Source organism: Olea europaea, chromosome 7 (genome assembly GCF_002742605.1).
Source record: "Olea europaea var. sylvestris chromosome 7, O_europaea_v1, whole genome shotgun sequence".
NCBI lineage: Eukaryota > Viridiplantae > Streptophyta > Magnoliopsida > Lamiales > Oleaceae > Olea > Olea europaea.
In genome coordinates, this window is record NC_036243.1 from 844761 (window position 1) to 916849 (window position 72089).

The window sequence follows — 72089 nt, forward strand, 5'->3', positions numbered from 1 at the left end:
CAACTTTGGCAAGTAAGTATATGATTTCGATGTACTCACAGAGGAGAACACAAATCAACTTTCATCTTCCAAATTGAACAACCGGGTCTCACTCAAAACTCGTGCCAAAGTCGGTCAATTTTTTCAACAATCCCCCACATGAATAAAAATTGAGAGCGACTCATGTATATGACACATGACAACTTGGTGATATAGTTCAACAGTTGAAACCTGTATACGATAGGTAGGTGTTACCCTTTGAACCTTCACTTGTGAAAGCATATTTATTTCACTGGCTGACTAGTAGATGCGATGTCCTTGAACTGTTCTACCGTTTATGTAAACGATGATACACTTCACACATGATTCTTCCTAACACATTTCAGTTCTCATTATTATGTTCGTTTTGGCCATGAACATACGCCTGGTTCTGTGAGAGTTCATAAAAATTGCGCCCCACACAATTCCCTTAGAAGCGGCCCCACTTCTCTCTCATATAGGTGATTTCTTATTACAAGTAACCCGTATTAATTGGCTCGATTTTCGACGCATAAGAATCATTAAAAGCCTATTGCTTATCCTCCATCTTTACAGGCATCACTGTCGCATCACGGGAATGGACAGGAGGTAATATCCGCCACAGTAATTCTATCAAATCTTTACAATTAGGTTGTCCCTTTGAACCTAGATTTTGGGATCTCCAGTCAATTAGGTTGGGTTTTCCTTTGTATTAACTTATCCATTCAAGGGCTTAAGTCCCATTCCTCTCAATGATTTCTCAACTAACTCTCTATTTAACCCTTTGGTTAGCGGATTCGCAATGTTATCCTTTGACTTTACATAATCAATAGTGATAACTCCAGTTGAGAGTAGTTGCCTAATGGTATTATGTCTATGACGTATATGTCTAGACTTACCATTATACATGTTGTTCTGTGCCTTTCCAATTGTCGATTGACCATCACAATATATGCAAATTATTGGCACAGGCTTTGACCATCTTGGAATATCCTCTAAGAAGTTGCGTAGCCACTCAACCTCTTCACCACTTTTATCTAGAGTTATAAATTCAGATTCCATAGTGGATCTGGCTATCACTGTTTGTTTAGAAGATTTCCATGATATAGCTGCACCTGCCAAGGTGAACACAAATCCACTCGTGGACTTTGAATCTTTTATGTCGGATATCCAATTAGCATCACTATATCCTTCAATGACCGCTGGATATCTGCTATAGTGCAGTCCAAAATTACGGGTATATCTTAAGTACCTTAGTACTCTTACTATTCCTTTTCAGTGATCAGCTCCTAGATTACTCGTGTATCTACTCAGTTTACTGACTGTGTAGGCTATGTCTGGTCTAGTACAGCTCATTAAGTACATTAGACTTCCGATAACTCTCGAGTATTCTACTTGAGAGATATTTTTTCCTCTGTTTTTAGACAGATGTTGACTAATATCTATTGGTGTTCTAGCCAAGCCAGTATCATCCTTATGGAATTTTCCTAAAATTTTGTCCACATAATGTGACTGACTTAGAACAAGCCCATTTGATGTTCTTGAGTTTTTCACTCCAAGTATAACATCAACTAAACCCATATCTTTCATGTCAAACCTCGAGTTTAACATATTTTTAGTGGATTCAATCATCTTATTGTCACTGCCAACAATAAGCATGTCGTCAACGTAAAGACATAAGATGATATATCCGTCTTTAGTGTCTTTGACGTAAACACATTTGTTACACTCATTGATCTTAAATTCACTCTCCATCATGACACTGTCAAATTTCTCATGCCATTGTTTTGGTATTTGTTTCAAGCCATACAATGATTGCACCAATTTACACACTTTCTTTTCCTGCCCTGGAGACAAAAACCCTTCGAGTTGTTCCATATAGATTTCTTCATCTAAGTCTCCGTTCAAGAAGACAGTCTTAACATACATTTGATATATTTCAAGATTTCGCAAAGTAGCAATCGCAAGTATCATTCTAATGGATATTATTCTCGTTACTGGAGAATATGTATCAAAGTAATCAAGGCCTTCCCGTTGTCGGTAACCTTTTGTTACCAACCTGGCCTTATACTTTTCAATAGTTCCATATGCATTCATTTTTCATTTGAAAATCCACTTGTAGCCTAGTGGTTTACTTCCTGGTGGAAGATCCACTAGCTCCCATGTATGATTTTGTAGGATAGAATCTATTTCACTTTTAATGGCCTCTTTCCATTGAGGTCCTTCCGAAGAGTTCACAGCCTCTTGATAGCTTTGAGGTTCACTTTCTAGCATATAAGTCAGAAAATCTGGACCATAAGATTTTTCTGTCCTTTCCCTTTTGCTACGTCTAGGTTCAACCTCAACCTCCTCTTCTAGTTCTTGGTCCTGACTATGTTCAGTCATAGTCTCATACGTCCGTTTAAAAGAACTTGCCTCTTCTTCGGACCTGCATGGAAACACATGTTCAAAGACTGAAGCGTTTCTCGACTCCATTATCGTATTTTTGTGTATATCTTGGATTTTAGATTCATACACGAGAAATCGATAAGCACTACTGTTATGTGCATATCCAATGAATATACAATCTACAGTTTTCGGGCTTATCTTCACCTTCTTTGGTGTTGGGACAGCCACTTTAGCAAGACACCCCCACACTCGTAAGTATTTATAGGAAGGCGTTCTTCCTTTCCATAACTCATAAGGAGTCTTCTTCATTTTCTTTCGGGGCACCCTATTTAAAAGGTAATTTACTGATAATACAGCATCCCCCCACATGTTCTGAGGTAATCCAGAACTTACTAGCATCGCATTCATCATCTCCTTTAAAGTGCGATTTTTCCTTTCAGCAACACCATTTTGTTGCGGTGAATACGATGCGGTGATTTCACGTATGATTCCGTGTTGTGCACAGAATTCAGCAAACGGTGCTTCATACTCGATTGCTTCTTAGCACCTTAATTTTCTTATTAAGTTGATTTTCAACTTCATTCTTATAGAGAACAAATTTCTCTATCGCTTTATCCTTGCTTTTTAGCAAATACACATAACAGTATTTCGTGCTATCGTCGACAAAAGTAATGAAATACTTGTTGCCACCTCTTGTTTGTACAAATTTTAAATCACATATATCACTGTGAATTAAATCAAGTGATTCCGTATTTCGTTCAATTGACTTAAATGACGACCTACTTAATTTTACTTCAACACAAGTCTCACATTTATGTTTGAAATCAACATGGAATGCTGGTATGCATTTCAAGTTAACTAGCCTACGTAAAATATCATAGTTAACGTGTCCTAATCTACCATGCCACACATTGGAAGACTCAAGCAAGTAAACAGAAGCATTCACTTTATTATTCATTTTTGGTTTAACAACTATTATATTGAGTTTAAACATTCCATCGGAAACATAACATTTTTCGACAAACATTCCACTTTTCGACAAGATAACCTTGTCTGACTCAAACACAATGCGAAAACCATGCTTATTCAAAAGTGACCCAGACATAAGGTTCTTGCGGATTTTCGACACATACAGCACGTTGTTGAGAGTCGGCTCTTTTCCCGAAGTCATCTTTAGAACCACTTTTCCTTGGCCCTTGATTTCAGAAATTGTTGAATTTTCCATGAACAACTTCTCTCCATTCTCAACTGCTTCAAAAACAGTATATAACTCTTTATCAGAGCACACATGTCTCGTAGCTCCGAGGTCAATCCACCATTCTTTTGGGTTAGAACCCACCATGTTCACTTCAGAAATGACTGCTGCGAGACTCATCTCTGACACATCATGTGCCATGTAGTCAACCACATTTGTTTCTTTCTTCTTCTTAGGCAATCTGCACTCCGAAGATTTGTGGCCTACTTTGTCACAGTTGAAGCACTTCCCTTGAAATTTTTTCTTAGGAATGCCCCCTTTTGGTCCCAACTTGATCCCTTTTCCACCGGATGGTCTAGCTTTGATTTTGTAGTTCTTACTGCCTTGACCATGTTCAACAATATTGGCCTTAGCCGTACCAGGATTGAACCACTTCTTTTCGGAACTCTTGTTGTCTTCTTCAATTCGAAGTCTAACAATCAGTTCTTCAACGTTCATTTCCTTTCGCTTGTGTTTCAGATAATTTTTGAAATCTTTCCACGCGGGAGGCAATTTTTCAATGCTTGCAGCCACTTGGAAAGTTTCACTCAGAATCATCCCTTCGGCATGAATTTCGTGAAGAATCACTTGGAGTTCTTGCACTTGACTGATTATAGTTTTGGGGTCCACCATCTTATAGTCCAAGAATCGACCGACGATAAATTTCTTAGCCCCAACATCCTCAGTCTTATATTTTCGGTCCAAAGACTCCCACAACTCCTTAGCAGTTTTCATGGTGCTATACACGTTGTATAGCGAATCTGCCAAACTATTCATGATGTAATTTCGGCATAAGAAGTCCGAGTGTTTCCAAGCATTAACAGCACTAATAGCTTGAACATCCACCTCACCCTCTTAGAGTTTTGGAGCACCTTCAGTCAAGAATCTCGCAAGATTCAAGGTGGTCAGATAGAACAGCATTTTCTGCGGTCACCTCTTGAAATTTAAGCCGTTGAATTTCTCCAACTTTTCCCCATGGTTAACTGGTACATTAACCGGAACATTAGCCACATGTTGGCTCACTACATGACTTGGCATTGGAGCCACAGTCTGTGTCATAACAGAGCTAGGCCCTGCAGCCATAGCTGCACCCATAGCCGAACTAGGCTCAGCACCCATAGTAGAACCCACAGCCTGAGATTGGATACATTCAGCTTGGGACACATCCATGTTGGAATCTATGTTGGTGGAACCGGTTGCCATTTTGTCTTCCGAAAGAACCAAACAACAAATTAATTTCCACAATATAACAAATATAAGAAACTAATCAGTTCAGAAATAATCAATATAGGAAACCAAATTTTCCTTTCTAAAAATCTGTTTTAAGCTTGTAGGAAATTCAGTGTATGTAGATAAAATCGAGAAATGTTGTTTTTCATCTCGTCAATTTGAATAATGCGCAATTAAAAGACTCCCAAATGAGGAGGGGGGTCACAACCGGACCGCTTAAATCCCAAACTCTTCTTAGACAGTTTAGGTCTTTTTGACAAAGCCTTTCAATTTTACAACTATGCAAATCAACAAAATTCAAACAATTGTATATCGAATTTTTACCGGATCATTGAAAGTTTTATTTCCAACAAATAACTTTTGTTCCAACCGAATTTAAAATTCATGAAGCATACGAACAATATATCATAAATTCATGAAGCATGGACTGTAAATTTAATACGAAAATTGCATTAATTAAACAACTGAAACATAGAATTTTAACCCGAGGCATGTGTTACACACAGTTTTCTTAAAATAGATTCGTCTCCTCACCGTCAATGCTTGAGGTTTAAAACGAGCATCCGTTTCTCAGGATACAACGGTAAAACCAGTAACTTCCGAGCACTGTAGAAACCACTTCGGCAAACTGAACTAGCGCTTGAACTACACCACCACCAAAAGAGAACTCTATGCAAATGAATTTCTAGTGTATTCTAAACTTGAAAGATTTTGCTTTTTTTTTTTTTTTTTTTTTGAAATGAGGAAAATGAGTCACTATTTATAAGCTAGGCTACCATTAATGGCAATTACCTTTGGAGTTCCTCATCTTTTTCCTATGTGGGACAAATTCATTTTTCCCACATAAACTTTCTTTTAAGTGGCACACTTTGAGCCTCAATTTCTCATTCACCCTAACATCAACTTTGGCAAGTAAGTATATGATTTCGATATACTCACGGAGGAAAACACAAATCAACTTTCATCTTCCAAATTGAACAATCGGGTCCCACTCAAAACTCGTGCCAAAGTCGGCCAATTTTTCCAACACCAAACAGGGTGTATTTCCCTGTGTGACAACAAGGATGATCTGGTCGAGGGCAAATGTTTTGGTTTAGGCTATTGCCAGATGCCTATCCCGAAGCAAGTGCAGACAGTTGAGTTGACATTGAATAGCTTTTATAATTTCACAAATGTGTCAAACTTCAATAATTGCAGCTATGGTTTTCTAGCTGAGGAAAGTGCATTCAAATTCTCCGCAAATAGTCTTTCCAACCTGAGGAATGTGGAAATGCTTCCAATGGTGGTTGACTGGGCAGCTGGAGAAAGAACTTGTAAGGAGGCACGAAATAACAATTCTAGTTATGCATGTAAAAGTGAGAATTCCAATTGTTATGAACCCGATAATGGTTATGGGTATCGTTGTTATTGCAAGGACGGTTATCAAGGAAATCCATACCTCTACGATGGTTGCAAAGGTATGACTATATTTAATATTTTCCAATATTATCTTGAAGTCATAAATATCACTCTCTCATTGAATGGCCTAGCATTTTTTTGCAATTTATTGAGCAATATAAGTTAACAAGACTTTAACTTTATTTTCTATTTTATTATTGATATTTTTGTTATGCAGATACCGATGAATGTCAAGATCCAAGTCTCAATGATTGTGAACACAAATGCAAGAACACACGGGGAAGTTTTAGGTGTATTTGCCCAAAAGGTCATCATGGTGATGGGAAAAAAAAATGAGTCGAGAAAGTATGTTGGATACAATCTCCAGGAATACGGCTCTCTTTGCTATGATTTCAGTAATTGGTTAATTGTTTTTGGAGCTCGACAAGGGTTTATAGTTATGTTAACAGAGAAGTATAGAGTGCTTCTGGTTGTAGGGTTTTCAATGAGGATAAACAAAAGATAAGACAATATGATGTGCCACATTATATAGATATTCATAAAAAATGGACTAGGATTGTGTATTAAGATCAATTGTCCATTGCCAACTTATTAATATAATTTCTGCTGCATACATTATAAAACAGCACAATTCTATCAAAGAAGACACTACCTTAGTATTCACAAATTGATTTCTGAAAGGTAGATTGATGTGCCAATGTTGTGCTGCAATCTACGTGCACTTGACGTGCACAGGTCGTGCACTTTGCCAAGAGTACTGAAGAAAAGGTCAGGGTTGATCAGCTTCTACGTCACCATCTTCTTTGGTTTTGTTTTCTGCTTCCTCTACCTGGATGTAGTCATTAATATGATCTTCCATCGCTATCTGAATCGTCCTCTTCGCTGGCGCCATCATCAGCCGCTTGCTCCTATTGTGCTTCACCATCTTCTTCATTCTCGTTGTCAACGCCAATCTTAAAATGTCCAAAACCCTCCTTATCATTACCTAACAGTCCCAACAGTTTACAGATTCAAATAGATTGTCCCATCGTATTGGATACAAAGACATCCCCTGATTCCATATAGTTATCATGAACAGCCATTTTTGAGAAACAAATCATTTTCAAATTTTTGGCCATTTTCACAGGTCACAGATTTGTGTAGCGATCTCTAAGGAATGCCATCTCTGGTAGAGCTCCTTGTAGTTATAAACTAAAGGCTGTTGGAAGTTCCAATCTTTATATGTTGTTTTCAGGATTGTAGAAGAAGTCCACTGTCTTAGTCATCTTGATCTCTTTATTTGAACGTTTTAAGAGAGAAGAGGAGAAAAAAAAAATTGAAGTTTTCTGAAGTAATATAAAATGAATAAATGAATGTATTTGCCTGATATTGAAAATAAAAATATGAGAATTGTGAGTCTAAAGTCTAAACCAGATATTGGGAGCATAGATGGTGTTTTTGCTGTGGTTAAAAAAAATTATAACAATACAAATATATGCTTGTGCTTATTGTGTGCAGTGAGAGTCCATAATCGAAAAACAAAGAAGATATCCCTAACTAATTTGCTATTTCAGATTGTTTTGAGGTGGAATAGTGATAAAGAGTGTGAAAAGGAGATAATAATTTATAAAAATATGGAGTCATGTAAAAATAGATTGATTATTGACTCGAAGAGGAGAATCAGGTTAGATATAAGAATTTGAATAACTCAATACTAGCAGATGATGATGAATTCTCAAATCTTATTGATTCTGAGATGAATGTTTGATTTCAAAGAAAGACATTATGCCCCTGTTTGAACTCTTATTTTTTAGAATAGATTTTGTAAAAAGTAACAAAGAATGTATAATTAAAAGTAGAAAAAAAATTAAATTAGGTGCAACATTATTTTATTGGGTGAATGTATTGTTGTAAAGTGGAAATTAAACCTACCCAGAGTTTTAAAATACCCAATTCAAAAATCAGATTTGAAAGGTTTTTGTTCAAGAATAAGATAATAATTTAAACTTTTAATATTACATAATAATAATAATTTAAAATTAAATTAATCTATATATCCACGCAAACCCTAATTCTTTTCATCTCCCCCTTCTCTCTTCTTTTTCTTTAATTAACGCAACCACTACTCGAGGAGATGTCGTCAACATGACACCAACGACACGACCGCAACAGGATGCGAATAGGATCCAACCCATTTGGTGATCCCTTTTCAGTACCCCGTTCACTGCACCAAAACACATACACACAAAACACAGATGAAGTGAGTGTTGACCTCATCTTCGACATCACGACGCAGTAACTTGGAGTGGTTTTCATGCTGCCATGATTTTTAGTAGCAGTGGCATCATCTCCAACTCTGATTAGATCTACTTTGCGGTGGTTTTAATGAATCTGCTTAGGGTGTGGTGGTGGTGTTGGTGATGCTAGTGGTTGTGGTACCAGTGCTAGTGATTTTGGATTTGATTTTTCGGGATATATTTTTGGTAGAGTGGTGGTGTTTTGCTGTGGTGTGGTTGTGCAGCAATTTTGGGTGGTGGTGACGCTATTAGTTATGGTGGTTCTAGTGGCAATGACAGTGCTCATGGTGGTGTAGTTATGGTTGTGATGGTGCCATGGTGTTTGTCGTTAGAAGCTAGCCTGATTTTTGGTGGTACCATAGTGGTGGTTGTGGCCGTGCCATGGTGGTTTTTCCATTTGATTGATCGCGGTGGTGCTCATGGTAGTTTTTGGTGTGGGTATTAGTTTGTTTGAGATGGTTGACATAGTGATGGTGTTGTCGATTGTCGTGAGATGGTGGTATTGGCTCGACGGCGTTGGTAACGTGATAGTCACAAATGGTGATGGTCACATGATAAGTGTATTCATTACACTTATCTAAGTCGTTAAACTAAAGCAATTATTGTTATTTTAAATGAATTAATGCTTAATTTTGTATATATTGGTTTAATAGGTGCATCTTGATGTAAAACAATGGAAGTTGACAAAAGGAGCGAAAAATTGGCAAAAATGAACAGAATCCAAAGTTTGTGTACTAAATTGGAAATTGTTCATAGTTGATTCGGATCCAATATCGATGCTTGGAGAAGGTGTGGACTCAATTTGATTGAATTGGAAGCTAAAGGACCAAGAAGACATCAAAAAGAGCTAAAATGAATGAAGACCAGAGTATAGGGATCAAAGTGCAACAAATGAGAAATTTTTATAAGTGTGCGCGTGCACGAGCGTAAAGTGGGGCACATGCTGGACCATGTCATGCTATTACGGAGAGCAAATCCAACATACGGCCCGTGCACAAGGAAATGTATGATGGGGGTGCAAGGGAAATTTTAGATCGAACGGTCCAAACTCCGTTTTGAACCTAAATTCTTATGGAAACCAAATTTAACATACCATTTAAAGGTGTTTGAATAGGGAAGAACATTAATATACATATTTTTCATCACAAGAAAGAGGCTCGCACGAGATTCTAATGCGATTAACACGAGAGATTGAAAATTCAAAATCCGGATTGAAGATTAACAACAAAAAAAAAAAATTTGATTTTTCAATTTCCAATCATTGTTTTCAATTCCGGGTGATGTTTTTCCAATTCTTTTTGTGTGATTATTGAAACAATGTGCTAGGCTAATTATTTTCAAATATTGGATGAAGATGAAACCTTTTATTATTATTATTTTTAATTCGAGACACGTGGTTTAGTTGAATTCTTGTAATTTTTTATTAATCTTGCATGTCTAATTTTATTATTTGATTATCAATTGAATATATAGTTGCTTATTGTAATATTGAAAGGCTTACAACAGATTTAGAACACTGTTTAATTAATACATATGCAATCTTTAAGATAACTGTGAAATTGAATTTGTTCTATTCATTTAAATTTGGACTATGAATAAATTCAGGTCGTGACTAGAATAGATTTTGTTTATCTTAGAAAACAAAATTAATTACAATAGAATTATCGACTGTCAATAATACTAAAACGAAACTAGCTATGTAATTGAGAATTGGAATAGATAATAACAAGTGGATTCGTAATCAAATACACTCATTTCATACATATACAAAACTACAAGTTTTAGTAAATTAATTTAGAATAATTAAAAACCACAAATCTCTTTTGTTGTTTACTTTGAATCCAATTAAAAATTACTATAATCAATTGAATTTTATTCCTTGTGGAATGATATACGTAACTCATTACGTATTATTTGTCAACGATCCCGTACACACGTGGGTTTCGCACGAACATCACACATTATTTGGTTAATTGTGATCAATAAGTTGATTACTGTGTGACCAATTAAAATAGGTAATTTGTGATCAATAAATAATATGTGATCTAAATATTTGTTAAGTTGTGACCAATAATTTGATAATTTGGGATCTAGAAATAATTTGGGACCAATTAATTTGACATTTTATAATCATGAAATAAGTTGTGACTTGTAAAATTTGTGATCAAGAAATAATATATGATCTATTAATTTGATAAATTTGTGGTCAAGAAATAAGTTGTGACGTATAAAAGTTGTAATTTGTGACTATGAAGTCTGTAGTTGTGACAAATATATAGCGTGACCATAAATTATATAATATTGTGACCTTAATATATTTAATTAATAAAATATATATTTAATTAATTATTTTATAAATAAAATTTAATTAATATCTTATAATTAAATATATTTTTAATTAATTATTTTATAAATAAAATTTAATTAATATCTGATTTTTGAAATAATAAACTTTGTTTCTTAGTTTTGAAATGGATCATATTTAATCTCTTAGATATGAAATTTTCCCGGTTGTAAATGAGTTTAGAAAAAAATAAATTTTTAAAAATTGGACTCAAACAAGGAACACATTTCTTGCTTTTCTCAAATTTGAATAGGCCTGAAAACAGAGATTGACAAGAATTCGCCCCTTGACTCCCAATTGTGTTGATCTTTCCATTTTTTGAATGAAATAGGATCAAAATCAAACCTTATTCCATGGTATTTACATGAAGTTCCGCTTTAAGAAAGTCCCCAAGAGGGCTCTTTAGTTCAGTTTCCATACAGATAAAAGTAATGTTTTATTTGATGATTCATAAGATGCATTTGTTATTTCGATACAGCAATCCAATGTATTTAGGCAAATATATCCTCAACAAATTGAATATGAAATTGTAAACATAATGTACTACAATTTACTTCAGTTACTGAATAAACCAATCCAACATGTCCTTATGAGCCTCTTCTGCACGCTTTACAGCTGCTTCATCGTCGTCCTTGTACCTTACAGACCAACCATGTGAAACCCCAGGAAATACTTTCACAAAGGCATCAATCTGCAAAGGAAAAACAGTCAATTTTATATTGTCTTCAACGGTAGAGATATATATAGAAGATTCTATTTCTGTGGCTCAGAATCCCTCTTGACATTAGAGAGTGTTGGGAATCTACTTATACATGTACAGTTGAATTTAAAATTATTTCGATTTTCATCCAATAGATCTCATTGTGTTTGGTTAGGAATTGTGATAAGATTGTACCTTTTCAGATCTGCAATCTTTTTGCTTTTCTTATCGTTCCACAACTTTGATTCGCCACCACAGCTGTCCAATTGTCCAGCCTCCAACGGTGATCCACACAGAGAATATGATTGCAGCCTCTAGGGTTTTCTCTTGTGCTAGCAAGAATAATGAAAACCTTAATGGACCTCAAACCCTAGTTATGTATTTATATAAACCAAAATAAGCTCGGCCCGGTCCGGCCCAATAATTAATTAATCCAATTAATTAAACCCGGTCCGTGAATTAATTAATCCAATTAATTAATTCGAAAATATAAATAACAAATCCAATTAATTAATTTATCCAACGATTGTTAAATTAATCAATTGGCAATTTGCAATCTTCCAATTCTCTTTTGTGTGTGACCCATTAGGTTCCCGACCATGATGTCTAACGACGTGAAATATTTTTTTGATCTAATCAAAATTGATAAATTAAAATACTCTTTTAATTTATCGTCAATTCACATTCGCCGTCCCTGATTGACATCTAGCAATGTGTCAGGGCAATACATGTGACGGGAAATGTCACGTGGTATGACAAAACCAAATTCGTTCGTTTACCGTGAAACTATAATCCCTTCGTCAATATGATCCGATCAATTACGAGATATGGAGTTGTGTCAATCTCGATCATCGATCATATCTTTCACTCCACTATTAAGTCAATATAAATCGAAAACTCCTTTTCGACTTATGAGTACACCTTGGCCAAGGATTTTCATAAAATTTGCGCCAAGAAATTCTTTGTACTTCATAAAAGCAGTTCAAAAGGAGAGAATATCTAGCCCACCCCAAAGTGTAATCAACCATCTTGCGATGGCATATTAAGGGATAATCCCATGCCATTAAATATCGTAACTATAATCAATATATAAGGACTTGAGCTACTCTTCTTAACAATGTTGAACTTTTAAGATAGAATCCTAAGGCTCAATATGGTTCATAACCTATTGGGCTCAAACGAGCAATTTGATAGCTCTAAAGTTAAACGAGCATTTAGAGTTCCCACATCATTAAAGATTAATTGATAATTAAAATATAAAGACCAAGGTTACTCCACTTAGTAGTTTGCTCTTTTCAGATAAGACTCAACATGATATCAAAACTCTTTAAGCTCAAACGAACAATTCGACTGTTTCAATGAACATCGAATTTTAAGATTGATATGCTCAGACAAGCTACCATCTTTCAAGGGCATTTAAGAGATAAATCTCATCTTGATTAATTATTTAAACTATAACTAGCATATAAGAGTTTGAAAAACTCCTCTACACTAGGATGACCTTTTAAAATAGAACTTCAAATCTTAACAAGCCCTAGTTAAGAAGAATAATAAGATGGATCAATCTTTAACTGTCAATCAAACGTAAGCCTTACCTTGGATATCCTCTAAAGATACAAATGAAGGCTGTAGTATCACCGCATCTTGGATATAAGCATACTTTGCTAGCTCCACAACCACCTTGGCAAAAAAGAAATTTTATTTTAACAAATTTACATACGGAACAAAATATGGAATATATCATTGGAACTGTTGATTGAATTTACAACTGATCAAACTGCTTATGGCCCCCATTATTTGAATTTATAATTGGGGGAATAGTATTTTTTTTTTAAGATTGTGTGGTTGAAAAGTTTTCGATTTGAATGTAATATTATTTTATTAAAGATTGTGTGGTTGAAAATAGAAGAAAAAAAATTAAATTAAATTGAAGAGTTTTAAAGGGGGCCAAACGGGGCTAAAATTCATCACAAGTAAAATCTCACCTCCCCAACAAAAGCCTGCAGCTCCAATCTTCTCTATGCCTTTGCTTTTCAGAGCTCCAATAAGTGGCTTTGCAACTTCAGCCCCAGTTTGTTGCCCATTTTGCACTCTCATTTTAGAAAAAATTCACCCGTTGCCAATCCTTTCAACTAACAATGCACAAATATGTTATAGTCCACAGCAGCTTTTTATTTCCCAATTCCTTTACTACCCTCTAAAGTGAGCAACAGTTATAAGAGGTGGAAAAGTCAAAAAAGGGTGGCTGTTGAAGACAAATGGCGGTTTCGAGACAATTAAAAATTGTACAAGTCAATTCAAAAATAGATGTTATCATGTGGGACCCATGTTGGTAGAAAGAATGCATTTTTTGGGTGAAAATAGGAACCAAACAGGGGCTCAAATCCTTAGTCCTATAGAAGAAATATTGTTTTTTTTTTTTTTCAACAATCAAAATCCGTGGAATAGTCAAAAATAGAAGTGAAAATCCTCGCAAAAGAAATCTAACTCTACCAATTCCCTCAATTTTACAAGTCATGTCATTACCCATTTGGACTTGGCCACCATTGAGTTCATTAAATTCAGTAAACCACTCCTTCACAGGATACATATGAAAAGAGCATCCTGAATCAAGAACCCACTTCTTGGGGTTTCTATTTGATGAAGTCACAAGAACAACTCCTTGTACTTCAGAATCATTGTTGCAGACAGTAGCTGCAAAACCATCAAGGTTTGGATTACCTTTCATATCAGACATCTTTTTAAAACAGTCTTTTATGAAGTGACAAGTTTTGCCACAGTAGTAGCACTTCCTGGTTTGAGTTTTGGTTTTTGATTGCCTCTTATTTTGATATCTAAATTTAGGAAGTTGGGGTCTTCCCCCCTTTTAGGAATTGAAGTTGCACCGATTTTTCTTCTTAGTAGGGTTGAGTTTTTCTTTAATATTTAGATCTTCCCCAAATTTAGAATGTTTTATCTCAGTTGTTAGTTCAAGCTCTCTATTTCTTAAAGCTCAGACAATGATGTCAACAGTGAGAGCATCCCTCCCATATTCTAGGGCATTTCTAATTTCCCTATATTTATCACCCAAGGCATTTAACAAGGCAACAGCTTGTTGGTCATCTGATAACTCTTCATCACAGTTGCTTAGGTCTTGAATCAATTTTGTGAATTTATCAATATTTTCTTCTAAGGTGGAAGAGGTGTCAAATCTAAAATTGTAAAATTGCCTCAAAAGATACCACTTATTTGGCATTGTCTTAGTTAAGTATAGGGATTCTAATTTGGTCCATAGTTCTTCAGTAGTCTCCTACTGTTCTAATCACATTATCAGACAAATGCAAGAAGATTGTGCTCCAAGCAATTTCGTCCAGTTCTTGTCTCCTATAAGCACTAATTTCAGTACCCCATGTCCCAGTTAAGGCACCTGCACACCTCTGCTGTAACAGCAGAGCCCTCATCTTTTGATGCCAAAGATTAAAATCCCCAGTCCCCTTCCAAACTTCTACTTCAAACTTATGTGTAGTAGACATGATTAACACATAGATTCACAAAACAATAAATTATACAATACACTAAGTATAACAGATTGAATTGATATAACCAAGTTGCAGATTGAGCAATTTTCAAGATAGGACAAAAGTATTACATACTAAGAACTACCATCCTATAATGAAAAATCATGCATATTACGGGATCCAGTTATACAATTCAAAAGATTCAAGAGTAACATATATAGCAACACAATAATCAGTCAAAGCAGAAATACTGAAAGAAATATCAAATGTCCAGTTTTAACAGGTTTAAGGGCTAATGACCCGCAAATCCACAACTCCCTCAGATTCCCAAATCCTTGCAGGAGATCTTGGACAAAGGTAAGTTGTGGTAGGCCAATTACCTTAATAACCACGTCAAAACTTTCACAAGAAAGAGTGTACCTTACTATACACAAGTTATAAGTCTGAAAAGATTATACAAGAACTGAACACCAGTGTAGTTTCAGTAAGAGATTACACTTGGAGATTGAGAAACAACTGAAGAATTTTGGGAATGTGATCAAATAGGCCACGAGTCACAGCAACTCAGTAGAACTCAGCACTCAGCTCCAACAGACTCGGAATGAGTCAACTCGACTCACCAGCACTCAATAACGAGTCAAGTTATCACACCAACTCATTGACGAGTTACGCGTCAGAATAGTTTGTAGACTCAAAGAACACCAAGTTTTCCAGATCCAGAGGAGTTAGGGATTTATTTTTTTTACTTCGAAAAATTTTCAGATCCAGATATTTACAAGCAAAAATTCAGAAAAACTTTTGGTGTTTAAGGATTCAATAAAAAATTGAATCAAACAATTATACCCAAAAAAAAAAAATTGTAAACCCAAAAACTCTTAGGGTTTCAACAAGAACAGTTTTCAAAAAAGGGCAAAAAACTTAATCGAACAATTTCCATCACTCTGATACCACTTGTTGGTCTCAGAATCGAATATTAAACGATTTAAAGTACAAAAAACTGAAACTGAAAATGAAGACGAACACATGAGATTTTTCGCCACGAAGGCCCGGATGTTCAGCTTAAAGCCTACTCACCCGTTGAGCATCTACAAGTAGATATTGCTTGATTCCACTAAGAAATTTCTCAAGAACAGTACAAATGTATGAAGGAAACTTAAGTTCCTTCAATATTTTCTCTCGCCTCTCTTTTCAAAATACAACACAGTGAATTCACAATCTGCTCTTTCTAAGATTGCTTACAAATACAATCTTCTTAATCTTCACACAGAAATTTCAGAAAAAATAACACACAGTAAACAGATCGAAGAAAACCCTCAAGAAACCGAAAAAACCCTAAATGCTTCCAGAGACAATAACACTCAAATCGTCAAGAAGTGAGAGAGAGAGGCTGCTATTTATATTTCATCACAAATCACATTGATCCAACGGCTGGGAATAAGTCAGATGAATGGTCTAAGATTAATCAGAAAACAAAAGGTCATAATCGTGTTAACCAATAACACGTTTTTTAACTTAGGTCATTCAAAAAGGACCGGGTTAACTTTGAGGCCCAAATGAACGTCCAACCCATCAACATCAGCTGAAGTTCAATTAATAGTGAAGCACCAACCTATGTCCAACACAACGTTTTCAGGTTTCGTCAATGGCATATGGGAAAACACATGATACGTCTTTTACAATATGTGAAGTGGAGATGATGAATAGTGGCATGACTCTTGTTCAATTTCAAAGGGCATATTTATGTTTGGATTAGGAATGACAAAAATACCCGTCAAACTCGATACTAGGAAGGCTAGGGATTACCCGCTTAATCGGATAATCTTCCCCACCCCAAGGAGGGTACAAGTAACAGGGGCCTCCCCCTGCCACTTTTTTTTTTTTTTAAGAATTCAATACTTTAAATGGAAAAATTTTAAAAAAATTTCATTAATTCTAAATAGAAGATGGCAACTAAGATTATTTAAAAAATATGATAAACGATCAAAATCTTAATTTACCAAATATATTCGAATAATTTATCTTTTAAAAATATTTTAATTAAATAAAAAAATTAATAACTATATTATTATCTCACTTGAATTATTAAAGGCAATAAAATGAATTATAAAAAAATTAAATGTGTACATAAATAGGGCAACTGCCCGCCTCGACCCGCTTTAAACTGGTGACGGGGCGGGTAGAGGGCAAGAAAATGCCCAGAGGGATGGGGTCGGGGAGCCTGCCCCACTTCGAACTCGTCCCTTTGCCGATCCTAGTTTGGATTGTTATAACCCTTTTACCCTTATAATTCCTAGCACTTTTCTTTTTTCTTTTTTTCTTTTTTTAAAATCAAATAACACATGCAATACACTTAAGCCATGACGAGTGCACTTTGAGCTAGATCCAAAGAAAATAGATGGAATCTGTCAACAAGGACAAATTATCCAATTTAGTCGAAAAGTTGGGGTGGACAAAAGGTTGGGGGTACGTCCCATACATATTGGAAACGTTGGGATGAAATATGAAAATTTCCTTTAAAAAATGACATCATTCTCCAGGTTTAATGGTCACCGAATATCTGAACTCAGATCTATTTTCAGATACATCGTTAAATTTTACAATATTTCATTCAATCCACCAATCAGTTTTCATCCATTATTTAACTAACATACTACGTGAGTACCAACTAGATTAATTGTGTTACTTTAAAAAAAAAGGGGGGGGGGGGGTTAAACCCCAACCTTGAGGACCCCTACCGCTCCGTCCCTAGATCTTTGTGAGGGAGGTAAATCGCGGGATATACTCCAACAGGTTAGGGAACAAGAGCTGCATGTACACTGCGCCTACAAGGAATCCAATTCCATGTTTCAGAAATCGAACCCCCACATTGCGGCTGTCAGCAAGACGTAAGGTAACCTCACTCCTGTCATTTGCACAATTAGACTATGCCCCGGAAGGCAATTGTGTTACGTACTTAATTGTACCTTTTCTTGCTAAAAATCCGATTTTATGGAGCAGCGCATTTTGATTCCAAAAAACAAACTTCCATGTCATGCAACTCCTCAAGTTGGATTGGTTGTCTTCAAGTCAGAATTTTCAGTAGCCAACTTTACTCATAACCACCATCGATTCACCAAAAATGGTCATCGAAGGGCATCTAAAATATATATTCATTAGTGAAACCCCTCGAGAAACTTGTAGCGAAGTTAGAATCCAACTTTGCAAATTAGCGACAATATTGTCCATATCAAATATGCCATAGATGACACGAAATTCACAGGCAAGCTCAATTTGAAAGTTTCACAAGAGGTAGGTCTTTTGACCCTCGTACATGAGTACAATTTCACTACCTCAGCACCTACAAGCTGGTCCAAGAAATAAAGATTGATACAACAATCCACCATATTCAAGCAAACATATCCTCAACAAACTGCATATGAAATAAGTAAACATAATTTACGATAATTTACTTCAAATACTTAATACACCAATCCAACATGTCCTTTTGAGCCTCTTCTGCACACTTTTTAGTAGCTTCATCATTATCCTTGTACCTCACAGACCAACCATGTGAAACCCCAGGAAATACTTTCACGAAGGCGTCGACCTGAAAAGGGAAAGACCGTCAAAATTTGTTTTTTAAGTCTTCAACGATGGATATAAAACTCCCTACAAAAGATGGAATTTCTGACGTATTAACCCAAATCGACACTAGACAACTATATCTCGAACATTCTATTTCTATGGCTAAAAATCACTCGAGGTTAGAGAGCATAGTTGTTCTATCTATATAATTGTTACTCAACTATAATGGATTTATATGATGTAGATTTTTATTCAAGCTACTTTTATAGTGACGAACAGACAACATGTTTAAACATAAAAGTTACAAAAGTTCAATTCTAAGTGATATTTTGTTTCAAAAAAATGTGGACATAATTTAAATTTTTCTCAAGTCATAAATGCTTTTTGTCAAAAAAAAAAAAAAAAAAGGAAAAAAAAAGGTTACTTATTCTTAGTCTAAGGTAATAGTTACTTTCAAAACTAGCAACTTATTTATTCATCCTTGACAAGAGAATCAATTATTTATTTTATTCAGCCAAACAAGTGGCACTCACCTCTATAAAATCATAGAAGTTTGAAGAAATCATAGCTAGAATTTGAGATGAAGTCTCATCTCAGCATTTCTACTTCAACCTTGAATGAAATAGGTAAATATAGGAGCATGTTAATCCTCCACATTAAATAAATATTCTGAGGTTTTCTACCCGTGGTCTTACAGTTCACCAAGCTAGTTGTCCCATCTTAAATTGTATCTCTCTTCCCTTCTGTAGAATCCATGCAACAGATTTCAATTCACTAATACTTGTCAACTTACCAACCCTAGCAATTTTGTTGAAAGAAGCATGTAACAATTATAAATCCCATTATAGAAAAACCTCAAGAGAATATGAACTTTGTCTTGTTCCAAACTCAGTTGCCGAAAAAAAATCAAGTAGATGCACATAACTACATATGCAGGATATTAACGCTTGAAGCTGAGAATTGGCATATTGTAACTGGAGGAGTATACAGAATTTCTTACCTCAGGCTTTGCGTTTAAGGCGGCATCAAATTCTTTCAAGAGCTCTGGTGGAGACCTTTCATCATTCTCAGCTCCAAGAATAGAAATTGGAACCTTAACCGCTGAAAATTGTTCCAATGTTAATGTCTCAACACAAAACTATTCAAGTTCTGATTGACCCGTAATAAAACTCTAGATAAGTTACAATACAAATACATAGCGTAAAAAACACTGTTAGTCGCTCAACTTAGAGTGAAGTTACAACCGAAATTTATTTTGTTCCAAAGTGATCACTGAAGTTTTACTTTTGTTCTAGTTTAGTCACTTGGTTAAACATCATTAGTAGAACATGTAATATGGAAGACCTTCATGTTGATGCTGCGTCAGTCCATAAAAACAACTGATGGATTTTAAATGAGTGAATCATAAATGAAACTTCCCTTTAAGCTAAGTGACTAACAGCATATAACCTAGAAGGCATGCTTCCCAAGCCAAGAATGCAGAACATGGTATTCAGCAGAATAATAAGATAGATCGATCTCTAAATCCAACATATGAATAAAAAAGGGGGATTTCGCAGATTTGTACAAAACATAAGTCTTACCCTGTATATCCTCTAAAGATACAAATGAAGGATGTAGGATCACTGAAGCCTGGATATAAGCATACTTTGCTAGTTCCACAGCGACCTTGGCTGAAAAGTAGTTTTATTTAACAAACTTACATACATAACAAAATGTGTCATATATAATTGGAAATGTTGATTAAAATCACAACAGATCAAACTGTAAATAAGCTTACATACTTAACAAAATGTGTTATATATAATTGGAATTGTTGATTAAAATCACAACAGATCAAACTGCTTAAACTTTCATCTCGGGAAAAAAAATCACCTCCCCAACAAAAGCCTACAGCTCCAATCTTCTCTATGCCTTTGCTTTTTAGAGCTTCAATAACTGGCTTTGCATCTTCAAATCCTTGGTCCTACATGAGGAATATTAACTTGTAGAGTTTTTCAAACAAAACTTGTGGAATATATAGGAAATGAAAGTGAAAATCCTCGCAAAATAATTTACAGAATTTTTCTTCTTTCTTTTGATTCTGGATTTGTTTGGGCGTGTGGAGGGAGGGGACAACAATTTTGACGGTCCAAAGCTTCATAAGTTTTGCAACTGTCAATGGAACGTGGCAGTTGGAACTAAGAAAAGCTGACACTACTCTTGTATCTGAAAAGGGGGTAATTGGACCTAAGGGATTATGGTATATTTTATTGGTAGTGTTAGATAGTACAAGAACGTATTAAGGAAGAAAAATAAGGCAAAATCTGGTTGATTATAGTGTCAAGTACCATATACCAAGCATGCACTTATATTTCAACTGAAGATGGATTTTCACTGGCTGGGATAGTTTCAGATAATGGCAAATTGAGTCGAGTATGAAAAGAGATAACTCACTGGTCCATGATCTTTTATCCATATCTGAAAGGGCCTATCAACATTCTCTGGCTCATATGGATCTCCATTCAGGAAATCTGGCACAACAGTATAAAATCCAGCAGCAGCAACTTTGTCCGCAAGCTTCCTTCATAATTGTAAGTGCATTACATATATTAGCATGACACATAGTATGGATTTATATTAATTTCACATGGCTATGTATGTACGAATTTAACAAGCTAGGTACACAGGCCATTGACCATATGCCTAAAATGGGGAAGAAACAGCTACAAAATCATGAGTCCTATATTAAAAATTACCGCATGGTAAAATATTATCCTAAATTAGGAAGAAAGCAGAGAGCAAGTACCTCAAGTTAGGAGCTTCATATCCTACATAGATCAAGCCAAATGAGAAAAATTAGAATGTAAAAATAATAGGCAAAATTTATTTATATTTATGGGATGTATGTATATTCACTTCCACAACTTACAACAAGCCTAAAGCCCCATTTAGTTTTCGAAAATTAGTCACAGGACTATGTGACAACTATGTTCTAATTAAAAACAGTTTCTCTTGAAGTGAAGAGATTAAGATCCATCTTCTCAACAAAATTAACTAAACTTTGTGGAAGTATATTTATATCTTGAATAGAAGGGCTGCTTCTTTCATTGAACCAGAAAAAGAGTTAAACATTTATGCTCTCATAAATAACTTAAAATAAAGAGGAAATTGCCCCATGCAATGTTCATCATCATTCTATGCTTTAAAAGCTCTATAGCACGGACATTTCAACTAGGACAGCGTGTCCGAGTCCAACACGTGTCAGGCACGTGTCAATTCCGACACTTCTTGGGCCCTCTACTATAAAATTTTTTCACTTTTATTTAAAATATTATTTATTTTTAAGTTATTAGTAAATATCATATAGATCCTTACATTTAAAAGATTTTAACAAAAATAATAATAATTATAAAGCTAAATTTATACTATATAAATGAAGAATTTTAAAAAATTTAATCAACATCTCAGCGACGTGTCGTGTTAGTACTTTTTTTGGAAAATTGCATGTTGGCATATCCGACACGTATCGTGTCGGACATACGTGTCCGTATCGTTGTATCATAGGTTAAAAGAAAGATAATACATGATAAGCATAAAATTACTTAATATGAAACAAAAATATTCTCCAAAATCAGTAGAACGTAATGTAAAATAAGGTGTATTTAAACAAGCAAAACCTTTATGCCAAAGGCATGACAATACTCAAGTCGCATATGCAAGATGAATAGATTGAAATCAACTATCTTGGGATCCACAAACTACTTAACCCCTATTTGGCCCTCATTTTCTAAAACTCATACTTCCTCAAACTCATTTTCCACTACATATTTCATCATCTTTTATCAAAATATACTAAAAAACTGATTTTTAGCTAAGCCAAATAGTGGCTTAATTCACTTCTAAGCCCAAGAAAAACAGCATTTGTAGATGCTAAAATGCCTTAACAATCATCAAGGCCAACCAATATTAGACAATAAGATTCAAACTTTGCAACACCAAAATCCCATAAAGATGAAAATAGACAAAATTTTCCCTATTAGGCAGTGAAAATTATAATTATGAGTGTGTCATTTTAGATATATATAGCCTGCAAACAAACAACACTTAACAAACCGTCAAGCAAATTAATTCAATAAAAATTCTCGACCTCTAACATACGTATTCAAATAATTGAAAAGAAGCAGTTCTACTACAAGAAAAAATATAGCTAGTGAAGATCGCGTTCAGCTTGTTTCGCATGGAATCCTAAAAGAGTCGGAGATGAAAATACAAGTCAAATCTCGAAAAACTCATCTCAAAACTGCAGTGTTCAGAATAAAATGTGAAATTATAGACTTCGATAATTTCTACAAATCCTATATTTTAATTGAGATCGAATTTTCATCTTACGTTGTTCTTAAGGTTTCAGACAGAGAATTTGACATATCCAAATTGGCAAATGTATTCAAAACCTTAAAAACAGCAAAATAAGAAAACCCAATTGAAATATGCAACAAAAATGAAATCTTGCGGTGATAAACCACTCTAAACATAACTTGGCCAAATGAAACTCTACAAAGGGAACCTAGAATTAACACACGAATTAAAGAGTATAAACAATTTCACACACTTGTATTTTATTTATTCTGTAAAAAATTAACACATAAGGTGATTGAAAAAAGCGAAACTCTACAGAGAGAACATTAATCAACAAAAGATTGAAACTTTACAACACCCGAAATCAAATATTTCTAGAAAATACATACCAAAAACATCAGAAACCAGAATAACAGCAAGCTTGGAATCAGCAGAGCCAGAAATATAGCATTTGAGGCCTCCAAGCTCTTCAACATGCCCTATCCCAGTGCTTGAGCCTAGAGTTGGTGGATTTTCACAGCACTGAGAGTGTGGGCCTGACATTTTATTACCTCTGTTTAGGAAAAATGAGTCAAATGATTAATACTGCAAAATCACACGGCAGAAGCGATGACTTCAATTTATAGAAGATCCGTTTATAAAAATTTGCACTTCTATCCCCAATCTTTCTTACTTCATAAGCATAACTCAAACATTTATTTAATGGTGGATGTGGTCTCTATAAATTCTCAGAGGTAGAAATGACGAAATTCCACATCCTCGCCCCACAATGTCGAATCCCAAATTTTCAAACCCACTATGAGTCCTTTATTTATTTTTGGGTAATTAGCACAAAACGTCCCTATCTTTCATGATTTTTGTAGAGAACGCCCTTACATTTCGTTTTTTGACGCATTTCATCCCTACCTTTAAACGGTAGGTAGGCGGCGGATGTGTGACGTTTGAAGTTGTCGTTCGTACACCTGTCCCCAATGGAAGAATGAGTGAGATTTTCCCCTGCATATCATGGCCTTACCACTCGGTCCCCGATGGCCAGTGGGGGATTCGGTATAGCAGCTCACGTTCCTTTGCGCTGCGCGTTCCCGCTAGACTGGACACATCTTAGCTGTAGGAAGTATGGTTTCGAAAGTGACTTCGGTTCGCCAGTTCAGGCTCAACTCCTCGCTTTACGTTCATTTTCTTGTGCAAAACATCATTTTCATCATTTTTTTCAATAAAAAGCTATAAAATGACTAATATACACTTCTATTTAAATAAAAAAATAAAGAACTAAATGCAATCGTAGTTCCAAATAAAAAAATAAATAAAATCTCCACCTCCACCTCCACCTCCTCTTTTGAACTTTTTAAAAAATTGGACCTATGATTGCAATTAGTTATTTTTTTTATTATTTAAATATAATGGTATATTAGTCATTTTATAACTTTTTATTGAGAAAAATAATGAAAATAATGTTTTCCATAAGAAAAGGTAAAAAAATGAAAGGTAAGGACGTTTTCCACAAAAATCATAAAAGGTAGGGACGTTTTGTACTAATTATCCAAAAATAAATAAAGGACTCATAGTGAGTTTGAAATTTTGGGATTCGACATTGTTAAGGCCTTGTTTGGTATACATTAATGTAAAAATGAGAGTGAAAAATATAATCGTTACGAATTCTACACAAAAGATAGAAAGTCAAATATGGTAACTTAATGTGATGGATAACGATCATATTTTTTTTATTTTAATGGGCAATTAATGGGAAAGAAAGGGAGGCTAAATCTTCAATCTTTAAATATAAGCAAAGTAGTTGTCAAATCTTCATTGTAGTTGCACAATTAACTTTTAATAATGAAAACTGTCTAAATTTTTGTAAAATAATGAGAGCTTTGGAAATAGGTGTTGATATAATTTTTTTCAGGTAAGAAGTAAACTCGAGTTTCGTAATGTACGGATTATGCATGTACCACAAAATTATGCAATTTGTGTCATTATTTACCACAAAATTATGAGAGCTCAAAGACAAACATTTTCATTTTTAAGAGTTGAAGACCAACTTACAACTATGCAATAAGTTGGAACCAATAATGAATTTTTTCTTAATTTTCTTTACTTCCTTTTTTTGGCGTAGGTGGCAGGGGCCGTTCAGAATCATCTCCAATGGCCCTATGCATTATAGGAAAAATAAATAAATAGTTTGATTCTTATTCTTTATCCATAAAAATAAAAAATATTATCATTATCCATCACATCAAGTCATCATATTTAACTTTTTATCTCTTGTATGAATCTCGTAACACCTATATTTTTTATTCTTACTTTTACAAAAATGAATATCAAACAGGGTCTAAGCACCTGCTTGGACTTCAAAAAACTTATTTTCACTTACCCATTCCCTATAAAATTATTTTATACGTAAATTTAAATTTTTTTTTTATTATTTAAATTACACATTCTCTAAAACACATTTCAACCCACAAATGGGTCTCAAACTGGGGTTAATGAGGTAGAAATTTTTTTATTACCAATGCAACATAATTGCGATTTTGTCCAATCGACTGTCAACAGTTCCCTGTTTCATGACATATAGAGTAACTTTTTTATAAGTTTATCAAATTCATCAACTTTAAGCTTCCATTTGGCCCCTATTATTTCACATTATATTTTTTTCTCTCATTTTCAATAACATAATTTTTTATAAATACACGTGAACTAAAAAATTTTCTTTCTTTTTTCATCACATATACTCCAAAAAATGCTATTCCAAAATTATAATACCAAATAAGGGGCCAAATGAGAAATTAATATAATATTTGATGAGTTGATAAAAAAAAAATTAAGAAACTTTTGAAATTCAATAGTAATGAAAAACATTTGAAAATATTAATGACAACTCACAAAATTTTTGAATCTTCAATGATAATTGAAAAATAATATGTAAAGATTTAGACAACAACAAATTATGGATGGTACTCATGAATTTCTCAAAATGTATGAATAAAATATAATTTTTTTATGAAGCTATTTATAAATGAATAATTATATTATCGTCACAGCATTTACTTTGTGACTGTCTGGGAGAGCTTTTCTCCCAAATTCAGCAATTTTCTGGCCGTTAGAAATTGTAGAATGTGTCCCATTTTGGCAACAATTTTTGACAAATAAAAAGTGAAATACCAGCAAAACCAGTCTCTCATATAAAATAAATTAAAGGTCAAGGACAAAAAGGTCATTTTTGCTTTAAATGGTCCAAAATTACAGCTAAGTTGTTTGATTTTCTGCAGAATGCATGCTGTCAGCATGAAAAGCAACGTCCATATTTCAATTATCAACTGTCCAAATTGTGATTTTAAGCTCTCCCGGTTTTATTTTGGATTTTAATACAACTACCTTTATAAACACTTGTCCAAACATGTTGCATTTAATTCTACTATATATCATGCATGAATGACACAAGCTCTTACATCACCCTAGAGAATGATTGACAATGACAAAAGCTCTTATATCACCCTAGAGAAGGATTGACATAAGCTCTTACATCACCCTAGAGTGTATCTAAATGGATATGGAAAATTCTATTTGTACATAATTATCGCATATAATGGTGTCCATAATGTGATGTGGCAATCATCTGATTGTTGATGTGTAAATTTGAGATTTGAATTAAAAATTGGATTCAGTACCACATGTAATTATGGACATCATTATATAGACAATTATATACATGTAGCATTTCCCAATGGATATTGGACCGAGCTATATTCCCGCAGGCATGATCATGCACACACAACACAGGAGGGTCGAATTTTAAATTTAGGTGGGACCTACATCGATATGCGAGAGTGTGGTCATCCATTGTGTTAACCATCTAGGTCGTTTGGCAAAATTCATTAATATTATTGTGGGAAATTTTTTGCGCACGTTTGGATTTGCTAAAGTGGTCAAGCTATCTTACAAGCAAAAAAATAATCCACACACGATTGCTTATGAAAGAGAACTTATTTTAAGTTAAAACGAACATAATCAATAAGCACCTCCCATCAAACTAGTCTTATATTTTTAGATGACCAATACATTTACCCTATAATCAGGGGCGGACCCAAGGGGGTCCCCTAAGGTCATCTGACCCTCCAGTTTTTTCGATGTTTTTTTTTTTTGTCTTGGTTTTCGAGTTCACTATGGAATATCAAACAAAGTTGAAATATTACATTCTTAATATCATTTTGAAGTACTCATGGCCTAGTATTTCATGTCGTCAATATTGTGCGAAATGGTTAGTCGTAGCAAATGTTACAAAGAGTTAAAATAAGCTGTTCCAAACTAATATTTCGAGAATTTCGATAACAAGCTAATTTTAAAAAAAATTCGACGATTATACGCTAGCAATATCCATAAATCTTCTATATCCTCTCGAAACTTATTTCGAGAACTATATCATAAATATATCGAATGATCTAAATGAATATCGAAAATAATTAAAAGTACGTCAAACGTGTATGCTAAAAAGAAACATATAATTCGTCTTTTTTGAAAAAAAAAATCAATTATTTTATTAATGTTTATTATTTTTGCGCGACAAATTTCTCAATATAATTTACATCATTTTATTATGAAATCTTATATGTGGTATGACGTCAAATTTTATTTTATTTTTTTTGACGTAAAAATTCTTAATAAATTTTTTATTATTTCACGGTGGTTATAAATTGTTATACTACTTTTTCATCTTGATTATTTTTATATCTGAATAAAATTTATATATTAAAAAATTGAATCATTTTTATTATTATTTTTTTATTATTGTTACCTTTTTCTTTCGATCAATTAATTTTTTTCAAATAACGTCAAAAATTTTATTAGGAAATTTATTAGGTTGTTTTTTAAAAAAATAATTGATTGAGAGGAAAAAGTAACAATAAAAAAAATCCCAAAAATAATCGAATTTTTTTTATATATAAAAGATTTTTAGATGTAAAAATAATCAAGATGAAAAAGTAGTATAACAGTTTATAATCAATATAAAGTAATAAAAAAAATTTCGTCATTTTTTTTAAAAATTTAATTGTAACCCACTAATGTAAAATGTCTGCGTCCACCCCTGCCTATTATCATTAGATTTCTTATAATTTACCAACCCATCTTGGCAGATGTATTCGCTTATAAAGGGCATTTCAATAAAAATATTACATATGTTATTTTTCTTTTAAACCAACCCAAACAAGCCCTTAAATCTTTCCAGAAGTCTCTCTCAATTGATTTTCAGCTTTTTTAACTGTTGGTGAATGCTATGCCACGTGCTGAGTATTAATTGCAAATACGAAGGGGAAACTTTTTTGAATTCAATTCGAATTGAATGTCTTCATTTATGTGGAAGGTATACTCTTCAATTGGAACCATCTCGATTTTTCATTTTTCTACACCCAATTAGATGATTCCAACAATAAAGATTTCTAAGAAAACAAAGTTTGGTATAATTGATTGCTTACACAATGTAATTAATAATTATAATATTATAATTTGTGAAAATTAGAGATGTGTTTCCCAATTCTTTACATGGAGTAATCAGCCTTCAATTGTGAGGCATTACATGGAGGAAATTGTTAATATAAAGACATTAAAATCACACTCGACTTTCTTTCGAATTGGAGATATTAAGTGATTTCATTTTCTTGCCTTTTACCTTTGAGTCATACAAAAATCTCGTATGTTTGAATATCCACGTTGATGTTTTAGGTCATGTAAAGCCCTATTCATAGGCCATAGTAAGATAAATTGCAAACCCATAATCGTACTGCCTGAAATGCTGGGAAGTGCAACCTAATTTTCCTTTAACCGGTATGAAAAATAATTTCGAACTTAATGGTCACCTTCAACAAAATGTGAAAATTTGAACAAGCCTCCCAATATCCTGGATCCTATATTCGAAAGGAGAATAATTTGACTCAATCATATTGTAACTCCAATTAATCATGTCAAAACAAGTGTAACGTGAAAAATCGAAGATACTTTTTTTGTTGGCAACAAGTTCCATATATCACACTCCAATAGGTGAGCCAGCAAATATACAAATCTTATAACCTAAAAAAGCTATAAAGAAAGAAATACATAATTTTATTAACTTTTTTAGAAATATGTCTGAATTCTTTATTGTTTACTTCCTTATGAAGAAATAAAGGATACTATGTTTTTCACTTTTTGATTTCTTTTTACTTGATATCTTTGGTAAACTAGTTCATCTTGCCCGAACGAGACTCTTGAGCACTCTTTAAAAACAAACTCATCATCATTATTATATCGAGTTGTCCATCCATGAGCAACACTGGGGAAGATCTTCAAATAGCTATCAATCTTCAAAATAATTATAAGAGTGATTAATCGATTTTTCAATTTATGCATGCTAAAAAAGAAGTTCGATTTATGACTTGTCTCTTCATATAACCGTCATGCTTTTGAGTGATAATAATATGTGATCATACAAATTGTGTAGATAAAAATAGATAATAATCGTGAGTCGTGAAGATAAAAATTATGTTTGACGAACTAAAATTATAGTTTAAGCTTTGCCAAACATGCACTTCTACAAGCTCCTTAGGCATGTCACTATTTTCATTGTCCAATACGCTTCATCAAATAAGCTTTATTCTTCAATAGTCGCTTAATTTCTCATCAACGTCTACTTAAAGCATCAAAGGTACAGTGGAGAGTAACTTCCATTGTTGAAGAATCCCAATAGTTTGCTCCTTTCAACTTCTTTTTCACTTGATGTGTTTAATAAACCAGTTCAGCATGTCTGAGTGTGACTCTTGGGCACTCTTAATGGCAAATTCATCATCATCCTTATATCGAGTTGTCCATCCATGAGCAACGCCAGGAAATATCTTCACATAGCTATCAATCTGCAAAACAATTATAAGCTAGTTAATCGGCTTTCCAATTTAGTGCAAGTTCGAGTTATCACCTAATTCTCTTGGAGAGAAGATGAGTATTATGAATTTGTCTTTTCAGTATCTCATTCAACTAAGAAGATCGACTCACTCTACACACAACTAAAACCTTAACAAATTTATGGCTTTTTGAATCCAAAAAATTATGAATAATGTTATTTGCAGTGAAGACTATCGACAGTCTCCTTATGTGGCGTATATTTGGCAGTTTTTCATTTGATGTATAATTCAAAAAATAACTATCATATCTATATATCAAATATCGAATTGCCAAGTGTATGCCACATAGGGCGACTACTGACAGTTTTCACTACGAATAGCATTACTCAAAAATTATGTCAATCGAATATGAATTTAAAACTCGCAAAAGGCGAGGATCGGCTAGAGCTTCTTACCTTGGTTTTTGCTGATAATATTTGTCCCCAGCGTTTTACGTGCTCGGGTGGAGCATAATGATCGATCTCAGCTCCCAATATAGAAATCGGACAATTCACCTCTGAGATATCAAGGTATTGATCAGTCATAAATCTAAGAAAAGTTAAAAACTTTCAAGTTTACCATTTATTTCATCGTCTGTCATTGGACCAGGATGTAACACAACTGCAGCCTTAATGCAATCAAATTTCGCCAATTTCACCACAACCATCCCTAAAATAAGAACAGAAAGTTAATATTTTTTCGGGTTCGATGAAAAACTGCATATACTAAAATCACTTACCTCCCCAACAAAAACCAGCAGCTCCTATGGCAGATACGCCTTTGCTTTTTAAGGCAGAAATTAGTTCCTTCGCATCCTCACACCCTCTTTTCTAGAGAACAAAATTCAAATGACAGGCAAATAAATACAAAAATGCTGATCGTTTAACAAGTCCTTTCGTTTTAGGTCGTGCTAATTACAGATTGTCGACAAGCCTCTCTATATCTCAGATTAATCAGCATTGTGCAGAGAGAGATGAATATGCTTGCTGGGTTTATCAAACGATTTGGGTTGTGAATCACGAAACTGAAGGTGCAAATGTGCAATGAAATTGGCACAGAATGAAGCAAGAAACGAACCACAGGATGAGCCTTTAACCATATCTGTCGATCAAAATCAGGATTAATGGCTGGATCACCATAGAAGAAATCAGGAACCACTACTAAGAACCCCGAAGCTGCAACTTTATCTGCGATCTTCCTAGGTAATATAATATGGTGAAACACATAAATCGGAAATTTTAATATGTATAAACAACTTATATTAAGTAGATTTAAAGATAGAATGATATAATCACGAAGTTAAAATGTGATTATTAGACTAAAAGTTCGAGCACTGGCCAAACAAATAATTCTCCCTTTAATAAAATGTGAGTTCAAAAATCAGATTCTTGAATAAATTTTGATAAAAGTCGATGAAATGTGCGGTTGAAAGTTGAAAAAAGTTGTAGATCCATTAGATGTGTTGTTAACTTAGATATATAGCTACTAGAATGAACAAATTCAGGAAGACATTTACAGTACATAAAAATGGTAGAAACATTTCTTTGAAGAAAAATAAAAAATAAGCAAGCTTCGTAACTTATTCAATCAAATAAAAACTTAAAAGAACCTCAATTTTGGAGCTTCATAGCCTGCGAAACAATTCCAATGAAATTTAAAAACAAGATTATGTCAGTACACTCTTCATTGTATTAAGCTAACAAAATGAGTTTAAGGTTGTCAGATTATTACCAAATGCATCAGAAATTAGAAGAATGGCAGCCTTGGAATTTTGGGATCCAATTACATAAGTTTTTAGGCCTCCAATTTCTTGCACACTTCCTTCTCCACTTGATGGATTGAGGGTTGGTGGATTTTCACAGCACTGAGGGCCTAACATTTTCGATTATCCTTTCAACAAAGGCAGCTGTTTTGTGTGTTCTGTATTTGTTCAGACAGAAACACGAGGAATTCAAGATTTTATCCATTGGGAAATGCCATATGTACAATTTTTTTCTTAAAACATTGTTGACAATGTTGGTAGGTGGTAAAAAAGTGTTGGATGAAAAAAGAAATTAATTTTTGTACTGTCCAATGACAACATGCCATGTGACATATTATTAACGATGTTGTCAAAAACATCATACATCAACAAGGTGAATATAGGAGTTTGAGTCAGCACGGGCGGCCGTTGACCATCTACCATTGGCCGCAATAAAATATTAAAAGTCCGCTTGATATCCTTTTTTTTTTTTTTAAACCACAAATGCATTTTGCAATAGTGATTTAATGGAGAATGTGTGGCTAAGAATAAATAAAAGTTTTGAATTAATGTGCAATATTATTTTATTCAAGAATGTAGAGATGAAAAGCAGAGAGAAAAAATGTATTTTGAAAAAAAAATCGAACAAGCCCTAAAGTTTAAATATAACAATTATTTTGTTCAAATTGAACATATATAATACTGTTATAAGAAAAAACATGACTCATCAAAATGACATTGCTGCCAAATTTTGTATAATTCAAAGGAAGAGCACAAATTCAAATCTTTATAATTGTAATTGCATTAAACCTAACAAATATTATTTTGGTAAATTTAATAACATAATTCAAGAAGTACCAGAGTGGTTGAGTTTACAACAATCATTGTAAGAGGTCACAGGTTCGAATTCCTTAAAATTCTCCCGACGAATCTAGCACATGCGGTCGCGGGTGCTTGCTAGGTGCTAGATCTGTGCCTCTACATCGAGCATGATTCTTATCCATTGGAGAGCCAAGGTGGGGTGCGGGTTTTGATCACATGGAGACTCAGATTCATAAATTTAAATAGGTTGAGAACCCGAAATACGACTTTTGAAGGTTGAAGAACCAATCCTAATTTTCTCTTTTATTTTAATAGATCAATTTTTTATCATTCTTATGTGAATAGTTGCAATAATCACGTGTTTTAATTTTGTGAAAGTTGCGTTTATATAATATTTTACTATTTTAGAAATTTCATTTCAATAGTGCCAGTTTGCATGTTGCGGGACCAATATAGGAACCTAAATTCAAGAGTTCTGATAACAAATGTCTCTCAGTCTCTCTCACCGAAAAAGTAATTCAACTTTGTGACGAGTAGTTATTGCTGACTAAATTTAAAACTTGATAATGAGTTTAGAAATCAATTAATAAATAAATAATAATAATAATAATAATAATAATAATAATAATAATAATAATAATAATAAAAGTTATTTTAAGTGTACAGTACACTCAAAACCTCCTCACATGAGGAGGCCCCACTTCAGTATAAAACAATAAATAAATAAATAATAACAATAATAATAAGAGTTATTCTAAGTGTACAGTCGACTTAGGATTTTACACTTACAACCTCCTCGTGTGAGGAGGTTGTCACCCAAACTTTGTTGGAGATTGTATCTCCAGCACGGTTCTAATAATAATAGTCAGAATAATAATTTGGAGTGACTAAAGTGAAATTTTCCCTAAGTTGGGTGACCATGGTTTTACCCTACGACATTTAGGATGGTATAAATTTTAACTCGGGTAGGTTATAGTTAGCAAACGGTCTCAAACCTATGTCCATCTTGCACTTTTGGTTCAATGCCTTTAAATTTTGACATGGGCATCACAAACTTAAGTCATTAGGTGTGCAATCGATCCTTTTAGATGGATTCCACAGTGTTGATTATAGTTTACAAAAATTGGATCAAATGGTCCAAAATCCATGCCCATCTTACATTTTGGATCGATGACCTAAGTTGATGGCAAAGTTATTTAAGTAGGCCTTTAACAAAGGTATACTTGACAAGGATCGATGACCCAACTTGATGGTAAGGTTGACCATTTGAACAAACAACTATAGAATATATCATACAAGGCAAGAATATAAAAAATTGTTGGTCTTCATATGCTCGAAATGAGTACCATGGGTCATTAGTTAAAGAGAACAATGTTTATGAGGCCCCAATGATCCAAATGGCAATGTCTAAATCGTGCTGGACAAAGTTAAATAACAAGGTCGGGTTGGATTACATACATCTTGATTGGTACCACCATCACTAGAGCACTTACATGTATAATCTTTCTTCTTGACGAAAGTACTAGACAAGGAGAAATCTCAGGTTTCAAATCCTTACTTTTTTCTCTTCAGCTCTAAATGAGATTCAGGTTTTCACAAAAGTTTCTAGGCCCTTTTCATTTCAAACCTTTACAAATTGAACTTTTGAAGAAATTGCCAAATCAAATATATCCCTTCATAAAGAGAGAATAAATCAAGCACTAGCAGTGAATGAACTAAGCCATAGCTCAATCACCGAGCACAATCTGAAGCACACTAGGGTCTAAACGTCCTTGTACCTTCACCACTGAGGGTCTTCTGGTACAGAATTGGGTGGCACAGGATCCAACATGGTCGAATCCTCCTTACAAAATGAACCAAAACCATAGCCCAATCCATCAAGCCAAAGCCAAACCTTAGTGGTTCTAAATGCCCTGGTACCTGTCTCATTGAGTATTTTGGCAGAAGACTCAACAGTACCAAACAAGCCATGAATGTTTAAGCTAACCAAGGACGGGGATGGTGGCAGGCGCAACTACTTTATTCAATGTAATAGTCAACATATGCATGCTGGAAATTCCCAATCCCTAAGTATTTCTACGCAAATAAAATGCCGAAAATACCTTGTTTCTGATTTCATTACCAATGCTGCCGTTCATTCAGCATAACATAAACCTATTACTCACATAGACCTGAACTAAAGATAGAGATTTTAAAATGTCTACCCATTAATTTTATAATTTACTATCATTTAATTTAGGGCGTCGAATATTATGAAACTTCCACGAGAGTGGACATAATTAAGTTTCTTTACTAGACTCATTGAACTTCTAAAAAAATTGTTTCTCATCAACAGTACAAGTCCTTCGAGCAAAGTATAGCAAAACAAGAAACTATCAATGATGCCTGAATGAAACCACCACCACGAACAGTCAGCGACTATCTCCTCCGCTAGTAAGAGCGAGACTCCTGGAGATCACATCAGATAAAAGAAGTTAACATATTTTCCACAAAAGCAAGAATATTGAAAATGATTAAAAAAACATAACTCGTGTACATATAGGAATTGGGAAACTATGCAAGGAGAAGCAAAAATAAGCACCTTGTTGATTCAAAAATCAGTGCCTGAAAACAAATATATAAGGAAGCTCTAAAGTAGCCTAAGCTATTATCTTCCACGCTTTAAGCATATGACTGGAAAAAAATGTACGTTGGGTTTAAATTTTGCCATTATAATTGATAGAATGTGGTAAGATTCTGGCTGTCAATATGCAAAATCGTCATGAAACCTCTCATTCTAGGCTTGACCAAATCCATTCTCATATTGTCTTTCTGTTGTTTACCAATTCTTTAGGTAATGAGCAGATAACTAAGTAGCTCACTACGTTACTCGTTCATCATTCATTTATTTGCGAAAATTATCAACTCTCCTAGTCCATATGGCAATTCATTCACATGTTAGATTTGCATGATATTTAACAACATAACCACTTAACTCAAATATACCATTTTCCAAGCATAACAAATTAATAAAATATTGATGTTTTTAAATTAATAAAGTATTGATATTTTAGGAATTAGATTTTGACATTTTACAACTGTTAATATAATACTCTAGAAGAACCAAATTTTCATTGATAATAAACATAGACAACCAATTCATGACTTGCTAAATTAACAGATGACAAATCATCAAAAGCCAACAAAATAAATAATGAGTAAGTTTATGCATATACCCCAAAACAATAATAGAAAACAGGCTCATGGTAGCAGGGACCTTTCTTAACAAGAAACAAAAATCAAGATGACCTTTATTACTTTTTTTCCAGTTCAATATCTGCCATATGATGTTTGGAAACACAAATTTGCAATGGATAATCGGAGAAGTGGTTAATGGAAAGAGATCTTAAGGGAAAGTACAAAAAATGGACTATATTTCTCCTTCACGACAATAAGCTACGTAAGGAATGCAGTAAACATTTGACTGACATTTGCTGTATCTTCTAGAAGGTGCAAAGAATTTTATGAGGTAACAGCCATGTGCTACACAGAAGATGAGCTTCTGACTATGTAGCACGGACACTCTAACTAGGGTAGCGTGTCCGTGTCCGATACGTGTTGGAAGAGTGTCGGTATAGTCGGATATGTGTCGATACTGACACTCTTCGGACACTCTACAATAATCATTTTTCTTTCTTATTATAATTATTATATATTTTTAACTCAAAATTTTTAATAAATAACAAATATGTACTCATATTTAAAAGATTTCAACAAAAAAGAATCAATAATAAGTATAAAACTAAATTTAAACTATATAAATGAAGAATTTTAAAAATTTAATGAACGTGTCGACGACGTGTCGTATCGGTACTTTTTTGAAAAACCACGAGTCGACGTATCCGACACGTATCGTGTCGGACACACGTGTCCGTGTCGGTGCATCATAGGCTTCTGAAGCCTAGAAGTAATTACTTAAGCGAAATGCTTGCGTTTATAGTACATATGATGTAGGGTAATGCATAAGAAAGAGTGAAAACATGGAGTTCAAGAACAACCAGTGAAAACATGGAGTTCAAGAACAACCTTCTAGTTCATGTTGATTCACTCATGAATAAAATAACAGAAAACTATGCATCAAAGACATGTTGATTTCTACACAATGCTGAATTTGGACTCATTGATTCATATAGAATACCAAGAATCAGACATATAATTAAGAAACTCAAACAACCCAGACGTCTTATTTAGACAATGCAATAGAAACCAATTCGATAAAAAAAAATAAAAAAATCATAATAGAAATCCTAATCTAAGATGGTAAATGAAAGACTGCCACAATCAAAGCCTTAATCAAGGGAAAATTTCAAAATTACCATAGAATATTAAAATATTAAAACTGCCAAAATAATACATAATTTCCATATGTCGCCTGCATCAAATGTACAACATACTTCTAACCTCCTCATTCACTAACCCCACAAACCCACCCCCTCACCCCCAAAGAAAGGGAAAGCACAAAAGGAGGCCGCAATGAAAGCAAATTCCAGATTCTCCATATGAAGCTCAGTGCAGTAAAGTCAAAGAAACATTTTACAGTTATCAATGTATAGGAATTTGATATATTTCTCTTACTCATGAAATAGCGATTGAAAAGAGAAGAAAAAGGAAGGATACTGTAGGCTTGCTAAATAACTAGATGCTATAAACTTAAAAAGGATATCTAAAAGTATGTAGCTCTCAATCCAAATGCATCTCTTGACTACATGACACTAAATACAAAACATTTGCCAGTTCAACAGGGAACATGACACCCGTCTGGTCCAGTTTGCTTCATACAACTACAAAAACTTACAAAAAATGAACAACTGATGACAGTGAACCGGAAAAATGCCTTTGTGATATTTTTTCTCCTATATTTCCATACTCTTTTTTACCCTGTTCCTTTGCCATAGGATACCACCTGAGATCACCCTTCCTCGTTCCCCCGCGTGCCCACCTAAAATCTAAACCAGAAATGCAGTCAACAGCATTCCTCTTCTCATTTTTTTCTTCCTTTCCTCATATCCTCGTATAGAAATTTGATATATTTCTCTTACTCATGAAAAAGCGATTGAAAAGAGAACAAAAAAGAAGGATACTGCAGGCTTGCCAAATAACTAGATGCCATGAACTTAAAAAGGATATCTAAAAGTATGTAGCTCTCAATCCAAATGCATCTCTTCACTACATGTCACTAAATGGTCCAGTTTGCTTCATAAAACTATAAAAACTTACAAAAACGTGCAATTGATTATAGTGAAGAGTGAAACGGACAAATGCCGATGTGATTTTTTTTTCCTCCTATATTTCCATTCACTTTTTCACCCTCTGTTCCTTTGCCCATAGAATACGACATTAGATCACCCTTCCTTGTTCCCCCACATGCCCACCTAAAATCCAAACCAGAAACGCAGTCAACAGCATTCCTCTTCCCATTTTTTTCTTCCTTTCCGCTTATCCACCACTTCTTGGCAACAAAAACATAGTGAAAAGCCAGAAGAACGTGGCTGATTAGAGAGTAATGATGAACTTTTCAACTCATCTGCTTTCAACTGTTTAGAGCTTAAAATTTGGTAGAAATTGAAGACACTATTTTCGAAATCTAAGATCAAATTGTGGATCAAGAGATTTGCTACTTAGAAAGGGTTCTTTGAAGGTACCGGAGGTGCTATCAGCTATTCATTGTGTGTTCTTCATGAGCAGGACTTGAGAGTTAAGACTTAATAGGTGTGTATAATTTTGAGTTTGAAGGTGAATTCCATCTCCATTAGGATTTGCTGCATAAAATTGCTTTTGCCTGTTACCCTTTTTTAACTTTTCCCCATTTTATGTTTGGTTGGATGCATCTAGCATTTTGATATGAAAATGTTACCCTTGAAGCCACTCGTCTCTCTGGATGTTACTGGATCTTCTTGATGGAATATTATAACAGATATTATTTGAGTTAGTTTCCAATTTTGATATGTATTATAGGAAACAATGATCCTGCTATCATAATATATGAAAAGTTTTAGTCAATAAATTAGCCTCCGTTTGGGTTTAATTTATAAATAAATAGATATGAAAGTGGGATAAGTGAATTGTACTTGTGGATCAATTGGAATGTGTGGTCGAAAAAGAAGTTTGACCATTTATAAATAATGCAAATCATTTATAAATTAGGATAAAAGAAGCAACTGAACATCCTTAGTAGAAAACTAAACCGCGGTGCTTAAATGCAAACATACAACTTAATTTGGTTGGCCAAGAAACATTATTGTCCAAATCACTGTGAAACTTCTTTGCAAGAAAAAGAAAAATAAATAAAAAAGTGCTATGAAAAAAATATAATAATTAAAAAAGAAAAGAAGAAAGCAAAGCCAGCAATTCTCTACAAGAAAACCATATAATGGAAGAGGGTAAGAAAAGGTGGAAGGGCTCAGTAATACTTCAGTGAAATGGAAAAAATTGGCAAATAAGTTTGCACTTAAATAACACATCACATGATCTCCTGTAATCTTCTTTTACCTTCTAGGTAAGATTCATTAATTTTCAACACGTAGCATTCATAGAATTAAGTATTACGCAATCAATCATTTCCTAAATACTACTTTTGAATTATAGCATGTCCCCAAAACGACAAGCAATCAATCAATATCACCCAAATTCTAAGCCTGAATTTATGGATAGTGATGCACCAAATAGTTCAGTAAATACACAACTTACTAACCTATAAATAGCGCACGTGTTACACAATATAATTACGTTCCTCTATTGAAAAGTAATAGCACAATGGCATTACAACAAAGAAAGCAATCTACATAGATAGGCTAAATAAATAAATGCAAACTGGCTGTCCCTACAGAGCTGTTCCAAATTGTCCCACACGGTTAATGTCAGCAGCAGGACCTACATGGCCAGTTATAACGCAACACTTCAACTCTTAATGCAAATATAATGTTTGAAAATTTCTTCATTTTTATATTGTCTTCATAATTGTGTCACAGTTACTACCGTAATCATTGCATCTCCTGTCTTATAAAATTGGAACTCGTCAAGATGGTGGCAAATCTTTGTTGAGTTGGTGAACAAATGTGTCTAAAATTTAATCCAACTATGGCTTACAAAACGTGTAATGTGTAGTGTCAACCAGATAACTACAGTTCGATATGAAATTGATCCATGCTAGTACATATTCTCAAACATTCTTCCTCCACAACTTTATTATTGAAGTGACGTAGTGATTAACAGCCAGAAAAATATTTCTACACTCATGATTACGACAATAGAGAACAAAAACATATATAAAAATTATTTATAGCTTATTTCCCCTTTTATCCTAATTCCATCCTCAGAACTCGGTTCCATTGCTTAAATACCGTTAGTACATCTTAAAAGAAATGATTTCCTCATATCCAAGCTTTAACTTTTCCACCCATGTTCAGCTTTTGGACGTATAACAATCAAAGTCCGTTAAAACCACCTTGTCTTCTTTAAGTAGGACTGGCTCGAGAATACAATGGACGAATTTATGTAATACCAGTTACTGTAGACCCCAAGCAAAGCCAAACAAGGGGCAAAATATCCTATTCTAATCACTACTAGCGAAGAAAAAATATCATCTATAGCATTCACCATGATTCTACTGCTAAACTCATCCAAGTTGAGATTACTACAATTTTTTACGATCTAATATGCACATTATGTGCTCACATTTTCACTTAAGAAAACATCTAGTGATGACAAAAAGCAATTTCATATGATCCAGGGTCCAAATATAAATGATGCAGAATTCATAACACATCATGTTACGAATTACTAAAACTGTTTTAGCTAAAGAAAATATCATTGAACTAAAACAAGTAAAGGGCAACTTCACATTCAAATTCATCACACTCTAATTCAATCCATAACTTAGACAAGATTCACTCATAACAGAAATCCATGAACCAGAGAAGGTTCATTTATGTGCAATGAAAAACCAAGTAAGAACTTTGCTCACTTCTTGTTGCGCCGACCACGCTTAGGTCCCCATCCTTCAAGTTTGGCAACTGGGCACCCACATTTCGCACGGAAAAGCAAGACTGCACGTCCATTGGACGGGGCCATCTTCCTCAACTCCGCGCGCAGGCATTCATAATCCGGATTATCCTCACAATCACCTTTCCATGGCAACTCATTGACATCCTTAACTGCCTTATTCTCCAACCGCAACAACTCCTCCCCCTGTAACTGCAGGTCAAACTCCATGGCCTTCTTCAATCCTTTACACCCAATCTTCCCGCATCTCTTCGATCTGAACCCACAACAGATCTCGAAAAACACAACAAACATAAAAAAAGAAAGAAAAAATAACACGAAAAAGATGTACTGGGATTGCGCATCAGATGATATATGATAGTAAAGCTGAGAAACAAGGGCGGAAAAGGGGGGGAGGAGAAGGGAAAACGCCTGGAAGAGATAAGAGAAGTAGGAGATAATAAGAAAGGTCCCCGAGAAGAGAACAATGATGAAAATAAGGATGTCGAGGGTGGCTGAAGGGGAGTGCCTGCAGAGCGAAGGGCAATTTGGGGTATTTGCATGGTGGTGGTTGGCGTTGGCGGGGGTTGCTGAACTGGGTTTTGTGGTGGTCGGTTTTTTCTGGGAAGAAGGGGCCATTGTGAGGAGGAGATGGCGCATGTTAGTGAAGAGGTGAGGAGGTGTGTGTCGGTGGATATGGGGGTTTCGATTGGGGGATCTCGTGTTTCTTGCTGGTGGAAAAGTGAAAAATGAGAGAGGTGCGCATGTTAGCCAACCGTAAGGGGTTGAGAAGGGGTGCGTACGTTAGCTATCATTCACTCATAATATTTTTGTCTCTCTTCAACGAATTTGTCTTTTTTAACCTACCAATTTAACGGCTTTTAGATATCCAGTTTTTTATTTTTTACTGTGTTTAAATACAACTTTTAAAAAAATTAACTACTAATTTTTACATTTTGATTTAGTTGAGGTCCAATTTTTGTTATGAAACTCAATTTTTTGATAAAGTTAATTAATCAAATTCAGTTTTCTTAAAAAATAATAAAAATAAAAACTTAGACTCATCAAATATTTCTAAACTCAAAGATAGCATATCGAGCTCAGAATATTTACTTACTTTGAGATTATATTGAGACACTATATCAAAAGCTTAAATTGTTAAATAATAAAGTAATTTATTTATTTGTATTCTAGTTTAAATTGAAATAAATAGTAAATATTGGCATGTTTTGGCTTAGCCATTACTCTCGAGAGTATGATGAATAAAATTTCCAACTTAATTCTCGTTTTCAATTCTGTAATATACTATCCAATCTTCTCACCAACATGATGTCAAATAGGTCGAAACAATTTCGTAAACATCTATATAATGGCACAGTATGCTAATCAACAAAACTTCAGAGTTTAGATTAATTTATTTATATTGTTATAAGATCATATTCATCAAAGATGAAGATTTAGTAAAATTCACAATCTGGGAAGATCAATTGCGCAACAAGCGACCAAACATACAATGCAGCAGTGACCCATTCGGTGCAGAATTGAACCCAAACTAATGTCCACTCAACATCAATGTACCATGACCTTTCGTTGCTGCTGGTCCATCCCGAAAGAAGCATGGCTGAGTACATGCTAGCCAAAGCAAATATCAAGTGGAAGAAGGTGTACGAGTGACTAACAAATCGTGCTTTAGCTTCTTTCTTTTGTTTTCCCGATTTTGAGTCATCGACTGTAGAAAAAGTCTCGTTCCACCTACAATGAAAAATTTTAAGGTCAAGAATCTAGCTGCAATAAATGTTCAAAAGCATAGTGCATGTTTGGTGTACGATATTGAACATTAGCTTTACAATGAATAAGATTACGAGCATCTTTGGTAAAAAATAAATAAATAAATTGCTATCTTATAAGCTAAAAACCCATAAATTGTGTTGTTTATAAGCTACGGGACCCACAGTTGTGTAGATTTTGGTCTACTCAAATTATGAGTACGCTGCAACTTCATTTGCAATTACTGTTACACTAATATAGACGAGTGCATTGATATTTAAGGCCAGATATTTGCTCAAAATTCCAAGAGATTTGGAGAAAATGATAACAAAATCAAGAACTACTGAAAAAGGTTTTGGAGATCAATTTAAAATATGTGCTCAAGGCGAAGACGAAGGGGTTAAAAAGGTTGTCGCAGATTGAACACGGAGTGCCGAATATAAAACTGATAGAACTATTGTAAGCATCCCAAGAACAAAGGTACTTGTTGATACAACTTTCGACTTCTTGTGAAAACCATTGCATTCATAACCTCGATACTCACTTGAAAGACCAGTATAACAAAGATAAGCACAGTAGGCCGATACCACAGAAGCAGGCAAGAGGCTGCCATTTACCTGTTGTAAATTGAACAATCTCATATACTGAGTAGGTAATAAACACTGTTTCACTTATTAAAATACGAAGAATTTCACAAAATCAATTCTTGTATTAAGTGCTGAACAAGTTTGTTTGGCTAAGCTTAAATAATATTTAATTTTAAGCAACTTTTTGTTTCAAACATGCTGTATAATTTATCGGTAGTTGTCCTGAATCGATTATCGATACGATGCAGGGTGGATTTACTAATTGTAACGAACTTTGACTCTACCCCTGAAAAAAAAAAAATAAAAGGGTACTTGTTGATACAACTTTCGACTTCTTGTGAAAACCATTGCATTCATAACCTCGATACTCACTTGAAAGACCAGTATAACAAAGATAAGCACAATAGGCCGATACCACAGAAGCAGGCAAGAGGCTGCCATTTACCTGTTGTAAATTGAACAATCTCATATACTGAGTAGGTAATAAACACTGTTTCACTTATTAAAATACGAAGAATTTCACAAAATCAATTCTTGTATTAAGTGCTCAACAAGTTTGTTTGGCTAAGCTTAAATAATATTTAATTTTAAGCAACTTTTTGTTTCAAACATGCTGTATAATTTATCGGTAGTTGTTCTGAATCGATTATCGATACGATGCAGGGTGGATTTACTAATTGTAACGAACTTTGACTCTACCCCTGAAAAAAAAAAAAAAAAAAAAAAAAAAAAAAAAGAAAACCTTTTTTCCAAAAAAATAAAAAAAAAAAAAAGAGCAAGGAAACCTTTTTTCCATAAAAATTAAGCTCATATTTTTTACAACTATTATTTGAAAACTATTTTTCCTGCCCACTCATTTTCAAACATTCATTCACAGTTCACACAATAAAATATTCTTCACGCAAATTCAAAAAAAATTCTCTACTTTTTAGCCTCGTATTCTACTAAAAATAATTGTTTAAACATTGTTTTCTCAAATAATAGCTATCAAACATGGGTTATAGAGTGGCTTAAATAAGTAAAAATTATAACCTTATCATACTCTTTAGCAACCACTTGGTAGTATATGTGGGTTAAAAAGTCAAATTAGAATATTTTCCATTCAAATTTCAAATTATTTTCCAAGAATTCTAATTCTTATTTCCCAATTCCTGATAAATAAGGCGAAATATGACCTTAAAAAAAATTAGATTACAACATTAACAGTTGAAAAGATAGTTTCTCAACTCAAGGTGCAACACAATAATGACGAAAGCAAAGGGAAGAATAATGATCATCACAATGAAAAAGATATTAAGACCACAATCGTGATCAGATGGATTAAAACAAAAGAAAAGGATTCCCAAAAATATAAATGCTGCTAGATAACACACGACTAATACAACCAGCAGAGCTACGTACTTGAGAACAAGAGAGATAAGATCACAAATCAACAAATAACTAGGTTGAGCATTAAAAGAATGAGCAATAACTTTGAACCAATCACTTATGTTCATCTTTAGCAACCCATGAATCATTCCATGAATGTGTAGAGTCCAACAATATTATGAAAACGCTCTTCCTCTGCAGGTGATGTTCTCCATGGCTGATGAATACGTACCAGATTACGTGGACAAGAAACCATTGGTCAATAGGCAAGAACGACTCTTTGTAAAAGTTGTAACTATATGTTCTAAGTTGAATTCTTTTTTGTAGGATATTTTACTTATGTCTTCATCCGCGCTATGAACTTTTCCAGGTTGTTCAGAGTAATAGGTGGTGTATGGAAACCATTCGCTATGTAATAGAGTTGAGGAAGCGGTCCGAGCAATAATCAAATTTGAAAAGAAGGGACGAACCCAATGGATGGGATGATCCATGGAGTCAATGCTGTGCACTAAAGTATTTTGATATTAATTAATTTGTTATGCATTGTGATGAGGACATCGGACGACGTTTATTTATTTTATTTAAGCTTTATTTATTTTTTTGGACTATTATTTAAATTTGGACTTGTATGGGCTCGGGCCCAAACTCGTTAGGGTTGCTTTACTATTTAAACCTATTTTGCATTATAATTTACAGTTGATGATGAATGAATAATTATTTTGGTGGCTTATGGCGCATCCCTCCCCTTATTCTACCATCTTCTGTTAAATTCTTCTTCTCCCCCCCCCCGCAACACACACAAAAAAAACTTTTAGCATGAGCAGCCAAGTTATTATTTTTCCAGCTTCTTCATAGTTCCAAAAAAAAAAAATGTTCACGTTACTGTTCACATGTGGAAATTTCAGTTTAGGTTTTTCTGCAATTTCAGTTCACATCCCAGCCAAAAAAAAAAAAAATTCGTGTTACTGTTCACGGGTACTATTCACACCCGAAAATTCATTTTTTTGTATTATCAGCTTCAAAAAAAAAAGTTACTGCTCACACCAAAAAAAAAATCTCATTTTTTCCCTCCTGCTGCTGATGCTGCTGCTCATAAAAAAAAATAAATAAATAATTGTGGTGTTGTTCCACAAATCCCAAACCCTAGCATTCAAGTCTACTTAGCCCTTCAACCCATATATTCCATCTCTATAACCTACTCCATTCATTTTTTTATCAAAACACTTGGGGCATAAGCTAGTGGCCCAAATTACTCCCAAAGCCCACTAAACACACAGCCCATCTCTCATCATTTATTTAGCCAATCCACTTGTTTTTCAGCCCAATAAACACTAAATCCAACCCACTTATCACATATTATCACAATCGGCCCAACACAATAAATAAGGCGAAATATGACCTTAAAAAAATTAGATTACAACCTTAACAGTTGAAAAGATAGTTTCTCAACCCAAAGTGCAACGCAATAATGATGAAAGCAAAGGGAAGAATAATGATCATCACAATGAAAAAGATATTAAGACCACAATCGTGATCAGATGGATTAAAACAAAACAAAAGGATTCCCAAAAATATAAATGCTGCTAGATAACACACGACTAATACAACCAGCAGAGCAACGTACTTAAGAACAAGAGAGACAAGATCACAAATCAACAAATAACTAGGTTGAGCATTAAAAGAATGAGCAATAACTTTGAACCTACCACTTCTGTTCATCTTTAGCAACCCATGAATCATTCCATGAATGTGTAGCGTCTAACAATATTATGAAAATGCTCTTCCTCTGTAGGTGATGTTCTCCATAGCTGATGAATACATATAAGATTACGTGGACAAGAAACCATTGGTCAATAGGCAAGAACGACTCTTTGTACAAGTTGTAACTATACGTTCTAAGTTGAATTCTTTTTTGTAGGATATTTTACTTATGTCTTCATCCGTGCTATGAACTTTTCCAGGTTGTTCAGAGTAATAGGTGGTGCAGAAAAAAGTTGAACTTGAATATGGAAACCATTCGCTATGTAATAGAGTTGAGGAAGTGGTCCGGGCAATAGTCGAATTTGAAAAGAAGGGACGAACCCAATGGATGGGATGATCCATGGAGTTAATGCTGTGCACTTAAGTATCTCCGTATGAATTAATTTGTTATGCATTGCATTAAAGGTTTGAGGATTGATTTGTTTCATTGTGTAGTTCTATTGAGATTGATACATTATACAGAAATTTTCCCGTTGTGGCAGCTGTTTTTTCAGATTTAGCCCCCGTTTGGCTCTCGTTAAATTAAGTTTTAGTTATCCTTCTTATTTTCAATCACACAATTTTTTATAAAATAATATTACCCGTAAATCGAAAACTTTCATTATTTTTCAATCATTCATCCTCCAAAAAAATACTATTTCACTCATTAAAATTTAAAATAATGAAGGCCAAATGGGGGCTTATTTGGTTCAAAGATGCTTCACATTGAATCCTAGGAACACTCCCCCATCATTGGTCCTTATGGTTTTACCTTTTTTCATACATGTAAACTTAGGTTACTTGTTTGAAACTTGAGAGTTATCAGTTTTTAAGACTTACAGAATACGTGATCTTAGTTTAGATAATTAATTTTTCGTGCAGACTTGTTTAGTGTACCCAAAGTCATTAGTAACTAAGTTAGCAAGTGCTTGTTTGATACACAGGAGCGAAAGTAGAATGAACAAGAATTGATTGATTGGCAGTACTTTCCAACTTGTAAAAGATGTTTGAAACTTTTACGGTCTTCAAAATCCCATCTTCACATGGACATGTCTTATGTAGAATGTGTAATTTTAGGATGACAAAATTACCCATCAAACTCGATACCTGTGGGGCCCTGCCCCCGAATGGGTCGAGGATTACCTGCTTAATTAGAGATATGGGGCGAAGAATCCCGCCTCGAGGCAAGTAAAGATTACGAGGGCCCCGTCCTGCCCCACCCCGTTTAATTTTTAAAAAAAAATTCGATATTTTAAATAAAAAAATTTCGCAAAATTTCATTAATTCTTATATAAGATAGTAACTAAGATTATCAAAAGAATATGATAAACAATAAAAGTCTTAATTTACCAAATATATTCGAATAATTTAACTTTTAAAAATAAGCATATTAATTAAAAATTTCAATAACTATATTATTGTCTTACTTGAATGAATGAGAACAATAAAATGAATTATCAAAAATTAAAAAAAAAAATAAACGAGTAAGCATGCACCTCCCCGTCTTGTCTTAAACGAGTGACAGGACGGGAAAATGCCCGACGAGAATCCGTCCCATTGCTAACCCTATGTAATTTTGGAGTGTTCTTAACCCTCTATTCGGTTGTCGACACAAATATCCAACCAAACCCTATTATAACCAATCCATTAAAATCAAATACCCCACAGTTTCACCCGATTTCTCTCTCATAACCACTCTCTTGTCGTTGCCTCCTCTAATCACCATTACTCCACCACTTCATTATCTATTGTACCCAGGCATCCAGAGCACTACCGCTTCATGTCATAGGCTACCACCACCTACCCAAGATCATACACTTCCACCACAATTACTACACTCATATATTTTCTCGTCCATCTCAACAATCTGAAAGCCACAATCACTACACACAATTTTACGTCCACACCGGAACCAGCACAAGTTACAGTCTATAGGGGCTAAAACCATTGGATATGAAGGGAAGAGCAGAAGCATAGTTGGGGCTTATAAGTCGGCAATTCAGATCAAGCGGCATACAAATAATCAAAACTAAACAACAGGGAGTTCTTGATCTCTATTTAGTATTGGTTTATACTACTGCTTTATTTTTAAAATTGCATCAATTAAAATATTATGCTGCTGTTATTGTGATAATTTAGCCTTAAACCTCACTTGATCAAAACCATTAATCGAATTGACACCAGTGACCGAATTGACTTCCATTGTTCCCCACTTAAATTGATTGGAGAATTTGACTAGTGTTGACCCTTGCTTTGCCATTTTACATGTACTAGCAGTAAGCTTGTTTTGGATTTAATTAATCACAATATTTAAAATTAAATTAAAAAAATGGTACAAGTTATTTTCCATTGCTTGCACGTATTGTTCATTGATCTCATCATAGCACGTCATTTAGCTGGTATTACATTGCATGTAGTTGCATAGCGGTCGTCTTGTCATCTTTATTTCCAATACATTGACCATGGATCCATCCCAATTTGATTCACTCACTAGACAATTAGCGCAACTTGCCGCTAGCCTATCGACTGTCCAATCAGATATAACTGTTACTCGTGAGGAGAGAAAGAACCTAGCTGCTAAGTTGAGCAATTTTAAGCGAACCCCTCGTTTAACTGACACTAATTCTGAAGCGTCTCATAATAGACAATATCATCGTGGACAAAGTGATCAAAAATATTTTCGACGCGATCGTAGGAATAGGGATCAGATTCGTAAGCGAGAACGAGATAATTTTGAAATTCTTACTCAATGGAATGCCCTTAAACAAGGAAATCAATTAGTGACTGAGTATATCGCGCAATTTGAGGAATTTCGAACCAAATGTCATTTAATTGAGGATGAAAGCATGACTTTGATTAGGTTTAGCCAAGGTCTGAGAGATGATCTTAAGCGCGAGCTTTTCCTTCGAGGTCTCACTACTCTTGATCACGCTTATTCTTTAGCTCGAGATTATGAGTTGATTATTAGTATTCCATATGAAAAGCGTGGTCATCGTCGCTCACCCATCTCATTAGCATCGCCTCATCATAAGTCTATCATAAAACCTTCTCCGTCTAATGTTCCTCCTATTTGGAAAAATAATTGTAAAGGTCGTGATAGTCCAAGATCTTCTTCTTCATATAGAAAGCGTAATGGCAATCATCTTTCGGTTTCATTGGCTCCACTTCTTCCTGTTAAGTCCCTTCTAGGATCTTCCCTGTCTAATATTCCTCCAATTTTGGAAAATAAGAGTATAATTTGTGAAATTCCAAAGACTTCTCACTTGCTATGCATCAGCTGTAAGGATTTTGGCTACATCTCTTCCAAATGTCCTAAACGAGCCTTAGTCATAGAAAAATGAAAGAATGCAATAGAAGAGTCGTTAGAAGATCTAGCATATGGCCCTAAACTTGAAGATTTTGATGATTATAGTGAGGACACTTCCTTAAGTGGAATCTCGACCCTTCCTGAGACTTTAGAAACTATACCCCTTGTTTCCGACAACTCTCGATTACATGTTATATGTCATACCCTTACCCAACTCAAAAAGTTTGATGATTTCACTATTCACTCTTGGAGAATCCAGTCGCTTGTTGTTAGCACTAAATCAAAATTCTTCACTACTGACCAACCTCAAACTGATGGTCAAATCGAAATTGCTAACCGAAGTCTTGACAATTTATTACAGTCTCTAGTACAGAAAAATCTTGAGAATTGGGACTCGATCCCCCCAACTGTTCACATCGCATATGACAATTCTATGAATCGGTCTCTAGGTCTAAATCCATTTGAAGTTGTTCATAGTTATAAGTCTAGGCGACCGTTAGAACTTATTCCAATGTCCCCGCATGCTAGTGTGTTGTTGTCAGCTGAAACATTTGTATATCATCTTCATGACTTGCATATTGAGATCAATAAACAACATGACGCAAGTAATGCATTATATAAACTTCAAGCTGATTTGCATAAACAATATTTTGAATTTAATATTGGGGATTACGTCATATTGCAAGCTTAGAGTGCTGGTCCTTTAAAAATTTTAAAGCATGTTGGTTCAAATGCACATGTCATTGCCCTTTCATCACATTTTAGCCACCACTCTGCTTTAAATATTGAGGACTTCATTACTTACAAATACCGTATTACTTCCTTTGATGATCCATTTCTACCTAACTTTGTGGACCCTCAATTTGACTATATTGATATTTCTACTTTAATATCATCTATCACAGCACACAAAGATAAAATTGATGTTATTTTAGATGGACGTGTTGTATTGACCAATGATGGCAAAATTCAGTACTTCCTTGTTTGTTGGGTAAATCGACGTACTTCTTATACTCCTCATTATGTACAATCATGTGAAAATGTTGAAAATGAGGTGCATGAGTATTGGTTATTTGAAATCCAGTATCAGTACTTGGTTAGAAGGAAAGATCGGCCCCCTTGGTCAGATCATTTCTTGGAAATAAGCTACAGTTTTCAATACTATCAATTATGGAATTTCGTTACTTGGTTCGTCAGAGAGATCGTCCCCGTGGCTTGATTTGAAGCATTTGGAGTATTAGATTGACTGCAGCCTATATTATCTATCAACTCGACAGGATCGAGTTTTTCTCCCACCCCGGGAGAGTTGATGAGGATATCGGACGACGTTTACTTATTTTATTTAAACTTTATTTATTTTCTTGGACTATAATTTAAATTTGGACTTGTATGGGCTGAAGCCCAAGCTCGTTAGAGTTGCTTTACTATTTAAACCTATTTTGCATTGTAATTTACAGTTGATGATGAATGAATAATTATTTTGGTGGCTTATGGCGCATCCTTCCCCTTATTCTACCCTCTTCTGTTAAATTCTTCTTCTCCCCCCCCCCCTTTAATTCCCCATTCTTCTCTTTAATTCTCTCTCCCTATAGATCTGTTCTATTTCTCAATTAATTGTCCCGTTGGTGCTGCATCACATTACATTAAAGGTTTGAGCATTGATTTGTTTCATTGTGTAGTTCTATTGAGATTGATACATTATACAGAAATTTTCCCGTTGTGGCAGCTGTTTTTTCATATTTAGCCCCCATTTGGCTCTCGTTAAATTAAGTTTTAGTTATCCTTCTTATTTTCAATCACACAATTTTTCATAAAATAATATTACCCGTAAATCGAAAACTTTCATTATTTTTCAATCACTCATCCTCCAAAAAATTACTATTTCACCCATTAAAATTTAAAATAATGAAGGCCAAACGGGGGCTTATTTGGTTCAAAGATGCTTCACATTGAATCCTAGGAACACTCCCCCATCATTGGTCCTTATGGTTTTACATTTTTTCATACATGTAAACTTAGGTTACTTGTTTGAAACTTGAGAGTTACCAGTTTTAAGACTTACAGAATACGTGATCTTAGTTTAGATAATTAATTTTTCGTGCGGACTTGTTTAGTGTACCCAAAGTCATTAGTAACTAAGTTAGCAAGTGCTTGCTTGATACACACGATCGAAAGTAGAATGAACAAGAATTGATTGATTGACAGTACTTTCCAACTTGTAAAAGATGTTTGAAACTTTTACGGTCTTCGAAATCCCATCTTCACATGGACATGTCTTATGTAGAATGTGTAATTTTAGGATGACAAAATTACCCATCAAACTCGATACCCGTGGGGCCCTGCCCCCAAATGGGTCGAGGATTACCTGCTTAATCAGGGATATGGGGCGGAGAATCCCGCCTCGAGGCAAGTAAAGATTACGAAGGCCCCGTCCTGCCCCACCCCGTTTAATTTTTTTAAAAAAATTCGATATTTTAAATAAAAAAAAACTTCGCGAAATTTCATTAATTCTTATAGAAGATAGTAACTGAGATTAACAAAAGAATATGATAAACAATAAAAGTCTTAATTTACCAAATATATTCGAATAATTTAACTTTTAAACATAAGCATATTAATTAAAAATTTCAATAACTATATTATTGTCTCACTTGAATGAATGAGGACAATAAAATAAATTATCAAAAATTTTATAAAAAATAAACGAGTAAGCATGCACCTCCCCGTCTTGTCTTAAACGAGTGACAGGGCGGGAAAATGCCCGACGAGAATCCGTCCCATTGCTAACCCTATGTAATTTTGGAGTGTTCTTAACCCTCTATTCGGTTGTCGACTTGACTGTCTTTCGAATCAAATTTTGACATGTCACACTTCAAAATTTTAGTGGGATATAGACCTTTTCTTTTCTTTTTAAGTTCATAAACTTCTATTGACACTTATGGATTCTACATACATATGTATGGCTTTGGTATATTTTTATGGACGTTAATTTTTAAACACTTACAATTTAACCCCACAATTAATAAATGTTCCTTGATCGAAGCCATTGAATAACTTGTTAGATGCAGAAGATTTAAGCTTCAATAAATTAAATATTATTTGGAAAATCCTACTTTGACATTCATTTTGAACATCTTGATTGACATTTCATGGTGTGTAGAAAATCTAACCATTAGTTTGAATAAGTGTTATTCAAATAAATGAACAGATTATCTAACAAATCATGAAATGTCAACAAAACTGTCAATGTAGAGATCATATTATATTAGTTCAAGTCTAGTTTATTAATGTCAATTTCTATCACTATCGATCAAGATTGTACTTTCCAATTAATTAAAAATGTCGTACAGTCTATATTTATTGATGGCTATATTCACAGGGATTTTTCCCATCAAGCAAAGTTCATATGTGTTACTCCTACCCTGTAATTGTGTTTCTCAAGCCGACAAATCGATCCATCTTCATTAAGATGAAGCTTATTGAAGAGTTTTGAGAGTTTTGAAGAATGCAAGTTGAAATACATCATCTCCTCCATTATAGAGAAGAAAAAGGGATCAAGTGCCAAATATATGTAGTATAATTCTATATTATCCAATCTACTTTATAATACGAGTTCCTACACTCATTCTATTTTTTATAATTTCCATAATAAGACTTCTTTACAAACTAAAGGTGGATGTGATTAGGTTCTTTCTTGAAGAGAGGTATCGATGGGTCCATTTGCAATTATGAAATCGCACGATTTTGTTCCCTTATGTAATTTTCTAATTATTTGTGCAAATTTATGCACACCAAAAATCAAAATAATATCAATAATGCTAGGGGGATAGGGATATGAACAGGGTGGAGACAGGAATTTGAAATTTATTGACGTGGCAATTAAAAAAATGAATAAAGATTGGAGGGCAAAATGGAGGGAATGGCTTACACGTGTGGTCTAATTTTCCCAAGACATTACTTTCCCTTATTTTATTACTTTTCTCTCAAATCAACGTCCCAAAGGAAAATCACCCACAAAAGGAATCGTTTGCAACTGCTAGGCGGAACACGTTCTGAAATTCCGACAGACCACGTTAGCTTCTTCTCTGACCCAAGCTTTTGTAAATTCTAATGTCGGTGCAGCTTCTCCTCCGACTAAGCTTCTGTAAATTCTGACCTTAGTGCAACTGCTCTTCTGACCAAATCCATGAAATTCCGACCTCGGTGCTCATCTTTTTGTAGCCAACATTAAGGTACCTTGATCCATTTGCTATTCTTTATCCATCTCCTAAAATTAGAATGAAACATTTTTTCTCTGTTTTCAATATGTTAAAATATAGGAAAATAAATAGGAATGTTTAAAACTAAACTTATATATTGGTAGGGGTGGGCGCGGGTCGGTTCGGTTGGTTCTAAAAAGAACCGAACCGAACCGAACCGAACCGAACTTTTCGGGTATCTAATAAATGGAACCGTCGGGTCCAAATATAATTATGGAACCGTTCGGGTTCGGTTCCATTCGGTTCAGTTCGGTTCCGTTCCGTTCCGTTCGGTTCTGTACTATAATTAATTTTTTTAACATTTATAACAACATTATATAAATACAACTAATGATACATTCAATGGTTTTGAAATGTCAGAGACTAGTAAACTACCTTGTTCAAATGATCGCTACGATCAAAGTTTCGGCTGGCGAAGGTCACAGTTTCGATCGGAGGTCACAGTGTCGACCGATAATTGTATAGGTTTTGAAATATTAGCGAGGCTGCGAGAGTGAGTGCGAGAGTCGAGACAATGTTATGCACTTTGGTGTTGGTGTTTAGGGTTATTTAGTGAATTTGATCTTGCTTGGCTAAGAAATGAAACAATAAAATGGGTAATTGGGCCAAAATTTTGAATTTAGAAATAGTTAATTTGTTTAGAAAAAATTAAAATAATTTGATTTACTCAATATAAAAAAAATAAAAAGATTCGGTTCTTATTCGGTTCTTCGGTTCTAGGTCTAGAATCGAGAACCGAACTGTACCCGTCGGTTCTCAATTCAGATACCCGTTCGGGTATTTAATTTGACAAGAACCGTCGGGTTCGGTTCGGATCGGTTCGGTCGGTTCGGTTCTGGAGATTTGCCCAGCCCTATATATTGGGTATTTCACTTTTGGAAGAGATGGGTTTGGCTGTTAGAATTGATTACGGTTGCAAAATGATATTCAAATTTACGATGGTCTTTTCTTTCGTGAGGGATAGGTCAAAGATATATAAAGTAATCAATTGACTAAAAGCAACTTCGATTTTTTTTTCCAGTAAAAAGGATGTCGGAGTACATGGATGGAGTCGGCGGAAATGAAATAAAAATTTCATTTGTTTTCCTGCAATCACTATTCTTGTGTTATTATAGATTCCTAAATGTGTTCGCGTATGTTATTGCAGTATTGTTGAAATTGTGGACGAAGTGCAAAATGAGCATGTTTTTGTTATGGCAGAATCTAATGAAGAGAACATCAAGGACTCTATTAACATAGTGGAAGGTGTAACAGCATTGGGAGATGGAGTGATTGTGCCCACGGTAGGAATGGAGTTTAAGGATGCGATAGAAATGTTTGACTTCTTCAAAAAATATGCTTATGTCGTTGATTTTCTAGTGAAGAAAAGGAATTCGAAAAAGGGAGATGACGGAGAGATGAGATATGCGACGATGACTTGTGCCCGTGAAGGCCGAAGAATTGGTAAGACTAGTGGTTCTTTGAAGTCGCAACCAACAATTAAGATGGGTTGTAAAGCAAGGATATCAACATCTTCAAATATATATGGAGTCTGTAGGACGGTCCACCTCGAGCACATTCACGAAACTAGTCCTTCGAAATCTAAGTTATACCGATGCAATCGAGAATTGAGTGCACATGTGAAGCCAAACTTCAAGTTCATGATTTGACGGGAATTCAATTGCATAAAAGTTATAATTCTATGGTTGTAGAAGCAGGCGGTTATGAGAAAATGAGTTGCTTGAAAAAGGATTGTCGAAATTATATTGAACAAGTGAGGCGATTAAGACTTGGAAAGGGAGATGCCGTACCATACAATCATACTTTTCGAAAATGTAGGCACAGTGCTCAGGCTTTTACTTTAGCAAGGATTTAGATGACGAGTCGTGGCTGAAAAATGTATTTTGGACAGATAATCATTGGAGGCAAGCGTATAAGGAGTTTGGAGACCATTTAACACGACTTACCTTATAAACAAGTATGACATACCTTTCACCCCATTTGTTAGCGTTAATCATCACGGGCAATCAATGCCGCTTAGTTGTTGGGTTGGTATCGAACGAAAATACAAATACTTTTGTGTAGTTGTTTAGTATATGGCTTCAGTGTATGCATGGCATCGCTCTTCAGGGAATTATTTCTGACCAAGGCAGGTCCATGCAAAATGAGATTTAGATTATTTTACTCAACACGAAACACAGATGGTGTTTGTGGCCTTGAAGAAGTTGCCTGAAAAATTTGGATTCCACGAGGATAAGTTTGGAATATTTGGTACTATACACCGATTAGTTTATAATACGCAGTTCGTGCAAGAATTCTAAGAATGATGAGCTACAATGATTGATACGTACCGTCTGCATTATAACGATTGGCTGCCTGGGCTTTTTGAGAACAGAGGCCGTTGGATGCCATGTTATTTGAAGACCTATTTTTAGGCAATTATGTCAACACTACAAAGAAGTGAGAGCGTGAATGCATTCTTTGACGGCTATGGGCATTCAAAGACAACCTTAAAATAGTTTGTCGAACAATATGAACGTGCATTGGGGAATAAGGTTGAGAATGAATTGCAAGCCGATTTGAAGTCATTTTCGTAGATGATACCGTATGCAACACAATATGAAATGGAGCAATAGTTGCAATTAGTTTATACCATTTCTAAATTCAAGGAAGCTCAGGATGAGTTCGCGGGAAAGGTTTACTGCGACCTCATATCTTCTTTAGAGGGGCCCTTTGGGACGACGTATGAAGTACGGGAGATGTTGTGTATGAGGGCTGAAGAAAGAAAAAAAATATTTTTGTCTCATCTGAGAAAGATAGTTATGAAGTTGTATGCAACTTTCATTTGTTCGAATTTCGGGGAATAGTTTGCTGCGTATGATCGCAGTGTTGATTCGCAATGATGTCACCTTACTTTCGAAAAGGTACATACTATGAAGGTAGATGAGAGATATTAATAGAGCACATAGAAGGGTATCGGTGAACTACAATGGTTTGATTAGTTCTCCTGAACAATTGAGTTACGATGACATGTGTCGCGTGTTCGAGTAGATTGCCAACCTTTCTACTAATGATGAAGGGCGAACATGTGCTATTATGGACTGGATAAAATTACAGTCTGCTAATGATGAAGGGCGAACACGTGCTATTATGGACTGGATAAAATTACAGTATAAAGACCTAATGACATTAGAAAGGTTGAGTATTAAAAGTAATGCATTTGCTCATCACACTAGCGAGGACGGCGAATAGTGTACGGCTTCGCAAAATAGTGCAAGCGTGAACGTGTGGGATTTGAAGTCGTCGAACAAAAAGGGGATGCCCAGGAAACTGCGTAGAAAAGGCTCGTTGGAGTTGAGTTCATCGACAGCGAAGGTACATTTAAGTAGAAAATTATAAATATAAATGAACTATTAGATACGAATATTGATTACATTAGGGGACACATGCAGGGAATTTCAACATCAACAAAAGGAAAGAGACCGAGGGCGAGGCGTAAAGATATGCAAGATGGTGGAGTCGACATTCAGCATGCGCCGAAACAACATTACTTGGTGCATCCACCGATGTCATTTGTTCAGTATTCCATGCCAACACAATTTCCATTCCCACAGTATTCATCAGCTGCACTGTTCCCCCACACAGGCGTCTTACAATCTTCAAGTTTTATTCCTCCGTTGTCGTCAAATGTTATTTATACTTCACAAGGAATGAGCATGATTTGGCATTATAAATCAATTCTTAATTATTGTTTAATTGTGAATGTAGTTATTATTTTTTATTTTATTTCATCATAAGTGCTAATGCAGTCTTCAACTGTCCCACTTTTAATAGGAGGTGTGTCAGTTGAGCAAGCATGTACACAGGGGAGAGATTCGACAATAGCCAGCCTTGATTTCAATGCCTGACTATATTATAGAAACCAATTTAATATGTTTTCACTGTCGTGCATGCTAATTGGTTTCTATGTTTTGGAAGCATAATATTAACTTCTCTTTTTGGTCTTATAATTGCATATCCATTTAGGAAGACATGTTATGCATTGGCCATGTAAACTGGAATCAGTTATTTCGATATGTCATTGGTATCATATTTATCTACAAATTGTGTATACCCTTGCTGCAATGTCAAATTTTCATGGAGCACTTTTAGAATGGGGCTTAGTGGCTACTGTACTTAAAGGTCCTGATTCTTCACATCTTTAACCGTTTTGAATCTCTCCATTTAACCCAGTGGTTACTTGACGAGATCTTCACTGCTATCCATCCACTTAATATTCCTCAAATTTTGGTTGTTCCTGAAGCTTTTTTATTGCACCTTTTAAATCCAATGGTTTCCAGATTTCCATTCTAAGATGTTCAGTTTGTTTAAGATGTTAATTCATTTTGATTTCTTTGGGAATTATCATACTTTGTGCTAGTTTCACTTTTTTGAGCTTCTTACTAAAGTGTGTAGGAATCAAATGTGTGCTTCATGGATGTTTGTATCGGTGATGCGTAGGATATGGAAACCTGTACTGTCTAATGTAATGAACAGAACAGCTGGAACCTCTTATACACTGTATTGCAAACTGAATTCCATTGGTATAGCATCTGTACTATATCTTAATCTTCAAAAAGTCAATAATTTATTTATACTAGAAATCTATAAAGAAAAGAATTTGTACACAACTATCTCTAAATCTCTCACATAATTATTACCTAGTGGAAACTGGAAAGGGTTCTATAACACAATAGCAAACAATTTAATACGTCACGGATCAGCTTCTTTAAATTGCGATAGTGATTAATTTTAGTAACTTCAGATGATGATGTGTGATTTACTAATTTAATGACTACCTTTACTAATTGAAATCACATATTAATGAAAAAAAGTTTGATGAATTTTTGTGTAGAAACTAAAGGTTTTTTTTATTTATTTATATGAGTACCATTTCATATCAACTCTCATACCTCACGTATATATAAGTTAGGGAAAACATAGGAGATTAAAAATATATATATTAAGAGTAACTAAATTGCCCTTCTGAAACTAGTATACCATATTTGGTAACTTTGATGTAAGGCCAAATAGACAAGGCTGCATGCTCCCCTCTCTCAAGTTGGTACCATGTATCCTCCAACTGATGTTATTAATTATCATTTTAACAACCATGAAAAATTGATATCAAAGCTTACACGCAGTCCTAGCTTACAGTGGTATTCCAATTGAAGTTGCTTGTTTTAGCATGCGAGAAATTTTATTACATTTAATTTATCCTGTAAAATGGATATAGAAAGCACAAATAGATAAACTAAAAGGTAGATTTTCTCTAGATTGTACAAAAAGGATAGCACTTTGAGACTAATCTCATAGATTAACATAATTTACAAACATAATTTACATATCTTCGATAAAAGTATTTTGACCTCGTACAGAAGATCGTGTAATAGCCACTACATCGATTAATAGCTACTAATCAGGTCAACTACTTCCCTTCTCAATTCACTTCGACAATTCCTTGCAGATCTTCACGGTCACCGTAATATATAGATCTTCCTTAGCAGAGATACGAACTTGAGATTGGAACATGTGTGATATTTGTTCAACAGTTTCATTTGTCGCAGAGTTATCCGAGGAAGCACTAGCTCTAGACGATTGGCTGCTTGATTCTTCTTTCACAACCCGTTCCAAAAATCCATAATTCTTACTGCAACAAAGAAATAATCGCCCTTTATTTTTAGTCTCCTTCTCCACCATGAAACATTTCTCAAATCCGTGCTTGCAATTTGGGCATCGACATTTTCGTGGGTAGTCGGCAAAGAAATGCCCCTAAGCTCTACAATTCTGGCAGATTCCATGCTTCCTATCGCCCATTCTACGATGCAAAAAAGCACACAACAGCAACTCAAACAAATGCAATTTCACAATAATTTTCAGAATGTGACATCTATACATTACAGTTTAATCCCGGGTTAGACCAAAACATTTATAAACAATTTACACTGTAAATCGTATATAATTCCTACAGGCACAACCACATGACATATAATGTCAGAATGCTGGATTAGACCAAAACATTTACAATCATCAAATTTCAGAATGCTGAGAGAATAGCAAAGCATGTTTGAAAAGTATCTATGAACAATGTACACTATAAATCATATATAAATTACTAGTGAATATATTACTTGTTGATCATTCGAAATATATGAACGAAAAATGAATTTAGTATCTACAAACCATTTTCTATACGTAATTCAAATATACATCCAAAATGGAAGATGCAGCAAATGTAAGTTACAATCAGCTCAAAGGAAAAGAAAGTTTACATTTTTAAGAGATGAGCTTGGACATGATGTAAACTTTTAACCTAAACTCTAAAAATAACTATTGAAGAAAATAAAAGTTAAAACATGATAAGCTTAAAAGCAACTTTTGAACGGGCAACCTTGTTTTTATATAGCAACTTTTGAACGGGCAACCTTGTTTTTATATGGATGCTCCTACTCTAGTGTTGATGTTTGGTTACTCTGACTTATATTAACGACTGGATTCTAAAGTGAGAAGTAAGCAGAGAGAATGGACAATTCTTAAATTACAGTTTAATCCCATTTTAAGAGAGTGTTTACTCTATTTAATAAAATTACTTCCCGTCCACAACAAAAGTTGGGAAGCAAGCACCATCTAAGATATTTCCCGTGAAGCAAGCTCTCAGATTCTTGTCCAAACACTTAATTAAAACAACACTAGCACATATTTTCCCAAATCTTCAAATATCTTATTATGCAGGCACAATAACAAATCGGCAAAAGTATATAGAAACTGAGATGTTTGGGTTATTTTACGTACCCGAACAATACTGGTAATGGCTTTCTACACATAGTGCTATAAGTGCTGCCGAAGTTCCTCTGACTGCGATGACAGTCGGGCAGTGAGGAGAGGGTTTTCTTCTGTCTAAACGTTGAATGGCTTTAGGTTTAAAGTGCGTTGTATGGGAAAAATGGGTATGATCGAAGTGTGGAGGGAAATGTTGATGATTGACAGTGGAAGTGTTGCTCTCCGACTGAGGCGAAGCCTGGGATTTAAGGGGAGGGTTTTCTCCTTAGTCAGGGCCAAAATGGGTGGGGACAATGGGTTCTAAAATCTTTTCATGTGTTAACCTTTTTTAAATTCCAAACTTTCAATTTTTCCATTTTTTAATTGCTACGTCAATAAATTTCAAATCCCTATCTCCACCTTGTTCATATCCCTATCGCCCTAGCATTATTGAAATAATATACCTTGTTTAGCACAAACAGTAAAATTTGAAAGTTTGGAAGATAAAATTAGGGTGTTGAAGATTGAAAAACAAATAAAAAGATACCCTTTCATGCTTTTTAAATTAAGTTAAGCCCTTGTTTCGCACAAAATTTTAAGGAAAATACTATTTCACCGTGGGTAACTCTTTATAAATGGGGTCAAGCCCATAGAAAAGAATGAAAAATTCGTCCACACAAAAGAAGTGGCAAAACGGAATCCACGAAACCTTGTTAGCACGTCCTACTTCCAGAAAATCATTTGGGCAAATTTTAAAAAGTATTGGTCATCGACGAAGAACAGGGAGAACGCTACCCTTCTACCACACCAGTCTCCGATGGAAATCTGGCACAATTCTAGGAGCACTTGGACTTCATCTTTGAAGATGGCAGAGAAGGGTATGTTTATGCACTATTTAATTTTTTTCCTTCATATGAGTTGTTTAATCTTTACCAACATGCTTGGATATCTTCACCATCCTATTTTCCTTCTTATGCGTGGACGTCTTATAATGTTGTCAGTAATTGCCCGGATTGTGAATAAGAGAACCATCGAGTTCGATAAAGCAAATCTTTTTGTATGCAAATTTTCGCCCTTTTTAGTATAAAAGATTCATGTGTGAGCACGAATGTTGTCAATAAACTGTTTCATTCAGATTAGTTGATTTTGGGCCTTTGTTCTGAGATCAATTGAGGGATCCGTTATCATTTTTTTCTGTTGAAATTTTGGGCATTTGTTCTGAGATCAATTGAGGGATTCGTTTTCATTTTTTTCCTGTTGAAGTTACGATATACTGCTTTGCCTCAATAGTTCTAAACTAGACATGTGATTTGTCCTTCTTTGGCAAGTTTCAATTGTCGTGTTATAAAATATTTCATTGTTATGTGATGTTTTGCATTGCAATTGGTTTTTCTATTGTAGGGAAAGATATTTTGGAAGACGTGGATGACATTACTCTGGTGGAGTCCGATAATGAGAATATTGATCACAGTATAAATTTAATGGAGAATGATATGTTAGGGAAAATGTTACAAAGGTGCCTGAGGTAGGTAAAAAGTTTGAAGATGAAAATATAATGTTTGAATTTTACAAAAGATATGCTTATGATATAGGTTTCCCAATGAGAAAAAGGAACTCAAAAAAGGACGACGACGAAATATTGAGATATATTACATTTGTTTGTAGTCGTGAAGGGAAAAGACATAGAAATACACGCAGTACTTTGAAGCCGCAACCAACCATTCAGAGTGGGTGTAACACCAGGATCACCGCATCTTCAGATATCAGTGGGGTATGGAGAATCAACACAGTATACCTCGAGCACAATCATAAAACAAGTCATTCGAAATCCAGGCTATATCGATATAACTGAGAATTGAGCGCACATGTTAAACGACAGTTTGAAGTAAATGACATTGTTGGAATTCCATTGCACAAAAGTTACAACTCTGCTGTCGTTGAAGCTGGGAGATACGAGAATATGACTTTCATTGAAAAGGATTGCAATAATTATATCGAACAAATTTGGTGCCTAAGACATGGAGAAGGAGACGCCGCAACAATAAAATCATATTTTTCGAAAATGCAAGCACAGTGCTCAGATTTTTACTTCAGTATAGATTTGGATGAAGAGTTGCGACTAAAGAATGTTTTATGGGCAGATAATTGGAATAGACTAACATATGAAGGGTAGGAGATGTTGTCACATTTGACACCACATACCTCACTAATAAATATGACATGTCTTTTACCCTTTTTGTTGGTGTGAACCATCATGGACAATAAACCCTCCTTGGATGTGGTTTGTTATCAAATGAGGATAAAGATACATTTTTCTGGCTATTAAGGACATGGTTGGAATGCGTGCACGGCCAAGCTCCGAATGGGATAATTAAAAGTCAAGATAGAACTATGCAAAACGCAATTATGATAGTGTTCCCAAACACAAAAACATCGATGGTGTTTATAACATATTTTGAATAAGTTGCCAGAAAAGTTTGGATACCACCTGGATAAGGGTTCAATATTTGCTACTATACATGCGTTGGTATATGATTGTCAGTTTATTGAAGAATTTGACAGAGGCTGGATAGAGATTATCGAAAAGTATAATTTGTATGATAATGAATGATTGGATAGTTTATATGACAACATGGAACGTTGAGTTTCTTTTTTTTGAAAACCGCATTTTGGACAGGGATGTATTAATGCATTCTTCGATGGTTATGTACATTTGAAAACAACATTGAAGCAATTTGTTGAACAATACGAACGAGCTTTGAAAAGTAAAGTTGAGAAGGAGTTTCGAGCAGATTTCAAGTCTTACTCGCAAATGGTACCTTGTGCAACGCACTTGAAAAGGAAAAGCAATATCAGGCAGTATACACAATATCAAAATTCAAGGAAGTTCAAGAGGAGTTTGTGGGCAAGTTGTATTGCGATCTCATTTTTGCTTCGAAGGGATTCTTAGGAACAACGTATGAGGTATGTGAGGATGTCGTACATGAAGAGCATTCCAAAAAGAAAACCGTTTTCGTCTCGTTTCAAAGAGACAAATGTGAGTTTATTTGTAGTTGCCACTTATTTGAATTTTGAGGAATTATTTGTAGACACGCTATTTTAGTTTTAATTCGCAATGACCTCAAAAAGTGCCGGACAGATATATATACTCTGGCGCTGGCGATGAGATGTGAGTAGAGCACACATAAGAGTTGCAGTGAACTACGCTGAATTGGTTAGTACTCCAGGACAATTGATTGATGATAAAATGTGTCAGCGTTTTACTACGTTGACAAACATGACTGCAGATGATTCATTAAGGGCCAGTGCTATACTTGATTGGATTGACATGCAGTGTGAATAGACGATGGCGTCGAAGTCTAGTCATGGTAATAATGTTATCCCGTCGCACATTACGCAAATAGCCTCTAGGGCTGATGCATCACAGGGAACTGGAAGCGGTAGCGTACATGATCCAAAATGTGCGAAAAGAAAGGGTGCACCTAGAAAACTTCGTAAGAAGTATCCTTTGGAGTCAAGTTCAAAGAAAGTTAAGGTGATTCGCAAAATATCTATACTCACATTATGTGAAGTTACTATACACATGATATATAATTCCCAAATTTTTGTAGGCAACTTCAAGCTCGAAAAAAGTTACAAGACCGAAGGTCAAGCAAAGAAATATGGAAGATATTGGTTGAAGCACTCAGGCCCATCAACAAGCATAAGTAGCCATGCAAATACCGTTTTCATATACACAACTCCTACTGGTTAGTTATGTATAAAAATTTCATTCGTTCCATATATATACGATTTACTTCAAATTTTATTCATGTAGGGTGGCAATTGAAGTGTTGAATTCACGCAACATTTACATACCTCCAGTTAGATGCATCCATCTTCAAATAATCCGACATTAACTCCACAAGGTAAATTAGCGCAGATTATATAACATGTAATCTATGTTACTAGATGCTGGGTTATAAATTTGTGCCTATGAATTCTAGACTTATTATTTTCATCTCATACTATAGTGGATTGTCCACATGTTGGGGTATACAACCGGTGCATGATAATGTTGGTGGTAGAAGACCAACTTCGGATCTGAATGATGGAAGAGTTAGTAATGCGCCTGTAAATGTTGAACCTTCTTTAACATTTGCGGAGCAACTATAGTTTGCCTCATTTTGATATCTACTTGCCATAGTTATAGTTTTTGTAAAGGTTCCCATATTCTTTAACCGGAAGCACCATTCTTATTTTACCCTTTCTTTAAATTTTTGAGACTGTATTGGTGAATGTGGGAAAAGTGGTGTTAATGAACTTCTTACTTTGGGTGTATGTGGATTAAGTGGTGTTAATATACGTTATGAAATATTACTCACTTATTACTCTGTTGGTCAAATTGAGAAAATTTGAAAGTTTCATTTTTTTATTTTTGTAAATTCCAGAATGTGCCTTATGTTTTAGGGAAAAGGTTGATTTTGGAACTCAATTCATATGTAATCTGTCTCCTGAGAAGTTGGTAGCGACATACAGTTGGAGAAGCTTTACACAATGTCATTGCAAAGTAATTATTATGCCAATACAATTTCTTTCTCAATGTAAAAGTATTACAACTCATTATCACTGGAAGAATCTGAAACTAGTGCTTTAAATCAACTATAATGAACAGATGAGGCAGCAAGTTCAATTTCTACCTCTTCAAACATTTGTCAAAGCATTCTTAATGTCATAGGTTCATAAAGTTGTAGACTTACAGACCTAACTATGAATCCTTAAAGCATTCTTAAACATCCAATGCACACTACAGACATAACTATGAATCTACTGAGTTACATAGTCAAGAAATTACAATTATATTACGGAGAACAACTTAGGCGCCATTGTGTATTTTCACCTCTACCTTCACATATATCTCAACTTCTTTTTCATTAGTTAGGCGGCATTGTTTTTCGAATAGGTTAGATAAATCATCCGCTGCTGCGTTCGCCACATTATTACAACTTGATGCATTACTAGTTTCCGCCCCTCCAACCCACTCCCAATATCCACATTTGACGCTGCAAGTATTGAACAGTTGACCTCGATTTTTCGTTTTCTTCTACACCTCAAAACACTTCACGAAGGCATGCTTGCACCACGGACGGGGGCATTTGTTCAGGCATTCAACAAAAAAATGCCCTTCCAACCTACAGCTATGGCAAACTACTTAATTCTTTCCTCTCATGGTAAACTGGGATTCATCCACATAAATCAACACACAATGAAAAAACGGAGCAATAAGCTATATTATTAAAGAGGGAACCATACAATAAACCAATAAGCCATATTTTCATAGAAGCTCTCCCTTCCCTGAAAAGAAATATAAGATAAGGAATGGTATGCATTCTTATTTCTATTTATTAAACATACTTCAACATTTACCAAGTAAAAATAAAGAGTTACTTTACTTAATCTCAAGAATTTTCAAAAAATTTGCTAGTATCCAAGATGGGAAATGTTAAGTTAGCTTGCATCAAATTCTTATGGTTAAAGATTAATTTTGGCAAAAAGCATATTCAATATGAAGCACTCCCAATTAATTTGTTGAGGAAACAATTTCTCAGGAACTACTTTCTCCTCTTACTCTGAATTGCCTAATTTTTTTTTTTTTTATCAAGCCTCTCATTCTGAAAGTTAATTTCATATTAACCTAATCAACAAAGAAGGAAAAAAATTAAAGCTTTTTAGGAGCTGGAGCATCATTTTGCAAAGTTGCTATTTTCGCAATAACCGGCTGGAAACGTGAAAACCCGTCCCTTTACAGGACTTCATATAAATTACTTATCTCGATTTCTATTTCCATGCTCATTGCAAATTATGACAATATGGGCTTTTAAAGGGATTCACATCAGAGATAAAATTATTTCAGGATAAAATTATATAAAAAATCCAATAGACTCGAAAAATTGTATATACACTTATACCTAGTTTTCATGTAGATCCTATGGGCGAAGATAGGTGGTTTCAACTTCGACACAATAGGCGGCAGGCGAACTTCTCAGAAAATTGTGTTCTACGTCTCGTTCAACGATAGCTCTAGTGCAGGTGGAGAAAGTGGGCAATTTGCACCAGATGGAGAAGATGGATAAAGCTTGGCTGTAGAGAGAAATTGAGGGTTCCCTGGAAAAGGGCGAAAATTTTGGGAAAGTTTAGGGTCAATTTCACGCCATACGGGTTTTGATGGTGGGTGAAACAAGTTTATATTATTGGGCCGATTTTCAAGATTTGGAACTTAATTTGAATTTCAAAACAGCCCGTCCACGTCATCCTGTCAACAAATGAGTCAACTGTTCTAGTGCCATAGCAGAATTGAAATTTTAATACACTTTTCTCTCTCTTCTTTTCAGTCACATGTTTTTCAATAAAATAATATTACACTTAAATAAATAAAAAAGTTATTTTTTTAACCACACATGCTCCAAAAAAATATTATTCCATAATACATTTTAACAAAACTTCTCATTATAATGGGTGTCAAACAAGGGGCCAAGGGCTAAGTATGGTGTAAGAAAATAGAAAATGGATTAATTGTTTCATGTACACCACAATCGAAAATAATTTAGAACCTATTCATTCTTAGTTCTAAGAACTAAAACTATTTAAATATAAGTAGACCACTTCATTTCGATTTCCAATCGGTTTTGTTAATTTATGTTATTTAGCACACATTTAAATTACACCCAACGAAAGAAAGGAAAAGAAAAAAGCTTAGAGACTGTTTGTGAGTGATTTTTCTCCAAAAAATTGATTTTTTATCGTTATTTCACTATTTCAGTCGTCATATTTGACCTTTTTTCTTACAGATGGACTCCATTTTTCTCTAAACGGTCAAAAAATCAATCGGCCCTTAATACCCAAAATTACAATTAATCTTCGCACGTGCAAAAAATGTACGTGTTACCCAAAAAACCCATTTCTCATGAATAACTCTCGCTCGAAAACAACCTAAAGAATCAATGTTGTGTGCATATCACTTTGATTTGTGAATTAAATTGGCTAAAGTTTCAATTCTGTTTTCGTTCCTTTTCCTGTTCATGCTATATAGTTTCATGAATTTAATCTGGCAAATTTAGGGGGAATTAACTTGAGGCTTCGCTTTTCATTGAAACAAGCTTTAGCAGGGGACCAAGAAGAGGAGTGTAGGCCTTGGCGCAAGAGATTTTCATTTTTCTCCTCCCATTCAATAAACATGGGTTTCAAATTTAGTTGGGTTTCCTTTTTCAAAATCATTCTTCTTTTACTTCTCATTGCGGGAATTGCAACCGCTTGCATCACTCTGCCCGTTGAAAAAGTAAGTTTTTTTTTTCTTTTTTGCTTAATTTGTTTGTTTTGCTATTTTGATTAATGATGCTTGTTTTGGTGCTTTATGAGCTGTTCTAAGGGATTTTTTTGTTCTGTGTCGTTTTTATTTTGCTCAATTTTGTTTGTTTTGGTGTTTCTTGGAATGATTTTTGTAATATCCTGATCTAAACTTAGCCGGTTAGGAATATTTGGGATGTTAATTATGATGTCTCCTAAATAATTGACTGTTTCAATATGATTTATTTTAGCTAACTTTAACATTGTGGATTCTATGTTGACCTTGGGCAGTTTAGAGTATTTAGTATCTGATTTCTGCATGGCAATTGGATGATGAATTCATTTGCAAATAATGGGCTTTCTTCTTCTAATCGCGTTTATTTGTTTCAGTTGGTTGAATATTTGTTGGTTGAGCACTTGTCTATGTTTCCTTTGTGAAAATAATGGCAAGTTTACCAGATTGGAGGAAATATTTTCTCTCCAGATGCGTAATGTGCAGATGAAATCTCTTCTTAATTGATCACACTATTTGAATATGGTGGGTTGATTCTTGGAGAAATACATGAAGCACTTAAAAGACATATAATTTCTCAAAACATATAAATATTTAAAATATTTATCTTAGAAGCAAGCCTTGCGCTAAAATAGGCTTTAAATGAATGAGTGATTTAGTTATCTTGTTGCTGAAAGAGTTGCTATGTGCAGATGCTGAAAGATTTCTTATCATGGATTGAGCATGATCTTGGTCCTTGGGGTCCTCTTGTGCTGTAAGTACAGTTTTTGTTTACCTACACTAATCAAGTCTTTAAATTGTGCCTAAAGTGCCTGAAAAGTGGATACGAATAAAACATTGATCATAGATGACAGATGAGAGGATGAATACAGCTCGTCATCTCTTTTGTTGCTAAAAGTGTTTTGAAGTAGAAAAGGAGACATAGAAAAATACCCGTTCATTATTCACCATTTCATATATATTGCAAATAAATTAAATTCTAGTTGTATATGGAGGGTCTACGTAAACGTATCGATTTTATTTTGTATTTCACATCATCTGTTGAAATTCCAATAAGAAAAAAGTATAATTTAACTGCTATACTTGAGATTGTTTCTATACTTTCGTTGTCATGTGAGTTAATGTTCACAAAAATATCTTTCGAATTAAAATCACCATAAGTGTGTTGTTCGTTAACAAGTAATAAAATAGATTTGAGTCCAAGTATCGTCCCACAGAGATTGATTTAGTTCGATTTTAATTGTCGAGATCTTAACCGAAATAAGAATAATAAGATGGATTTGTTATGATGATATTATAACTAAAATAAGATACTGATACAATTATGATTGAATTAACAAAACTAAATGCAAATTATACTAAATAAAAGTTATGTGTTTTAATGAAGGACAAACACACTAGGATCGCGAATACCCATATAATAATCATTTTTAACCATAGTTCTACACTTTCACAATATGATTGAATTTGATGAATTAATATTCTTATTTTATTCAACAATCTCTCGAGTAATGTCAAATTTATTCTCATGTATGACACAATTATATTTCTATGATGGATACGAACATACAAGAATGCATAAATTTTTATGAACACTTAAAGATTTACATAAGGCATAGCAGTATATCCCTATCCTTTATTAGATCTTATAACGATTTATACCATGTCGAGCTTATTTCCCTTATTTCGAATGCATAAAATAAGCCGCCAAATTCATGCAACTACCGTGCATAATAAATGTAAAGAAAAGATAATCATATAAATCATTCAATATCCAAAAATGTGTTTCCAATGTCAAATATGTAAAACTAAAAATTAAAAACTCATATTACATGGTTCATCGTTCTCCCAGCATAAAGAAATCTAACCTAGCATGTTAGGAAGAAGAAAATAAAATAAATATTGAAGAAATGACATCACCTAAATAAATCTTGAGTTGAATCTTTGAGTCTTGGAATTGATCTTCATGTTTCTTGCCTCGTTCTATACTTTCTAATGTGTTATAATGCATGCCCCCTTACTTCTGGAAGGTCCTAGGTCTTTGAAAGACCTCCTAAATCATAAGAGTTGGAGTCATTTAAGAAAACCATAATTTTGCCTCCAGAAATGTACTATGCTATAGCGTAGTTCAATGAATTTCAACCCTTGTACTCCTAGAATCATGCCATGCGATTGCATGGATAAACTAACTATCCTATAGCATAGTTCAAGTGAAATTTCATTATTTACGTTTTGGTCCCCAAACTCCGTTTTCTTGTTTCTTAACCTCTTTTCTCACTTCTTCTTCTTCCAATACTTCGTGTCTTCACTAAATTAGTCTTCAACTCTTTCACATTTTCGTTTCTTCTTCTTGGTCATCTTTCGACTATTTGCACTTTGGTTTTCTTCCATTTTAGTCAATTTTCGCTTGTTTCTCCTAAATTCCGTCATATTCATCAATGTTGTCCTACAAAACATAATTTATATAGAACTAAACCATATTCCAACAGATTTGCCAACAATTATCCATGTTTTGTGGCCTACGTCCGTGTGTAAAAAGCACTTATTAGTCAAAGGTTAAGATGATTTTGCATATGGATGAAAAATAGGGTTTTAGCTGCATCACTCTGTTTTAAAAGGCGCAAGTCAAGGTTCCGCTGGCTCAAATCTTCCTTCTTTATGTGAAAATAAAGTCCCGAGTTGCCCTTTTTCCTCCCTCATTCTCGTGACACAGATGTACTGTTTTAAAGTTGTGACCTAAGAAGTACATGTGTTCAGCTATCTAAGACCATGAATGCCATAGAACTTTGTTCACCTCAAAGTCTCGAGAATTTATTGTTATGAGTAATCTAGAACAAGGATAATTTGTGTTTCCTAGGTCATTAAAATCAAGTTACTCTACAGTTATAGTACACATCACTGATTAAATTAATTATGAAACGTATCACAAATTTCACAGTTAGGAATATCATCTTAACTCTCACATGCTTTATTAACCTTGCAGAGCTGTTGCGTACATTCCTCTAACAGTATTGGCAGTTCCAGCTTCAATACTTACGGTAAGAATTATCATTCCTCTTCATATGTCAATTCTGTTCTCATATATTTTTGTAAAACAGCATTTTCTTCACATTCAAGACTTCATTAATTGGCATTGACACGTGGCTTTCTTTATTTCATGTTTACCCCTGGATATTTTGGATGGCGAATGGGAAATGAAAAGGACTCAATTTTGTTCATTGATATCTCGACCTTTATTTTTCTAGCTGTTACTTAGTGTTTGATTCACATTGCAAACTACTTTGTGAACATCCTCCGATTTATTGTACTTGCTAGCATGATCTCTGCTTCTTGTTTTCTTCTTTCTATTTAATTTTACCCTGTCAAACATCTGTTAGATTGCCCAACTTCAGATTTCTTTTGAGGATTCATATAGGACTGGTATTTTCTGTCTTTGTTATCCTGTAAAACTGAAACCTTGTGGCACATGGTATATCTTTCAGCTTGGTGGTGGTTACCTCTTTGGCTTGCCGGTGGGTTTTTTTGCTGATTCGATTGGTGCTACTGTTGGTGCTGGGGCAGCATTTCTTCTTGGAAGAACAGTAAGTTTCTGCAATCTAATAGCAGCATCTATTATTTTGCTGATTAGGGCACACGGTTCAAATATGATTGTTTCTTTTCCTCAACTATTTTTCCTCTTTTCCAATATCTTTACATTTTAGGAACTTTTGAAAAGTGTGTTTTGTTGTAAATTTTCATTTATGTATTTTTTTTTCAAAAATTACCAGATTGGTAGGTCATTTGTTATTTCAAAGTTAAGAGACTATCCGCAGTTCCGAGCAGTTACAGTTGCAATTCAGAGATCAGGATTTAAGGTTTGTATATCTTTTGGACCTGGATTCAGTTTCTTATTTTTATGTATGGGATTAGTACTGACTGATTGCTTGTCTCATTTAATTGATTTTTAATTTTAATATATACATGCATATTGGTAATATGTACTTAATTAAATTTCTCGTTTCTTTTGACAGATAGTGTTGCTGCTCCGGCTTGTTCCTTTACTTCCATTTAACATGTTGAACTACCTCTTATCTGTGACTCCAGTCCCAATATGGCAATACATGCTAGCTACATGGTTGGGAATGATGGTATGTACATGTACTTTAGTACCTCTTTACCGCTAATATGTGAGAGAATCCATGGAAATTAAAATTGTTATCGCCACAAAAAAATTAAAAAATAAAAACCTTATTCCTTTTAAAATTTTCTTTGCTAAATTGATCTGTTGAGTGTACCTTATTGTTAGTTCCTCTACCATTCTTTGTGCAGCCAATTACTATTGCATTGGTATATGTTGGGACGACTTTGAAGGATCTTTCTGATGTAACGCATCAATTCTCCAAAACCCGTTGGGTAAGAGCCTTGTGATGTGTTTTTCTGTTCAATTTCAGTTTGATAGGCTTACTTCATCATTTGTGGTCTAAGCTATTTGAGAGATGAAATGCCTCCATCTCTG

The 72089-nt window shown here is 34.5% G+C and overlaps 4 protein-coding genes and 1 pseudogene across 5 annotated transcripts in view; 1 reads left to right on the forward strand and 4 right to left on the reverse strand.

Annotated features, from left to right (window-relative positions):
• Nucleotides 1-11397: 11397 nt before the first annotated feature.
• Nucleotides 11398-23722, reverse strand: LOC111396613 (endo-1,3;1,4-beta-D-glucanase-like). Of its 2 annotated transcripts, none has more exons than XM_023023028.1 (7): nt 23356-23722; nt 21417-21438; nt 21065-21191; nt 20504-20594; nt 20212-20301; nt 19629-19729; nt 11398-11558 (listed from the first exon to the last, which is right to left on the reverse strand). In XM_023023028.1, the coding sequence occupies exons 1-7, from the start codon at nt 23507-23509 to the stop codon at nt 11427-11429; spliced, it is 717 nt and encodes a 238-aa protein (XP_022878796.1). In that variant the 5' UTR covers nt 23510-23722; the 3' UTR covers nt 11398-11426. The 2 variants fall into 2 exon arrangements, with proteins under 2 accessions (XP_022878796.1, XP_022878795.1); XM_023023027.1 differs by lacking the exon at nt 11398-11558 and adding an exon at nt 18270-18650.
• Nucleotides 23723-29459: 5737 nt separating this feature from the next.
• Nucleotides 29460-31857, reverse strand: LOC111396614 (endo-1,3;1,4-beta-D-glucanase-like). The gene is made up of 7 exons (XM_023023029.1): nt 31603-31857; nt 31481-31502; nt 30949-31069; nt 30611-30701; nt 30451-30540; nt 30288-30388; nt 29460-29844 (listed from the first exon to the last, which is right to left on the reverse strand). The coding sequence occupies exons 1-7, from the start codon at nt 31748-31750 to the stop codon at nt 29704-29706; spliced, it is 714 nt and encodes a 237-aa protein (XP_022878797.1). The 5' UTR covers nt 31751-31857; the 3' UTR covers nt 29460-29703.
• Nucleotides 31858-34521: 2664 nt separating this feature from the next.
• LOC111396615 (uncharacterized protein At5g19025-like) lies at nt 34522-41243 on the reverse strand. Its single transcript, XM_023023031.1, has 2 exons — nt 40437-41243; nt 34522-34882 (listed from the first exon to the last, which is right to left on the reverse strand). Exons 1-2 carry the CDS (start codon nt 41111-41113, stop codon nt 34846-34848), a joined length of 714 nt encoding a protein of 237 aa, XP_022878799.1. The 5' UTR covers nt 41114-41243; the 3' UTR covers nt 34522-34845.
• A 655-nt stretch (nt 41244-41898) lies between these two features.
• Nucleotides 41899-47641, reverse strand: LOC111397632 (annotated as a pseudogene).
• Nucleotides 47642-67189: 19548 nt separating this feature from the next.
• Nucleotides 67190-72089, forward strand: part of LOC111396616 (TVP38/TMEM64 family membrane protein slr0305-like) — a 6284-nt gene continuing 1384 nt past the window's right edge. The window contains exons 1-7 of the mRNA XM_023023032.1: nt 67190-67573; nt 68287-68348; nt 70578-70632; nt 71077-71175; nt 71362-71448; nt 71605-71721; nt 71903-71986. Coding sequence (XP_022878800.1) covers nt 67472-67573; nt 68287-68348; nt 70578-70632; nt 71077-71175; nt 71362-71448; nt 71605-71721; nt 71903-71986 — 606 coding nt within the window. The 5' untranslated portion in view covers nt 67190-67471. The remainder of the gene's footprint in view (nt 67574-68286; nt 68349-70577; nt 70633-71076; nt 71176-71361; nt 71449-71604; nt 71722-71902; nt 71987-72089) is intronic.

Excerpts from the sequence above, each read along its gene's own strand:
- LOC111396614 (XM_023023029.1), bottom strand. The coding sequence starts at position 31,750 with ATGTTAGGCCCTCAGTGCTGTGAAAATCCACCAACCCTCAATCCATCA. Across the intron at positions 30,702-30,948 it reads GGTTAAAGGCTCATCCTGTG|AAAAGAGGGTGTGAGGATGC; the intron begins GTTCGTTTCTTG and ends TTTGTTCTCTAG. Across the intron at positions 29,845-30,287 it reads TATTATCAGCAAAAACCAAG|ATTGATAGCTATGTGAAGAT; the intron begins GTAAGAAGCTCT and ends ATTGTTTTGCAG.
- LOC111396615 (XM_023023031.1), bottom strand. The coding sequence starts at position 41,113 with ATGCGCCATCTCCTCCTCACAATGGCCCCTTCTTCCCAGAAAAAACCG. Across the intron at positions 34,883-40,436 it reads CGTGGTCGGCGCAACAAGAA|GAGTCTCGCTCTTACTAGCG; the intron begins GTGAGCAAAGTT and ends TGTGATCTCCAG.
- LOC111396613 (XM_023023027.1), bottom strand. The coding sequence starts at position 23,509 with ATGTCAGGCCCACACTCTCAGTGCTGTGAAAATCCACCAACTCTAGGC. Across the intron at positions 21,192-21,416 it reads TATGAAGCTCCTAACTTGAG|GAAGCTTGCGGACAAAGTTG; the intron begins GTACTTGCTCTC and ends ACAATTATGAAG. Across the intron at positions 20,302-20,503 it reads TGTAGGCTTTTGTTGGGGAG|CCAAGGTCGCTGTGGAACTA; the intron begins GTGATTTTTTTT and ends ACTACTTTTCAG.